We start from the raw sequence: 60,948 nt of genomic DNA, 5'->3' as shown, positions 1-60,948 counted from the left end.
TTGGTTGGGTGGGTGGGTGGGTAGGTTGGTTGGTTGGTTGGTTGGTTGGTTGGGTGGTTGGTTGGGTGGGTGGGTAGGTTGGTTGGTTGGTTGGTTGGTTGGTTGGTTGGGTGGGTGGGTGGTTGGTTGGTTGGTTGGTTGGTTGGTTGGTTGGTTGGTTGGTTGGTTGGGTGGGTGGGTGGTTGGTTGGTTGGTTGGTTGGTTGGTTGGTTGGGTGGGTGGGTGGGTGGGTAGGTAGGTTGGTTGGTTGGTTGGTTGGTTGGTTGGTTGGTTGGGTGAGTGGGTGGTTGGTTGGTTGGTTGGTTGGTTGGTTGGGTGGGTGGGTAGGTAGGTAGTTAGTTAGGTAGATATCTTTTTAATCCCCAAGGGAAATTAGGCAATTTTGGGTATATTCGAGGTAAGTATTTTCAGGGCCTGCACTTGTGGGTTTTTCTCCGGGGACTCCGGTTTCCTCCCACCACCCAAGCATGCCTGATAAACTGGTGTGTTTGGTTTCAGAAAAAACAACAATTATAATTTGAAATAATAAAACAAGAAAGAGATTGAATTGGAACTATTTTGCTCTGTGTGTTTTATACAGTATTTTCTTCAAGTATGACGATACTTTTTCCATTATTCAAAGTTGAATTTTAGGTCCAGCACATCCAACAAGTTTTTTTGTATGCAGGCATACTTTTGGTTGTTAGTTACTTTTGGTGTATGTCTTATTCAATAATAAATGAACTCATCATCTATCCATCTTGCAAATGCACACACTGGTCATGTGTCAGTTTAGTTTCAGTTTGAATTTCTTCTCCAAAACTACATAGTGCCCCTTTAAAGATGTGGGTATTTAACAGTCAGAAAGGGTCTTATGAAAACATTCTTTAATATTAGTACTATATGTAGAATGCAGCATTTTTGGATCATGGTGATCCATAGTGACTAAAAGTCAGGATATCAGCCTCTGCTGCTCAGATTTTGATTATTCTTGCTTTTCAGTCAGTCTTTTGTGGATGCCCCAGCTATAAAGAAATGCAACACCAAATCAGTGGTGTAATTTAGTGTTAAATAATCAAATTCTTGACAGTCGCCTTCATCTTTGTTCAACAGATCTCATGAAAATGTATTTGAATGCTGAATAAAGAACATATTTCAAAATCACCCTTTTAAAATGAGAAGAAATGCAGCATTTCTTTATGAAAAATGATCCTTGAGTCAATCATTGTGCAGTGGGCCAGAGTAATGTAAGGTTAAAAAAAAAAAAACCCCAAAAACTACCCGGTGGGTGATTATTATTATTATATTTATTATTATTATTAGCATTGTTATTATTATTATTATTATTATTATTATTGTTGTTATTATTATTAAGCATTATGCATGCCCATTTTAATTTAAATCCTCCACTCAAAATGCGTTTTGCTTACTGTTACTTCAGCTGGATGTTTGTGCTTCATCCGAAAAGTTTGACCATAGAAGTATGTTTGCATGATCATCTGCTGAAGGTTACAAAGTACAAGATGATTTAGTGGCATCACAACAAGTTTGGAGGCCAATATGTTCCACTATGCAACTCGTTAAAATGTGATGTGGAAACTTTAAACCTCCAGTGCATGCATACACTGTGAACAGATTTTTCATTGAAGTAGGAGACAACTTGTGTCCTAAAGTTAAACTTCTGAAGTGAAGATTATCTGCATATTAATAGATTCTGAATGTTTCAATGAGTATAGGAAATTTTAAGAATTTTAAATGAGGTATATGACTTTTTTGAAGAAGAAACCCATATCACACATGAAATTATTATTCAAATAATAATAATAATAATAATAATAATGATAATAATAATAATAATAATAATAATAATATACATATATATATATATACATATATATATATATATATATATATATATATATATATATATATATATATATATATATATTATCTTAAAATATGTCTGGTGGAGTTCTCTTAACATACACAGTCCACAAACTAATGTTACTGCTCTGGTATTGTACATTTTCTATGTTAAGGTATATTATAGTCTCCTTTTTGAGAAGACGAAAGAGGAAACTGTGGAAATTCCTCCATTTAATTGTTTCCAGGCCTTTATAGCTGCTTTTTGTTTCTGTGACATTTCTTGAAAGAGATCAAGACATTTTTTCAACAGAGTTGTTAAGTGGAAACAAGCGTCTTATTATGGAGGGATGACAACATTCTTAAAAGGCCACATTGGACCATGATAATGAATAGAGGTTGGCATGTGTAGAAATATGCAGCTTAAATCTTCTTTAGACTAGTTTCCAGTCCTGTTTATCCAATATCTTCTCAGCTGATCAGTGTGAACAGTGCCAACTTAAATCAGGGGCAAGAATCTTGTATTAGTTTGCTGCATTTGTACACAAATTCACTACTTTATGTATTCAGGCGAGAACCTCTACTCAGACAGGCCAAACTCTTGACAGCATGTCATTTGTATATATTATTATGCCACATTATGTGCTATATATATTTTAAAAAAAGGGCCAGACTTTTGGCCAGTCCATCTGTTATCAAACAATATCAAACACCGACTTCTTTTCATATTCTTTAAAGACATCCAGTATTAAGACAATAAGAAAGAGAAAATATAGTGGATGCAAATTTCCTCCTCTGTGGAGGCAAACCAACCACCATATTTATTCCTTTTTTTCCAGACGACGTGACGCATCTGAGCTGTCAAGACCCTGCCACTCAAAACAGGTTGCACAGATTTATATTTATACATTTACAGGGACGCCAACACTTGATTTTGGAATCTAACTATTCTTTCAAAGTCTTTCTAAAGCCTGCTTAATAAGACCAACATGACAATTATGACCAGATGTCAATTTTAATGCTCTGTTCATTTGCTCAGGGTTATCTTGCACATTTTGTACATATTCTGCATATTCACTGAGTTTTAAGGAAGAGGATAGATCAGTATATCACTGTACAGCTCTACAAATATACCAGCAACTCAACCTTATAGATAGATTTTAGTAACATCACTGGAGCCAATATAAATAAATGAGATATGTGAATTTTTATTTTACAACCCATTGGCATTTCTGTAACACAGAAAAGATAATCTGGGAGCAAAAAAAAAAAACCCACAAACACTTAAATGTACATGGAACCAGACACTTTACATACAGTGGGTCAGAGGAAGAGAGTGGTATAACTTCACTTCATGTGATTAACTTCTTCTTCTAGACATTTTATTGATCATCTGATCTGATGTACTGATCCTCAATGTTGAGGATTTGGAGTGAAATTCAGTTAATTATACCCAAAGAGGACCAAAACCAGCTGACACAGTAACCTTGGTTTCTTCTGAGTGGCCACATTGCCCAATTAAAGCAAGTTGTAATATACAGCATCACATCAGTGTTCAGTTCTTCTACATTGTTCACGGTAGAATTGAGTGTGAAATACAATTTCAGTTCATTGGGTTAAAAGTCACTTGTTACCCTCCAAAAAGGGCACTGATAGTATGGGATGAGAGAGGAAATCAAAGTTTACCCTGTTCAAAAGGAGGAAAACCAATTTTGAACAAAATATTTTATGCAAAATACATACAAGAACTGAACCTTTTGCAGGAAAAAGTATAAATAAATAAACAATGGGAAAAACCATATGATGCATTTGACCTTGTAAAGAGGTTAGGATTGATCAGAAAGGCAGTTTAAAAATGGTGGTGGTGATGGTGGCGGGGAAGAAGAGGGTTTTGTTACTGTAATATTACACAAATTAAAGCATACAAGTCCTTCTGTATATGAGGAAGAGTCTGCAGTGGTTCTCTGCAACATTTGTCACACTGACTGAATATGTAATGTGATGGATAAAATCATACTTTGCTCACAGACGGATGCAAGAACTGACCCCTAAATGCTCTCACTGTCGGATATACAGTAATCAAGTTACGCCATGTGAGCTTAATTTAGTTTTAAGTTGAATCCACCTGTTCTCAATCTGCCTCACGCACTTATGTAATTTCCTGTTACCCAGAATGCCTTTCAACAATCCATAGAAAACACTTGTGTCGACTAGATGCTGCGTTAAAGTGGTAATTTTGATCAAACTAGCGAGCCACTGCGTCTTGTACACACTACAGTATCTCCTCATGACCACTAGGGGGAAGACAACAATGTGAGAGAGTGAATGAATGAGTGTGCCATGAAGTTCCTTTTGGATCCATGTGATCATAGCAAGTAACACTACACTTAACAACAAATGGACCCAACCGACAGCAGTGTTCATCTGTTCAGAGTGAATGGAAAAGGTCGACTAAAGCTTGATATCATTGTCATGCAGTGTGCAACACAATCCTAAAGCAACAAGGTGACGGAGTGTGATCAGCTGGCTGAGCTCCAGGCTGCACTGAACCTGTTTGAACAGCTGCAGAAACACCGGCAGCACATCAGCTGGCAGGGTATCATATCACTGTTTGGGTCAAAGCTTAGTGTGTCAAAGTGTGTGTGTGTGTGTGTGTGTGTGTGTGTGTGTGTGTGTGTGTGTGTGTGTGTGTACACAACAGACTCTGATGTCTAACTTGTCATCACTGTTTGACTTTGAAACATAGCAGCATATAGTACCTTCAAGAAAGCTATGTACTGACAAATGAAGGCTCTAGAAATCTCTGACCACAGACCGGTTGTTATCGTTCCTTCATCAACATTAGCTTGGCACTTAGTCTGAAGTAATCTACTGACAACTCTGAGGTATAACCGACACGTTACTTCAGTCCAAACTGTGTGCAAATGCAGATAAAGGAACAATCATTAACATTCTTCATCCCTCTTCTTACCCACAATCCTCACCACCCTGTTTCCCCCCTGAAAATCCTCCCCCACATTTTGTCTACCCAGTCCTCTTCTTCAATGCTGCAGCTCCTTCATCCTGTTGAGGGCGGAGCCTGCCTTGAACCATTCGATCTGTGTCTCGTTGAAGGTGTGGTTCAGTTCCAGGGTCTCCTCGCTGCCGTCGCTGTGCTTTACAAGTGCGCTCAGAGGCTGCAGGGAGAGAGAGGAAGAGAAGAAGTTCATGTTAGACACTTTTTTATTAACAGCTGTAGGGAAGTCATTTTTACCTATAATGCCGTCTTACCCTTCCTGGAGCGAAGGTTTTGAGTCCTTTGATGGAGATGTGGTCATCAGGGCGGATCTTGTCGTAGTCTGATGGGTTGCTGAAGGTCAGAGGCAGCACACCCTGCTTCTTCAGGTTGGTTTCTGAGGACAGGTGGGAGACATTTTCTTAACTGAGAGAATAACTGGTATAAATTAAAGATTTCAAGTCTTCACTCCAGGAAAAAAAAACACCATTACTTTAAATAAATACAGGCAAAACTACAAACACATTACCACTATGGAGCCTTCTAAGACTTCTTCTCATACACTGAATCTTATGACAGTACTGCCATCTTTAGCAGTTATTATGCAGTACCGTGAATTCTGGCGAAGCTCTTGACAATGATGGCTCTTCCTCCCAGATGCCTGGGCTCCAGCGCAGCATGCTCTCTGCTGGAGCCCTCACCGTAGTTGTCGTCTCCAACCACCACCCAGGAAACACCGTTGGCCTACACACAACACGATGGAAAGATTATTAAGCTGGACTTATGTGTCATGCAAGGGGTTAATAGGAATCCTGCTGTAGATATCTTAGATGTACGTTTTGATGTATAAAGCATTCATAGCGTTGTTCACCTCTTGGTAGCATCAAGCAATACTAGACAGATGTATTATAAGTGATCAGGCTGTATCTTTTTTATACTATAAACGCCACAGTAACTGCGTTTAAATCATTTCATTTTCTCTACCTGAGGAAAGTAATGAAGTGCTGCCAAAGAGCAGCTTTGGCCCAATAATCTGTTACCCGTTTCCCCTCTGCAGTCTCACCTTGTAGTGACGGGCCACGTCAGGGACTCCACCGTAGTCGCCTGTCAGGTAGTTCTTGATCTTGTTAATGGCATCGTTCTCACTGTTGACGGCACCGATCAGCATGTTGTTGGAGATGTTGTCCAGATGGCCGCGGAACTTCAGCCAAGGTCCAGCAGCACTGATGTGATCTGTGGTGCATTTGCCCTTCACCTGCAGAAACAGAAAAAGTTAAATAATTTCCATCCACAACACAAGCTGCTGCGAGAATGTTTAAAGACAAAACTACAAACATGGGCAGCCATTTTGATAGACCTGACCTTGATGAGGACCTTCAGGTTCTCCAGATCATTCCCACTCCACTTGTCAAAAGGCTCCAGCAGCTGGAGACGGTTGCTCTCTGGGCTGACGTCCACCTTAAGGCTGATGCCATCGGAGGGCGGGTGCTGGTAAGTGTCCTGGCCTGGGTCAAAGTCCTTGAGAGGTAGCTCGTCTCCGTAGGGGGGATCCAGCTTGAACTTCTCACCGTTCGGGGCTGTAAGGTAGTCCGTCTCTGGGTTGAAGTTTAGTGTTCCAGCGATTGCCATGGCAGTGACGATCTGAGGAGAAGGAAGACAGAGAAGGCGTTTAGCTTCAAAAAGTAAGCTTGAGGCTGAACATCTTGGATTGGTTTAGTGCAAGTTTACCTCAGGGGAAGTAACAAAGGCGTGTGTTGCAGGGTTAGCGTCATTCCTGGCAGTGAAGTTTCTGTTGAAGGAAGTGACGATTGTGTTCTTCTCTCCCTTTTTCACATCACGCCTGAGGGCAAACACACATTGTATTAACTTATCAAATGTAACCACTCTGACAGAGTATGTCATGATATATGTATATTCCAAAGCTACACCCACCTGTCCCACTGCCCAATGCAGGGTCCACATGCGTTGGCCATGACCACACCTCCAACATCACCAAGGATCTTTGACTACAGGAAGACACAAACACATCTGAGCTTTAGTCACTTCACCAAGAAATAAATCATCAGTGTAAGTTGCTTTCTTTGTGCACCAACACTCACATATCCATCTCTTTCAATAGTGGCACGAATCTGCTCAGAGCCAGGGGTGACTGTGAACTGAGCTTTGCACTTCAGGCCTTTATCCAAAGCCTGCTTGGCCACAGAGGCAGCGCGGCCCATGTCCTCATAGCTGGAGTTGGTACAGCTGCCGATCAGACCTAAACGAGAAAGGAGCAAATGTCAGAGACCATCTCAATGAAAACAAACTACTAGTCATTTTCTTTCACGTTCTTAAAAGCAAACAGCGGGACTATGACTTAAATTGTGCAGCCTGTTCATCCCTGGTCATTCCTTACCAACTTTAACCTCCAGTGGCCAGCCATTCTTCTCAGCAACAGCACCTACATCAGCCACTGGGTGAGCCAGGTCAGGGGTGAAGGGTCCGTTGATGTGGGGCTTCAGCTAGAGAATGAAACATTCAAAAGAACTCAGATATCCTCAAATCCACCAAATTCTGCAATTAATTTAAAGTAACCTCTGATTTGAAAAGTTAAGGTTCTCCTTCTAGGCTACAATTCATCAATCACCAATGAATCTGGTGTTCAGTGATTCCTGACCAGAGACCTGAATTTCATGCATTTCCTGTTGTTCTCCACTTTGAACTATCCAACGAAAGGCAGACACACCAAAAGATTATTTTAAAAATAGACAAACCTCATCCAGATTGAGCTCGATGAGCTCGTCGTACTCGCAGCCTTCATCTGGTACCAACAAGTCAGAGTATGCGTCAGACAGGGTAGCGATCTCTGGGAAGAAATAAGAGGATGAGTGTTGAGACAATAGAATAAGACACCCGACTTTCATAATAATAATAATAATAATAATAATAATAATAATAATAATAATAATAATAATAATACAAAACCTACTGAAAGGATTTCTACAAAGAATTGACAATATTTCAGTGCAGATTTGGATAAAGGGACAGATCCAAGAATTTAGCTCACTTTCTTTAATACGGTGAGTTTTTCAACATTTTCATTAATTTCTCAGGGAATAATGAATGGATCTTGATAATAAAAAATCTTGTTGTCTATCGATTTTATAATTGTTTTGTCTCCCCTTGTCTTTGTCACTATGCAATGTGATAAAAAGAAAACTATTAAAATTGTATGTCATCGTGAAGGACCAAAGCCCCAAACATACCTGCACGTCCGGTCTTCTCCAGGTAGGTCCGCATGCGGTGGTTGTAGGGGAACACGGAGGTTGTGGCTCCAATCTCTGCTCCCATGTTGCAAATGGTTGCCATTCCTGCACAAATCAAGACAAAACAAATGAATGTTAGATATGAGCAAAACAGTTAAGAGGCTAAATAAAAACAACTTCAAACAGTAATTAAGTTTGGCACTGACCAGTGCAGGAAATAGAGTCAACTCCTGGTCCGTGGTATTCGACAATGGCCCCAGTGCCTCCCTTCACAGTCAGGATGCCGGCTACCTTCAAGATGATATCTTTAGGAGACGTCCAGCCTGAGAGGGTGCCTGTCAGCTTCACGCCAATCACCTTGGAGGAAGAGATTGATCTGTTAAATGTTGTTATGAATTTCAGGTGACGAAAAAAAACTACTGTGTCCGGAGAAAGAGAAAGGGAAAATTTAGGATAGAGGTGAGAGTAAACAAAGGTTCAAGACAACACGGGCAACAGAACGTGTAAAAACATTGTATTCTGCTGACCTTGGGACACTTGAGCTCCCAGGGGATTCCTGCCATGACATCTACAGCATCTGCTCCTCCAACACCGATGCAGATGGCACCAAGCCCACCGCCATTTGGTGTGTGGGAGTCTGTGCCGATGAGCATCACTCCTGGATAGGCGTAGTTCTCCAGGATGATCTGTTTGTACATGAAATCTAACGTTAGCACGCTTAAATTACAGCTGCGTTAATAACTGTCATTTAGAGGCACTGCATCTGAACTTCAGCAATAATACCTGATGGATGATTCCAGAGCCTGGTTTCCAGAAGCCTACTCCATATTTTGCTCCAGCGCTGGACAGGAAGTTGTAGACTTCCTGGTTGATTTCCTATAAGGGGAATCATGACAACAACAAGTTAGCAACTCATTACAACATTACTCATGAGACATAATTGCTGTTCAAAAATAAGATCCCCTCACCTTTGCTCTGGCCAGATCCTTCACTCCTCCAGTCTGGGCCTCGATCAGGTGATCACAGTGGATGGTGGAGGGCACAGCCACCCTGGGCAGGCCACTGCTGATGAACTGGAGCATCGCCATCTGGGCCGTGGCATCTTGCATGGCCACGCGGTCGGGACGCAGCCGCAGGTAAGTGCGGCCGCGGTCGATGTCTTGGTTGTGGGGGTCATCGAGGTGGCCGTACACGATCTTCTCTGACAGGGTAAGGGGCCGGTTGAGTCTGGACAGAAAACAGAATATACAAGTTTATCCATATGAGGTCACTGCCATGTGAGAGGAAGTTTCAAAGCAAGATGATAAGAATAAAGTTACAATATTTAAAACATTTATAAACAAATGTGGTGTTTTTACATACAAAAAATTACTATGGAAACAAGAAGATCATAGTATTATGATGTTGTTTGATCCAAAGTAAAATATTGTAGGTTTCCTCTTCTGGTTTAAGTAAAATCATGAAGTTGTGTTTTTCATCTAACAATATTTCTTCATTGCGTGGTCCTATAATTAGCAGTTTATTCCAGTCTTAACTTCAGGAGTGATTACAGGCCTGAACAAACAGAAGCCAACAATCTTCACATTCACCACAGAACCGTGTCTGTCCTTTACATACACACACACACCCTCTAACGAACAACACTTTTACAGAGCTTTACAGTAATTGGAGCACTGTGAGTCCGGCGGACTACAGTTAGTAAAAGGGCTACAACTGTGATAGAAAAAAAATCTGTGGTAAAGGGCAAACAAACCCTAGAGATTAAACATTTGCAGAGATAAGAGAGTGTTTGTGGAAACACTGATGTGATTCAGAGCAAATATAGAGTAGAGGAGACGAGGAGAACACTGACCTTTTTCGCACAATGTCTATGTTGGATTGGAGCTTCTCGTAGTTGACGAAGGAGGTGGGCTCAAAGCGGCTCATAGACACACTGGCCTTGGCTCTGTAGGCTGCTGATACATGCAGGCGCCGTACACCATGGCCCAGAGCCAGCTGGAGATGACGGCAACATAAACATTATCAGGTTAAACAAATAGATTAGCCCTCACTCAAAGGATTTCGGAACATTTTGGCATCGATTTTGTATTCTCCTTTTGAAAATCTTCTTGGGAAATAGAGCTGAGCAAGCAGATTGAGAAAATATTAAGCTTATAGTATAGCTGTATTCACATGGAAGAATGACTGGAAGTCAGCTTGTGAATGCAACGCTGTGTTGCAGTTCACTCCCAAGCGTCAGATATCAGGGTGATACCAGGTCGACATGATGGCCGACCACAAATACAAACTCTGGAGACACCAGCTCCAGTCAACTAAACATTTTTGCCATCTTCCCTGCCAATTTCTTGATGATTATACATGTTAGAGAAGCTTCATCATTCTATTTCCAGATCAGTTTGTGTGACTGGGTTCACATTGTGTACTGTTCACATTAGATGAAGTGACATAAGGACAAGGGCCAAATCAACTTCCTGGACCAAGCTACTGTTAAGGTGCCCTTAGACCATAAAAGCTACTGATTTACTGCCAGGAGACCACTGCTTGTTGACAGTACTTGTAAAACAGAATATTACCAGAAAAAAGCAAGCTTGTTCATTGTTGGCTCCTTCCAAATAGATAAATGACTAAGCTATCAAAGCAGACACATAAGAGAACCAACACTGAAACAACTGAAGGTCTTCAATGACCAGACAAGGCGTGTCATTCAGGGAAAGAACTGACACTGAGCAGCTGAACCTACAACCATTAATCTCCTGACATCTGCGGTCAAGATGCTAATAGCAGAGAGTTGCTGTCAATCAATTAAGGAGCTTTTTCAGCAGTTAATACACTGTTTTGACAGAAATAACAGAGCCAATGAAGGGTTCAAACTGAGGCTGGCCTGAGTCATTTTATGAGTTATAATGCACAGTTTTTATTGGCTCAAGGTTCTTCAAGAATTTAACAAACACTTGACAATTCCAGCTGGAAATGACAATACAAATGAGTGTATTCTTGCCATTATTCAGTCCAGTCAGCGTCATTAACTGGAATTCATGTGTTTTTTTAAAGATTGTAGTATGTTTATTATGTCGACATTAGAAGAGAATGTTTTGGTCATCTGATTTCCTTCTATATCACCCAGTTCAAAGTAGATGTCAAAGTGTCGAACAGACTTGGGATCAGAAATTGAGATTTTTTACATATGGTGCGCCCTTATCAATACATCAGTAACAAAATCTTGACAGCACCCGGCTGCAATTTTTTTTTAACTGTAAGACAGACTGAATAATTTGCTTTATCTTGGCTGAATAAAAAATAAATGGGTTAGATATTGTTTGATGTATTATTTGCTTCATTTTTACAAACATGTTTTCTGTCTTTACACGCTGATCGCCTGTGAGCCTGCTGGGAGCTCTAACCTTGTGGTTAACCTTGCTACTAGACACCAAACTCCGTGTCTAAAGCGAACCCAGCTATGTTCATTTAAGGACTGAGGATGTCGGTAATATGTTGTTGTTAATAAAAACATTAGTCGTGTTTTATTGATCCAGTGGCAAACCAGCTGTTGCCAACTGAATGCGTTCAGTGCAGTCAGGACACGATGACCTGGCCAGCTAACCGGTGACTGTTTCACAGCTTATTTATCCTTAGAAACCGCTCTTACAGGTTTAATTAGGTTAGGTTAACGTTACATTAGATTCATATCAGGTGACGTCCTTCACTAGTTAATAAATATGGTAGAAATAGCCAGTTTTGGTCTCTTACCTGGAGCCGGGCGACAGTGAGACAGTAGGTTGCCATTTTGTTCACTGACAAAGATGTGTCGGTCCGTAGTGACGTCACAAGTATTTAAGCCGCGGTCTCGCAGGTCCTTTAAGGACAAAATATTTACGGTGGTTGGATTTTATATTTAGATTGTTCTCAAAATGTGATTTGAACTTAAAATATGTTAGTCTCAGTTTTAAATCGCTTCCACGTTTGAAAAAATACAAATTGAAATTTACCTAGGCAAAATAGAGATTTGATATGTGATTGATTTATATAAAGCTGAAAGGATGAGGGCCATTTTTATTTTATTTCATATTTTTATTCTTTTTATTATTAGTAGTAGTAGTAGTAGTTTTATATTTTGTAAAGATATAATACCAACAAAAAAAGCTATAATAATGTAGTTTTTGGTAAACTCTAAAAAGCGGATATGGAGCGATCATCGTTTTCTTTGTTCTTTCCTTTTGGAGACGCTAGGTGGCGGTAATGCAACTTCTCGTACAAAGTTTACCGGTTTAGAGTTCAAAGTTCAACCAACACTGCAGCGCTCGCCTTACGTTCCTATGTTAGCCGACGATGGCTAAACATCATCCAGATTTGATCTTTTGCAGAAAACAGGCCGGTGTCGGTAAGTTTTAACCCATTTCGTCTCGCACGTCATGTAATATTGGTATTTTTGCTGCAGCTGAATGTCGTCCGTTGTTGTTTAGCTCGAGATAAAGTTAGCTGCTATGCTAACGGTAACAGCATGGATTTCATTGAAAGTATGGAGCTAGCTTAGACATGGTTACAACTGTAGGTCGCTAGAAAAACTAATGTAACAGTTTTACAGACAATGTATACCTTGTATGTGTAAATAAGAGGAAGGCAAAGATCATTGTCTCGAATCTAGCAAAGCGATGTGTATGAATCAGTTAGCTTGGCCACTCAGACTGACTGACTGCTTTGTTTTCATTCCGCAGCTATCGGGAGACTTTGCGAGAAGTGTAAGTATTTCCAGCTTTGATCAATATAACAAATTGAATATTTTAACAGTGGTGTGTTTTCACCGAAGCTTACAGTAATTATTAACGCTTGCTGCTGTTTTAGTCCATGTTGTCCTCACTTCTGCATATGTAGCAGCAACGTTGGGTCCAAATAAGCATTTAGTCAGACAATTGTTCACACTTTAACAGCAGCTCCAAAAGCCAATCATGGTCTTCTAGGTAAAAAGAATAAGTGTATGTTCATGTCTTCTACAAACAATACTTACCTTCTGTATTGATCAACCATTGACATTCCTAGAAACACTTCATTACAGAAGTGCCATTGGAGTTGTGCTTATGGATTTAGTACTTGATGAACCTGAACTGAATTGATTCTAGTTTTGTTGTAATGTAGTAATATTTCAAGTAAAGATACACAGCTCTGTAAAATGCAGCATCACACAGTTTCTCATACACACTATAAACCGTACATTATGTACTTTGTGACGCAGCCACTGAAAAAAACAAGCAGCTCAAAGTCAACTCATTGAGTTGAAGACAGCTTGTGCTCATATCTGTTATTTTAAAGACTAAATTGTCAATCATATACATTGTGGCCGCTTTACATTGACAAACACCCAAACAAGCACATCTGATTTATAAGGTGAAGTCATTGTAATGAGCAAAAGATTTATCTCTAAAAACCCTTTTGAACTTTTTCAATTGGCCATTATGCACATATACCTTGAACTAATGCAGGTTGCAGCGGTGACATACTTCAATTATACATTGTTTTTGCTCATTGGTAATAAAGGCTCTGTCATACTATACAAATACTCCATTCTCAATCCTCTAATCCATCTTTTCTCCTCCCAGGTGATGGAAAATGTGTCATCTGTGACTCCTATGTGAGGCCGTGCACACTGGTGCGCATCTGTGATGAGTGTAACTACGGCTCCTACCAGGGACGCTGTGTCATCTGCGGAGGACCCGGAGTATCTGATGCCTACTACTGTAAAGAGTGCACCATTCAGGAGAAAGATGTGAGTGTCACGCTTCACTTTTTCTTTATATCCGTCACTGAGCATTGAGGCAACTAAGTAGAATAGGGATTGTGTTTAACTGGCCATATTTATCGGGTTTTTGTTATCTTGCATTACTTTTTACAATTTAGTCGGTCTTGGGGAAGTAAACAACAATTTTAAGGTCCTATTTGTAAGAAAAGATGATTTTTGAGTCTCATTCCCAACTGGTCAAAAATTGAAACTTCGGGATTGTAGGATGGCCACCATCCCATAGCGTCGGTTTTTGACGAGTTGGGAGTGAGGCTCAAAAATAAATTTTTCTTACAAATTGGACCTTTTAAACTTGAACCTTCCTGTACATTTTAAGAACTGTCTTGCTCCTTTGAAATGAAAATGTTTTTTTAACTGGCATCCTCTCCTCTCTGTTTCTTTTACAGCGGGATGGCTGTCCTAAGATTGTGAATCTTGGCAGCTCCAAAACAGATCTGTTCTATGAAAGGAAGAAGTATGGCTTCAAGAAGAGGTGAAGACTCTACGGCCCAGTCCTTGTTTTAGTTTTTCAGCTTTTGCAGATTTTTTTGAAACCTCAAGAAATGTTTTTTGACTTGTCAATAAAGCTCTCTTTTATATTTCTGTCTTCAACTGTAGAGCTTCTTTCTTTACAGCTTCTAACTAAACTTCCTCCACCAGATGGTGATGTTTCACACTGTCTACTGTGTCTTCTAACCACTCCAACAGCTCACACTGGCCTGGTTTCCAAACTCCAAAACCTATTTGTGGACTTGCATTCAAATTGGAGAGAACCACTGAAATAAATGATCATGGGACCGGACAATATTGATGCAATGACAGATTAAATTGTAGTGCCAGCAAAAACTCCACGTGAACAAAACACATGAATGAGTAGACTTTGGCATCATTTTGATATTTAAGCTCCACTGTTTTAATTCAGTGTTTGTATTGTGCAATAGTTCTGACACATAATTTTATCACTCTTTGATTCAAATCAGATGACAGTAGAAGAGAAGGTTGAAGAACTCTTAATACTAGGATATAATACAGTTATTCTATATATTACATAAAATCAGGAAGTAGCCTGGTACTCATATATTGTCTTTTTATTGGTCCAACAGCCTGGAGTCCATAATTCCATGATTTTTCATTTGAATTAGCTTGATTACTTTAATGAACTGACAACATGCCCTCACATTGGTCTCACAGCTGATGCTAGCACTGTAGACGACATTTTAGGCTTAAAGCAGAATTCCACCAACTTTACACATTGAAGTGTGTTTACAGGTCTAGAGGAGTACAACTGCATATGTGAAAGACGGCAGTGGCCAAGTTGCATTGTGGGTAATGTGGGTGCCAGGTTTTGAAAAGCAGTCCACCAGTCTAGCACCGCACTCCTATAACACAGTTGCACTCATTATGGACAGTATTAAAAAAACATGATCAGAAGAACCGGAGATATCGTCGTATTTATTCCGTGCATCCTTTCTACCCAGAATGCAACATCCAGAGTGACATCACCGGAGGCAATTTTATCAGATTACATACAGCTTCCTCTGGAGCCACAAAGTGCTTTAGACTACTTCTTTTCACAGGTAAAATAAGTGGACTTACCCTTTAACATTTCACCTGATTTTAATAATTGAAGTCCTGTTAGCATCTGACAGTCGCACATTTGACACCAATGGTATAAAAAGTATTCAGATGCTTTAACTAAATAAAAGTAATTTTACCACACTGAAAATACTCCACTACAAGTAAATTACTGCATTCAGAAACACACTTATGAGTATAAGTTTGTGAGTATTATCAGTTTGACTTAAAGAGTCAAAACTAAAAGTACATGTGCAGTAAAATGTCCCTGCCAGTGGTTTAATATCATATCTGATGTTTTTTGGATTAATGTAACTGCTACATTGATGTGTATGCTTATTGCATTATTGTAGATGATTAAGGTCGAGCTCATTTTAACTACTTTAATTTAATCTACAGCCATGCATCATATTCTATTAGATCATCATTTGTAATGTTGCTGACCTGTGAAAACCCTCCCACCTTTTAAGCTTTGTCACAATGCATTCTCCAGCAAGAGGGCTTTTCAGTAGTTTATTTAGCTTAAGGGCTGTGTACCTAGTAGGAGAATTTTCTCAACCAATAAATAAACACTTTATCCTCCAGTTTATTAGAAACATTAAAAATCAACAAAGTTTTTCACTGGACAGGAAGGTTATGAGAGCCTATAATGTGAAAAGTAACTAGTAACTAAATCTGTCAGACAAATGTAGTGGGGTAAAAAAGTACAATGTTTGCCTTTGAGATGCCAGATCTGTACTTCAGTAGCCTATGAGTTACATTTTTTGAGACATTAAACATTCGGTCACTAAGGTGCCAAATGTCACCTCATCACAGAGAAATGGTCAGCTCTTACAGTTGTTGCCCTGTATCTGACCTTTTATGTCCTATGATGCTGAGTGCATTGTAAAATGTAGAGGAAAGTGTTCTCATTTTGACAGGCTGGAGAGGAAGGAAGCCATCAGTTTGACGATCATCAGACTGCTGAGTCACTGTGAGTCTCCAGAACCGCTTCACTGTCACACGACCTGGTTTCGACCCTCAAATGCAAGTCTCTACAGCTCTTACATCAGTTGTGCACGGGGTGAACTGGCTGATGAAATTACAAGCCAATACAATTGTTTACATTCCATTTCTTCAGGGAAACATTGTTTTGTGATATCAAAGATTTTTTTCAGCATCCATTTTTAGTCTTAGAGCATATTGTTTATACCACAGCCCTATAACCATACTCACTTTGTTTTGACAGAAGAGACAGCAGAATGTAAATATAGGAGCCAAAGTCACATTAGAAATAATCATAAAATACTCATATTGGTTATACCTTATAAGATTAAATCATTTTAATTCACATCTTCACAACTCACAACATAGTTGTCTTACATTGTTAGAAGTGGGACAAATTTAGCTCTTTTGTTGTATATTGGTGTCGGCTAAACTAGAAATCAACATTACACCTTAAAGGATCAATTCACCCAAAAATGAAAATTCTAATTATCTACTCATCCCCATGCAGATGGAAAGTCAGATGAAATTTTGTAGTTCACAAAACATCTCTGGAGCTTCACAGCAAAACAATGCCGCAGCATCGTCCTAAATGACTGAAGAACATGGGGACTTGCTTTAAAATGTAAAAAAACAGTTAAAAACATTAACATATACTGGCTCCATACAGCTTGTCTGGTGTAATCCAAGTGTCCAGAAGCACTTCCCAAAGATCCCAAATTGATTTGAAAAGACATTATTTACTCTCTCAATGTCAGGCCAAGCTCATGCACCCACTTCAGACGGAATGTGAACAAAGATTTCAGCTTTAAAAGAGTGTGAATAATGTCTTTTCAAATCAGTCTGGGATCTTGAGACATCTGGAGACTTGGAGTACGCCAGACTAGCTGTATGGAGCCATTTTATGTTTTTTATTCAGTTATTTTTTTACATTTTACAACAAGTTCCCATCTACCTCAGCTGTTTAGGAGAATGCTGCAACACTCTTTTGCTGTGAAACCGCAAATTACAATATGGCCATGTGTAATATTCCAATCACAGTCTCCAATTCTTTGAGAGAGGTAAAATGTGAGACAAAACAACTGATAATGAAGTACTGTAAGGCTGCACAGATGCTCTTGCCTGAAATTTTTGTTGTCTAGATGTAAGAACACATTTGGTGCAGACCCCCCCAAAAATGTGACATCATGATTTTAAGAATTTTTTTCAGTGAAAATGAATATTGTGTTGCAAAAATTATTTTTTTTACCATATCGTGCAGCCCTAATTTGTACCTTTAGCTCTTACAACTTACAGCTTTATAGTTGTATTACAAGTGAAGCTTATTCTGCTGTTTCACTCACTAAAAAAGTTTTTTTTTTAAGTTTAAATGTTAAATTCATTATCATAAAAACTTTCCATTGATGACAATAGTGGAGATTTATTGTATTATTAGGGAATACAAAAAAAAAATGGGTTCAGCATGGTGTCTCCTGGCAGAAAGTCATCTGAAATGCTGAATGTTGTGAGCTCAGAGCTATTCCTGTCATTTGAACCCGTTTTTATTTTACATCAGACCTCAATGTGGACCTAAGCTGCTGGAACTATAAAGCGATATCTCCATAGGAAAGAGCTCAACACTTTGAAGACGTTGTCAACAAGGCTTTATTTATATATACTGTATATACAAGACACAAAAGGTAGCCACACTCAAAATGCCAAGACATCTCTTTACAAAGAAATACAAAGATGGAACCAGGAAGGTTAAAAACAATCCCTCAAAGTTAACAAATTGACCGGTTCCAGATAGAAGGCAGATGCAATCTTTATTATAGCAGAAAACATTTTTTAAAAATCATTAAAAATGAGACAGGAAGCTCATTATTTGTCAGAATTTGACTTAAAGTTAAATCTAAAAAGTTACACTACAGAGACCTTGTGATAGAGAATGTGACTCATTCTGACTGAAGTCAATAATGCTGGGAGTAAAGCTGTAGAAAAAGAGCTTATAATAGTTTAAACTTAAAAGTATTTTCTCCTTGAAGAACATTCCTCACACATGGAAACCCTTTCCCTAAAAAAGCAACCATAATATAGAGTTTATTTTAGTAAAAAGTCACCATGTCTGGATGGAAGCACAGCATCAAAATAACAGTTTCTGCTTTTTGTCAGAATTGGACAGTAAAATAATCCTGGGTTTATGTTACATTACACAATATGCCCCCCTGTAAACTGGCAGACTGCGCACTGCATTGAAATGGCTTCAAGAGTTCTGGGAGTTCCTTATTGATGAGGGCAGCCCCAATACAGTCTGCAACTATTGAGGCTTACTGGTTTGTCAAAAAAAAAGTAAAAAATAAAAAAAAAAGCTGGCAACAGACACAGCCAGTTTACAATCCTCAGAGGACAGGTTCAGACACAAATGATGAGAAGAGTTGGATGATAAATATCTGATAAATTCATCCACCAGTACATCCTAAAACTTAACAGTTGTTTAAAAATTTGACTTGCACTGTGTCTGAGTTTGAATGGTAGGCTACAACTATTTACAGTACATGCATCTGTGGCCTCTACACACAACACGTCTGAGTGTTACTGACGTAAATGGATGAGTCAACACCGACCACTCGTTGAGGGCAAAGCAGGCGTCCTTAGTGACAAAAACGGCACAAGAGCGACAGTGCGATACACTGAAACATGGAAAGCAGATGTTGTTGTCATCCAGGTCATGGTATGATACAGCACTTAGAATGGAAAGCAGAGTTTCTATACAGCTCTGTGCTGCTGGTTAATGAGTATTTGTACATAACGAGAAGTGAACGTGGCTACACATTTTTTGCCACGTCACTGCAATCCCCTGAAGAAGCTTAAATTATTGGAAATGTCACAGTCAAAAGGTTTTGTGGGCGAAGAAAAGCCCAGCTCTTCACACAATCTGCCACGTTAAAAATAAAGATGGACATGTAGGTTTCAGAATTCAGTTAAATGTCTGAAAGCAACCTGCAAATAGGTTTATTTCTACAATATCATAATGACTAACAATATAGTCTAAACTATTGCATATGCTACCCAAGTATCACCTATCTCATTTAAAAAAAAATGAAAATACACCCCCAGTTTTTCCAAAAAATAAACATCAAATGATCTCATTCGGCCAACGATGTACAAAACATGATACAAGTGCACCTCATCAAAGAGGTGCACTGAAGAAGCACTTGAATATCCTCTCACTCTTTAATCTCACTCACATGGATGGTAAATAAAGTCATAAAAAAAGAAAAAAGAAAAGAAACTACATATTGGGTCTTTGCAACATCGGTCACGCCCCCCACATATGCTCTCCTCCTCTTCTTCATCTGATTGACTGATAGAGTTTTCGCATACCATCGCCATCGGTTTGATTTATTTATTCATCGGAAAATAAATGAATAAATCAAAATGTTTACTGGTCTTCTGGCACCTCACTTGAAAGAGAAGAAAAGAAGGATGGAGGTGGGGAGGAGAAGGAAGGGAGGTGAAGGGAGAGGTCAACATTAAACAGTGGGATCACTAGTCACAAGGTCACATAGTTTCATTCTTGTACCTAAGAGATAAGCTCTGCTGTGAACACCACTGTGAGTAAATCAGCAAACCATGAAATCTTAAATCCTTATTGTAAAGTAGAATATTTGACAAAAGACTTAGAAGAAGTAAGGCTTCTCTGTAAAGATTATGTGTACATCATTCCACAGAACTGCAGTTGTCACATATCACTTTCATACAGAAGAAGCAGGCACGCCACCCACATTTTATCGATTCATGTGAGATCGTGTGATGCGTTAATTTCTAGCCCGGGTGTTTCATGCCCAGCTCTGGTCAGGAGGAGGGTCTATTAAATCAGATCAACCATCAACTTAGATTTAACCCATGTGGCTAACACCCCCACAAAACACCGTCTTCTCAGCTGTGCAGTAGATTTGGTATCTGTCGGCCAAACTACGTCCCTATCCTGACCTCTGTGCTCTGTTATATGAATGTCCTTTTACACTTTCATGTATTTTTCGTGCCAGGGTCCCTTACAGCTGTCCAAATTTGGCTTCGTAGCGACCAACAACGTTCTTGAAGCGCCCGCACTCCTTCCGCAGGTCGGCGACCTCCGACCGCAGGGCCGCATTCTCGCGCTCCAGGAAGGCTGCTCGGACGGTGATTTGGTTCTCCTTTAACCTGCGGGCGTCACGTGAGCGTTTGGCAGCCACGTTGTTCTTCTTCCTTCTCTGCCAGTACTTTTCATCCTGAAGACAGAACAGAGTTTAGAGTGGGTCAAAGTAACACATCACCAGATCCTAACATGCTTTCTGAGCTTGGCTACTAAGGAAGCCTGGTTCAACAGCCTTGTGTATATTATTATCCACCTAAATATGAAAACAACCAAATGTGTAATATGGCTGGCAGCCAGGCTCCTTTGTGTTGTTAAACAAAACCTGCAGTCTCAGTCAGATTGGGGAGGAAGGAAAACATCAATTTGATGATTATCATTCTGCTGAGTCACTGTGAGTCTCCACAACCGCTTCACTGTGACACGACCCGATTTCTACCCTCAAATGCAGGTCTCTGCTCTTACATCAGTTTCGAGTGCGGAAATCGGCTGATGAAATTACCGGCCAATGAAATTGTTTACATTCCATTCTTCAGGGAAATTTTAAGATAATATCAAGATATATAATAGAATTTCCAAGATTTTCTTTTCAGCATGCTTTGAGCTTTGTAAACATTCTCCATTCTCAGAGAATATTGCTGATAGCACAGCCCTATAACCAAACACGAGAAACTGACCCTAACCCTACCATTTTAATTACTCTAAACATGGTCGTCTTACATTGTATGAAGTAGGACAAAATTTTCTATTTTTTCATATTGGTATCAGCTAAACTAGAAATCATTATTACACCTGAACATGAGCACGGGCCACCATTCATCAGCACCTTAAGTTCTTCCAACATACAGCTTTACAATTTTAAGCCCTACTTTATGCTCACGTTTGCCTGTCTATTGGGGTTATTCTCCCCATAAAATAAACTATACACAAATGCAGTAAAAAGAACTGCAGGACTGTTAAACATACTGTACATACTGTACCTTCTGTTCTTCAGGCACAAAAATCTTCTTGGCCTTTTTGATCATAGGCTGTGGTTTGAGCTCCTCCTCGGAAAACTTGTGCTTGCGGGGGTCAAACAGCTCGCCTCCGGGGACGCTGGAGAGGACCAGGTCGGTGGGGTCTGGCTCGTAGTTCACATCGATCTCGATCTCCTCGGGACTGATGGACTCGGAGGGCTCTTCGTCCTCAGTGGTCACCTCTGAGCGGACAGAAGAGGAACATGAGAACTGAAGGTCAGCAGGCACAGTCACCTGCATGACCACACATATTTGTATTTGATTTAATTTCACCTTAAAACAAAATGAGAGAATTCTTATTTTAAAATAATCCAAAAAATTGTTCTGGAATTAGCTGTGGGGAAAAAAATAAATCACGCAGGGACTGTTGTTAAAGTTGCCTCTCTGTGCATTAACTTGTGGATGTTTCAAAGTGAATTATCCAGCTTCTACATATCTGTTTAATTGGTAAATTAAGAGGTAATGCTGGTTTAGAGGTGACCTGCACCAAGGCTACATCTTTTGGCAGGGTGGGTGAGTGTTTGGACATTCAACATGTACAGACTGCTGATAATCCCATTGTAAACTTGACTGTCTTTGCTATGCAGGGGCACCACCATCTATATCCATTTCTGTCATCCCATCAACCATTTCCACTAATAATTTCTTCATGCATAGACTGACACTCTGAGGTCACTCCAGCATCACAGCATATCAGGTTTGCCCGTCATGTGTGACAGAGCCAAATGACACCACCTGATAGTAATACAGAAACCAGATGCAAAGATTTTTGAGGCAACTGACACTCTGTTGGAAAAGCAATTATGTGTTAATATGAACAACAACCCAGCTTAAGGCATTAATACTAGACTGAAGACTGATGTTGAGGGTCTTGTTCACTTCATGTTGGTCTGTTTGACACAGTTAACAATATCCTCCAAACTCCACTCACCTGCAGTAACATCACAAATGATATCAGAGTCACTCTTGGTGATGATCACGACTTCCTCCCCACTCTTGTCCAATTCCTGAATGGGCAGCAGGGCCACTGGGGACACGTTTGCTGACTTCTGTGCAGCCTTTGGTTTCACCGTCTTTATGATGCTACCATTCTGGGAGTCCTCATCCGGCAAGGTGGGGATGCCGTTCTCCATGAGGAACTCCTCCAGGTCCATGTACTCCAGGTGGAAGTTTTCACCATCATAGGGAATGGTTTTATCCCAGATAGCGGGGGTCAGGGCGGCTGAAGGACCCATATCGCCACCTCCAACGCCCAGGTCAACATTATCTCCCAGACACAGCTTTTCCTTGTCAGTGTCTGAAACACAAGACAGATACACATTTAGATTAAGAGAGGCAGTTTTGCACAGAAATGGGTGAATGCATTGGAAATGATCCATAATCAGAAGGCAGTTTTGTGTCTACTCTTATGCAAACTGCTCTAGCAAAGACTAATAGACAGTTCAGCCCTTCTTTTCTGTTACTTAGTTACAAGTAATTTAAAAAAGAAGTTCTTCCCCATACTACTAAAGACTCAGCTGAGTCCTCATAAGCAAACTGCTACAGATGTACACTATTTTAGTATTGTGTTCACCAAATGCAAGTTTTATAACCATAAAGAAATGTTTTCAGCACAGCACAGTATGTACAATTTCTGCGTGAATGCTCTGAGCCTGAAGCCCCTACAGTGGAATTTGTGACATGTAAACCTGTTCCAGGGCTCAGGTGTTGGTATGCTCTCCTCGCTGACGTGACTTACTGAGACAGTCCTCATTATTAGCGTTAATGGTCACCTATGCGTTTCCTGCTTGACAAGTAAAATGTCCGCCGTGAAAAGCCTCCTTTGCTTCAGTGAAGGACGATCAATAAAATAGCTAAGACACATTGTAAATAATAGCTAGCGTGCATGTGCACCTTGCAGCACAAACTTTGACATGTGGCACTTTCCTTCGTGTATCTGCAACTTACTCATTGGTGTCAAATAAACCAAATAATTACAAGTGGAAGAAGGTAACTTTCTGTCCACAAATCAGCATTTACATTGAGGGGCGTGTCTAGAGAAGTCCAGATGGTGAGGAAGATCTGGTGATGCGTTCGAGGGCTACTCGACACAGTATCGACCTTTCAATCTACCTCTGTATTTTAAAACAGAGTCGTACAGTTTTTTGTTTTCACGAACACAAACATATTTCCTCCGTTTGAACGAATATCATGGGTATGGCCTGCAGATGTCGCCATTTGACTATATTGACTTTATTTGGACTATATCAAAAGCTTCCCTTTAAACACAACTGTTTGATAGTGATTCAGAAAGCTTAGTTTCTCCCATGGGTCGATCAGAGAAAAAAAACGCCTTTGTATTAGTCTACACGAGTCAGTTATAGTTGCGCGACGATGTCCCACACCTAGCTAACCTAGGGGGCATCTACTACATATTTTTAACACCATTTGTTTTTACGTTGTCGGCTTTTTTCTCGGCTGAGCTCGTTTTAGCCTGCATCGTTCGCCTCTTACCGTCGTCGCCTTCCAGTATGTTCGGCGGAGGCATTTCCATTATTTTCTTCAAAACCACCGGGAAAGAACTGGTTGTTCCCGTGGCCGTTTCCAGCTTGATGAGAACTGGCTCTCCCGACATTTTCCTCCTTGTTGTCCGAGTAACACAAGTAACCAACACGGAACAAAGCTGCGCGGTCGTCCCCTTTGCTCGATAACGTTAGCTATCCAGCCGGTTTCGCTGCCGTCCCGGGCTGTCTCTAGTGCTTTCAAATCCACAAAATCGACACTAAACTGCTGTAACTACCGTCGATACATCCACTGTAGCTCGCTTCGTTGGCCCACTTCTCCGCGAAATTAACAAGTCGGGAGGTTTTGGTGCTCGGAACAAACCGTACCTCATGTTGATTGGTGGGCTGCGTCCTACATTTATGAATAACTTAAAATGGGGGCGGGGATTGTGGTGGCGAGCCAATGGCGGCTGTCACGTCGCAGCTAACTGACATCTCATTGGTTGACCGAGTTATATATGTTGCACCGTAAGGATACATACATTAACTGATAAACATCGACATGACATATTTAGCACTGCAGCTTGACCTGTGTGGAGGTTGTTTCTGCAGTCGACTATTAAAGTTTGTTGTCTTGTGGTTCAGACGATGTTTCACGGTGTGTGCGCAGACGCACGCTGACAGATGGGCTCCACAAGTTTCAGTAAGGTTTGATTAGTTGAGCGTCAATTACTATCGGAGCAGTGTGCATTACATCATCGTTATATGTCACCAATTACTATTTTGACATTGCAACTTCCTTTACTATTCAACTTAAAGTAAGACATTCGCCCAGAAGTACGCCGCACATACGAATCCATATGTCCCTTTACTGCTGCCTCGCTCACGCAGCTGTCTACACGTGTAAACACACGTGCAGCTGCCGCCCTTACATAGCTACATGCTCCGACCAATAGAGCGGCGGTATATCTACTCAGCCACACTCACCCTGTCACCTTCAGTCAGCGGATAGGGAGCTGCATGTCCTGCTGATAAAGGAGCGGTAAAATAAAAGTCAAATTTGGGCTAAACCATAAAAATCATGCAATGTTTTCTCCAGTGTATCCTGACGTGTTACAAGTCACATAGCCTATTAAATAAAAAACTTTAATGATTTCCATTTATTATAGAGAAACACAACAGGATGTACTTCCAAACAGAACAGGATGTATGTGCACTTGATCCTCAACAAAACATGATTCCAATGCAAGTACATCCTGTTCTCTTTGACAGATGAATACATTTATTAGAGGAATGCGTCCTTCGCATCATCCAGTGTTCCCTCCAAAGTGTTCATCATTGTCACCAAATGAGTTATTCAGTTGGTTTCAACGCAAAACAACAGTGTGATGAATTGCAAAAGGACACTCTGACGACCGTGGCGAACCCTCTTCGACCTCAGGTTTTAACACTGGTGGTGGTGGGAGGCAGTGTTTCCCTCTCATGTTGCATGTGTCACACACTATCTGTTTTTGGCACAACATTATGAGAAGACACGAAACTCTCAAGGTCAGCTACTACAGTGAGCGCACATGAGCCAGTGTTGGTTTCATCCTGAGCATGACCAACTGGGCTCAGGCAGTGCCTCATTTAAAATGTCTGGCATTTAACTAATGACACAAACATTTCCTCACACTATGCCAGAAATATAAAATATGATCGAGTATGAGAGTCAAAATGTCAAAATGCCCAGACTTTTCCTTTCTCCAACACCTTGAAAACACATAATAAAGACTTGACCTATTTATGACCTTAAGAACGGTCCATTAAACTACCTGATATCTTGGAATACTAAATGATAATCACCGTGATGTTCAGCATACACAATAAAGTAAAAAGCTCTTGCTTATGTGTCCTTTGTACATCTCTACACAAAAAGAACAATTTAGGCTAAGCTTATTTTAGAAAAGGTAAATGTGTAAGAATTGGCCACCTGTTGAGTTCATACTCCAGACTAATAAGTGGCAGCATATTACCTGAGGAATCGTTGCTGCCAATTGTAATCTCTTTACAGGCTGAATCCCTGTGACATGATAACAACAACTGGGACAACTGGCAGTTGGTTTGCATTGTGGACATATGTAAAACCAGTCGACATGTTTGTTTCTGTTGTTATTTTCAGTTGTAACTGTAACATTTAAAGATATATAGTTTAAAACGGTAGTAACATCTGATTTTCTGCTGTGCTTATTCTATGTCCTGTGTTGCTTTGCTAGCGTCTTTAATAGTTACCCAACAGCAACACCTCAGACTAAGTGCTTGTTTTGTGTAACTACTCAAGTTTTCATTGTGTGGCCCAACAGGTAAATTAGGTCTCCAAACTATCATTAATGAAAGTGTCTTTATTAATGAGCTATGAAAGCATCAAAGATGAATTTTATTTTATGAATAAGACGTATATACTTTGCAAATAACACGATGAAAAATAGACAAATTGAATGTACGCTAGTGCATGACGCAGAAGTCTTCTACCCAGAACTTACAGTAAAAAGAACATTATTATTGGTTCTATACATGCATGACTGTAGCTGCTGTTAGCTCAGTTAGCTGTGCAGCTAGCTGTACTACCAGGACAGTGTTGGGGTTAACCCAGGCAAGGGGGCAACATAACCGGCCTTAGCAGCTTTTCAGTGAACACTGCCAGACCAGGACTGAACACAGCCTCAGAGATGGACAGAGAGAATACAGTACAGAGGCGATTTACAGCAGGTCCGACCAGAGCTCTGACTCGAGGGACGATAAAGACATGGGACAAGTCTGGCGTAAAGCAAGAGAAGAGCAAGAAGGAGGTTGGGCATCTCCATGGAAAACCAGTGAGAGAGCCAGAATATTTTTGCCTCTTAATAGGTGAATGTAGGATATATTGTATCGGACTACTGCCTCTTGAGGTACAAAGTATTACAAGACAGGACAGGCTGGGGCTAGCTGGTTAGCATGCTGACTTCATTAGATATGTTTGCAACACAACACAGAAATGTCTTTGACATAACGTCAAAACAGTTTTTTGTTCAAAGTCTGTTGATAATTTAACCTAATTTTAATGTTTGAAAATTTTAAACTGAAAATGTTACATATTGCACCTTTAAAGTTTACAGGCACTCTCTACATCACATGCACGTGCATATAGGCCTACAATGGAGGAGAGACAGCAACATCCGCTCACCCTGCTTTTTGACGCAGGTGGGTGCATGGCAACAAATTTAATCAGTTGGCAATGCCTTTTCCCAGACTGCTTAAGTTAATAAAAAGTGAATGGATTTCTCTGAATACAAGCTTGGGTGTCAGCATGACTGAGCAGTTTGGAGCAAAATGATAGTGCTGAAAAGCCAGGATTTCACAGACATGTCAACTTGTCCAGACTCACATCTCCATATTGTACTCATGAAAGTTTTTTTATTTGTTTTGTGGATTCTGTATGTTGTGGCTCGGATAAGTCACTGTTCATTATCACACACAGTGAACTTAAACACAGAGGGGAGCAGATATTGAACCATCTGTCAGATCATATACGTAAAGAAACGTGACTCTAAGTGCATACGTTAAGCACTGTTCCACAGGTGCTACAGTTTTAAACACAATCTATAAATACACAATTCATGACTTTGAAGCCTACATAGTAAATTCTTTGCAACTGCATGTTTAGAGTCCTGGATCAGTACACAATGTACACACAGAGGATTATACAATCTGCTCTGTCCTGCACGTGCGTGTGTGTCTCATGTTACACATTTACTGTAAAATATGGTCAGGATCGCTTTGTGTTGACTGACAGCTGACGGTACACTGTCTCTACAAGCCCTGCAGCCTATGATCATGGGCAACACACTTTATGTTATTCTTTAATCTAATTATTGGCATTAAGGAGCAGTTAATCCAAAAATTGAATTTCACTCCCACATTTCTATGACCGTCAAAGACACTTAAAGTCATGCCCTCTATGACTTCATCTCACACTGATGTGAACATCTTTGGACAGCTTTAAAAACCTTTAAAACAAATCAATTATCTCCAAATAGTTTGTGCAGCACAATTGGACTATTTTGTAACCAAACTACCACAATATGAATCCACAATTTCCAAAGTGCCTCGTGTTTATTACATTATTGTTCAATTCTAAGATCTAAGAGAAAAAAATGATGATGGTATATCATAAATAATACATTTAGTGGGGATCCTGTAACAACAAACACAACAGACTAAGACATGATTATAACAGTACACCTCTCAAGGTAATGATATTACTTACATCTAATCTGATTGATCCTAACATGATACAGAGAAGACCAACAGAGCCACCTAGTGATTTAATCAGGAGCCTACAAACCACTTTACACTTAGACACGCACACACTTAACCCTGACAGATGAAAGCAGGTGACAAGCACAGATCCTGTAACTGGGTTACATCAGCACAGAGTTACAATCACCATCTGTTAGTTTTATCTCCAAAAACATTCACTCAGTACTAATACCAAGCAGAAGGACAATGACAGCACCATAATGTTTCTGGTTAAACCCTGTGGGTGCATTGTTCTCGACACATCCCAAGGACAGGTTTTGTTTAGGAAAGAAACACCAGTGCGTTTCACCCATCACCCATCAAACATGTGCTCCTGACAAAGCTGCCTAGATACAGTTGGTATAGCATTTGTTGCACAAAAGGTGCACCAGGACAGAGAGACCACATATTGGTTCTCTCTCTATGCAGACAAACCACTGACATTTCTTTTACTAAATTACATTTGTCCACCTGCTGCACAGTGATAATGTTTGACTGAGTTTGGGTCTAAAAACATGGATAGACTGGTCAGACAGGTACAAATATTAACTGTTCATCAGACTCAGCTAAAGCAGATATGGATATATTCATTAAGTGTGTTACCTAACAGGTAAGGTCCAGAAGGACATTTTAAATAGGCATTATGATGATCGCCAAAACACTCATATCACACACCATATCACAAAATCAGTATCAATAGGCCCATTTCTCTGCTCCACCTTGATGTCTTCCCAGATCCAATGACCACTAAAGATGATTTTGTTTTGAAAGGTGCTGAAAACACAAAACACTGCTACATTATGTCTGGGGGAAACTGATGTAATGGATTCTGCAAACCTTTGGAGTCTAACTAAAGCCAAGGCAGACCCCTGCAGACCAGCCTCTGGCGCAATTCCCTGTGCTGCTCAGCTGACAGGGATTATGCAACAAATGTACAGTTACTTGCAGATACTTCAGAAACAAGACAAACTCTCAGCTCACGGTGCAGCATGTAACTTGAGTCAAAACTTCAACAAAACATACTTCACTGTTTGATTTGGCAGCCACTTACCATCATCTTCAAAGTTCGGGAGAGTAAATGGATGCTCAAGAAGAGCCCTGAAAACCTCCGGAATCTCTGCAGACATGTTTTTTTCCCTTTAAATTGCAATTAGGTCAATAAATGTTTCGGAGCTGGTCAGCAGCTCACTGAAAGCAATATTAGGAAAAAAAAATTAACAGACTGCACTAGATCCAGGAGGCCGACGACGCTTACGTGAAAATGACAGTGTCCATAAAGTGTTAGAGATGTCCAAACTTAGAAGGGGTGCACATAGTCAACTCCACAAGTTACCTAACAAAGCCAACCCCCAGCTCCCGCTCAGCCAATCAAAAGCAAGGCTTCCTCAAGGAATCGACGGAAAGACCGCCAATAGGTCAGTAAGTGTGTCCACCACAGAGCTGACAGCCAATCGCGAGCTGCGTTTGAGTTACCTAAGGTAAAAAAAAAAAAAAAAAAAGGAAAAAAAAGACCTTTATGTAATGAAGCGGGCAATAAACAAAAATACAAAATGTACAAAGTAATAAGTTACATACAGCGTCTGTATCATCCGGACTCCACTGTTTGTTCGAAAAACAACATTTAATTTCTGTAATACTGTAAGTATCAGCAACAAATTACACGTTTTATTAAAATCACATTGTAGACAGGTATGGGACAACATATCGAGGCTACAAGATGCTAATTTGAAGCTAACACGTGTTTTTAGTCCATAAATTGGCCTTACCTGGTGTTACCCATAAGGAAAGTAACACTAGTCACAGTATTCATGAAAAATGCATTTTACAAAATGGCTGCTACAGGGCAACAAACCACATGTTGTCAATCACGTATAACTCAGTAAAATCATTAAATCAATCCATTTGTATTCTCCAACTAATAAAGTAGGTCACACCAGTGATGTCAACTAAAAGTTTCATATGATATCTTGAGATAAATGTGAACATTTCTTATAACTGAAATGAGACTGTGGACTTAACAGTTCTTCAAGAAATGGGTCAAAGGAAGTAAAGTTATCTCATCAGTGTGATTTTATTTTATTTTTTTCAAAATAATATACTTTTGTCACAGGGTACTAACACCGGTGACACAGCTCAAGGGGACGATTACTTTATTTACATATTCTATAATATTTATTTGGATTTCTAGTTTTTTGTCATTTCAATATCATATATTTGATATTGAGGTATACATTATTGCATTTTAAATGGTAGAAAAGCATGGTTTGTATTCACAATATGGCACCTTCCTTCTATACATGACTGTGGGGACAAGTAGTTCTGTAGTACATGGAATGTTAAATAATTCCCCAAGAGGAAGTAATTGTTCAAATAACCTATTGTGTTATTATAAAATATGAAAAGAATTTAAGACTAAAGTGTTTTTCAGGTGTAATTTTTCTGTAAAGGCGAGGGACAGAAAAATGGATGTTTCCATAGAATGACCCATTTAGTGTATTTTTACTTGAAAGACCATTCAAGACCCGTGAGAAAAAGCTCACAAACTTACAAGTCGACATTGAAAAAATTTAGTTTGCAATGAAAAAAACACCATCACTGTGGAGTTGAATCGTATGCCTCCATGTAGAGTACATGCACAGGTACATAACACTTTGGATATATATCATTTGACCCATAAACTGACCCTTTATTGATTGCAAGTCTATGAGTCTATTAATGGACATCATTCGTAAAATAATGAACATTGAAACAGTTTATGCTCGCAATGATCATGCCTCCTGTTCATAGCAACTATTAAGGGTAACACTTCATTTTACAGGTTCAAAATTTTATGGTAAGTAGGTGGTAATTACCAAGGAGCATATTTGAAATGACCCTAATAATAATTACCTCAAAATTAATTTAAAGTTCCCCAATATTATTTAATACTATTCTGCTTTTTCCAGAAAGTAGTTAATTAATAGGTAGCAATTTCTTTAAGACATGTCTAGGAAAGGCCTCAAAATGCAATTAAGGAGTGAAACTTGAAAAAAGGAAGTAAGTCGCTTGATTTTTGATGAAGTTGTATTTGGAAAATTTGGAAAAATGTAAATGTTAAAAGATGTATTTCAATTTACTGACTTGGAGAAGTTGGGCAGAAACTAGGTGGAAGTTTCCTTGAAAGGTTTTAGATAAATTACCAGCTATTTACCAACTGCCGGTAGGAAAATAGCAGAACATTATTAATTCAATCATGTTGAGGTAATTACTGTGGTAATTTGGGGTTAAATCTAAAGACATTTCAAATATGTTACATGTTACATTACAGCCTACTTACCATGAAATTTAAGGATCTGTAAACTGAACTGAAATCTTCCACATATACCAACTTAAAACAAGCTTTTGGACATGTGTGAGTGGTCAGAATCACAAGCATTTATGAACTAAACTCAGGATGAATAACTACTGTAATAATATCCGCAACACGTCATGTCAGGGTCCTGTGATCATAATGTGAATTGTGAGCGTCGATAAATACATGACACATTTTTTTTTTCTAAAACAGTCCGTTTATTAAATGCTTTCAAGAGATTTGGTCCACTTGTGTGATCATGAACTTTCCAACCAGGGAGGAGAAAAGAGAAAACAAAGTCAAGAAGATAAAACAAAGCATAAAACAACGAAATGTAAAAATACAGTACAAAAAGAGGCCTTGTTTTTTCCACTTCTTACAACCCTGGTTTCTTCATCCGAGTTGTTGCAAACAAGTCAAATAACCAATAATTTCTAACTGATTGAAAATCGATAAATTAAGATTTTTGTGTGGCTGTGTAGGTGTGTGCTGGCACTGGGAATCAAATGACACAAACTGTATCAGGAGGAGAAAAGGCAGGGTGTGTCACATGAACATTTGAGCTAACAAACATGTCTTACAGCTAAATACCGTGTCATTTAATCAAACTGCTGCAGGGTGTAACAACCAGACTTTTAATCAGGTTAGATTAAGACAAATGCCACTCTTGTCAGAGAACAGGTAAAGATAACTTTTAAGTCAGCTATTGATGGAGAGTCTATACATGGTGGAGGTGCCTTGTGCTGCAGCCAGCCTGAAGAGCTCGGACACTTTGAGATAAAGATCAAAGCCAAGACAATTAATACATGATCATAACCTTTCAAGGACAACAGTGATGTAATTTGGACCGTCATCTTAGATTTCCCTCGTCTTTTAACAAACCGTAAATGTTGCGCATATGAGAAATACTTATTCTGTAAGGTGTGTTTCGAAGTGAAATGGTCTTGTTTTCTTGTTTACATTATTACAAGACCAGGAAGATGCAACTTAAATTGGGCAATGCAATGCCAAATTTCTTCCACATCTGAGGACATCTGTTATCAATGTGCAACATGTTTTATCATAACGAGAATCAAACAGTGATTTACCACCAGGGTTTAAGTCCTCTGCCAATTGGACTTCAGGACTCACAGACTGGTTTCCTCATCTTCAAAAGTGTGCAAACAGAGTTTTTATGAGGCCGTTGTAGTGAAATGACTATGTGACACTTGTTGCGTGTATAGATGAAGCAGCAGAACCTGTCTGTCTTTTAGTTTGTGCCATGATTCGCCTGCGTTTAACAACACACACACACAGAACATGCAGCACAGCTATCCACCGTTTTCTTTTGTTTTCTGTGCGTGTCAGTTATATCATCAATACTGGCCGTTCTCCAACAACGGAAGAGGAGCCTCCCCTCAAATGCTCTACTTTAATTTACTGTCTTTAGTGGCAGCAATTCAACTTTTAAAATGAATCTCCATCTTGCGTTTTTTTTTTACAAGCGTCAGCTTTTTCAGACCAAACTCATTTTAACAAGCTTTGGCAAGTGGCTGATGTTAATTTTCCATCCCAGCTGCTTTGCAAACAATTGAATGATAAAGAGCATTTGAGTGTGTGGCACTCTCCTAACACCCTGAAAAACAAGATGGGAATACATAACTGACCACAGCAAACTCTTCCACAGCCACAGAAAAAAACAGCTCCACCATCTCTTATCTAAATTACCTTATAAGGGTGTCTAAATATTATAATAGGTATCAGGTATCATATACTGTATATAGTAAGCAGGATTATACAATAGGGGTATGTATCATCTTATAGGTGTAGTATATCGAATAAGGCGCTATACGGGAGTATATAGGCTACTATGTATGCTTTTGCTTCCAGATCTGTCTTAGCCTGGTAAATCAATTTAAACAAAAACGCACAGCACAGGCAGTGAGCAGCGAGCTCTGTTGGTAGGATCAACACTTCAAACAGGGAGACAGCTAACAGTATTTATACTGTAAACTTTAACACATCATCTATCTTTTTAATCTCCTTTGACCAGCGCCCAAACAATCCTAAGGCCGACAAACAGAGCTCAGACAACATTAATATATAGCAGGTCTAAATCGTACTGTGTAAAATGTCTTGTACTACAGACAGCCTACAGCCGTGATAACTGACATCACCACCTGTAGGATTAAAAACTCAAGAGTCTTACATGAACTATCAGAAGCTGCACGTTTTCTGCTCACTGCCTCCCAGACAGAGCTGTGCACGGCTGCATACACAGGCGCATATTTACTGTCAATTATTATATTCATACATGGATACATATATAAAGAGAGTTATACATTGCAATTAACATACATATATCAATAGCATATAGAGAAGAAATAGAAATAGTCAATAGATAGCAATCATTATCGTCATCATATTCATCATAATACTAGGAGTAGTAGTAATACGATCCCTCGAAGAAGCTAATACCTGGGCTGTTCCAGATAAGGGCTCGTTATCAATAATCCCCAAAATGGCTGCTGAGTGACCAGCAAAACTGACCTGAGAGCTGCGTTTTTGGCTTAACCCAGGCTGTCCCACCTCAGTCAGTTTTTAGGAGCTGGATAATTAGGACACGTTTTTTTCTCTTTATCCACTGATCCAAACCCACACTTTGCTCCAATTAACTTTAGTGTTCTTCGGTATTTTGGGAATTTAAGCCAATAAGTGATTTTATACATTGAGCTGAGGTCAGTCTGGACAGGAATTAGATGAATAGTTGAAATATAAAGAGCAGCTCCTCTGAATTTTATTCTACACACTGCAGAACAGCAACATCTCCATATTCTATACATCCAGATTGGCTGCTGCACTTGTGAATAAAGACCAAAAAAAGGTTAACTTATTTGATTAGCCCTAGCCCTCTGCTCTCAGTGTAAAGATCGAACCCTCAGTTATCCATTTTGACACATTCAGCCTGAAACTTAAATCAATCTTATCTGCATACAGCCCTGTCTGGAACAACCCACACAGAAGGAAAAATTACAAAATAAAAAGAATCATTAAAAAAAAAAAATTCACTATAGTCATCTAGTTCAGCGATACATGTCATATAGCAATACCTCAATAACAAGAAGTTCTTCTATGTAATCAATACAGGTTTTCAGGTTATATATTTATTAAGCTTAACCGCTAAGTTATCAATTATCATTAGTAGTATACCATTATTTGTAAATATGTATAATATGTGTGTATATGCATCTTGAATATAGACATACCTCCATAGTGTCTCTGTCTACATTAAAAGGCTAGAACAAGGTGGCAACAGATATCCTGCCTCTGCGTGTCTGTGTGTGTGTGCGCATGTGTGTTCGTGTCACATGTTGATGTGTTTATAGGCACAATATGCGGTGCGAATCGTTTCCCTGTCTAAAGCTAGCAGGTGTCCCGTAATGAAAGAGTTAACTTAGGGGCTACCGTTAGCTTTCAGGAAGAGAACACTTGGATACATATGAGGAACACAGGTTTCCATTTGAAGGCTGCGGGGGCATGATTGGTTTTTCAGTGAAATAATGACCCCAGTTCAACTGAAGAAGTGGCAACTTGCCCTTACTTTCAAATTATCTTAAATATTCTCACAATAAACTATAGAAAAATACATTCTTAATAATGATCTTCAATTCTTGCATAAAACATTTCATCTCAGCTTTTCACTCATTAAATTATCTATCATCTGCACATCTTATTTCATTTAATTATTACAAAACTCTCAACTGAAGATTTCTGCATGATCAGTATTTTCACTGTTCTTCTGTCCAAGTGAGGTCATTATTTATTAATGGGCATCTGCAGTCTGAACTGATCTAATGCTGCGAGCAGCTCTAGCCAGAAATCTGTATGTGTTCTGCAGTCACTTCTCTGTCAGCTGCCTTTCAATACAGTTTGAAGTACATGATGTGATCGGTCGCTTTGGCAACAATTGCTCTGAGCCATTAACCATGTTTACTTAAGCCACAGGTGATCACTTTACCTTTTTTGTCCTCTGTTTGTGTCAACCTGAGAGGAGCTGACATTCACGCACGCTTTGATTCACCTTGACAGCTAACTACAAGGTTAATATGTGAGTGTGTGTGCATGCCTGTGTTTGTCCCATGCAGGATCGGCTGGTGTGATTCCATAACCAGCTATCAAGGGGCCTTTTTATATTGATAAGGAGGGGGGAGGGGGAAAACTGTCGCGTTACACAAGTTGGTTTTTGGGCTTGTAAATATACTTGCATTACATTCCACAACCACAGCAACATTTTAAATGACTAATCTCCTAGTTTTAAAGGCCCGTGCAGGCATTACATTCATAGCATTCTACCAATATGGCAGACAATATAACAAGGAAGCACAACTCCCCTTGGAAAAAGAAAAGAAATGCTCAAAATCATCAATCTCTTGAAAGTTATTTTGACCCTCTTGCTCTATTATCATGAAGGAAGTAGAGTGGGATTTGGTTGTGTCCACCGAGATCCACTTTGCAATTCTTCATAGTTTCTTCAGTCTAGTTAGCCATCAACAGCACTGAGGGCTTGGTATTTTTGGCACTCCAAAGTTCTAATTTAAACTTTAAAGCATGTGAGTGCCAAGCTTCAATTCAGTTCTGAGCTATCACCAAGCAAAATGTAAGAGCTGCGACCAGCGCGCCCATCCAAGAATTGTGTCAGTGCTGCGAGGATTTAAAAAATAAAAAATGAAAGAAAAAAGAGAGATACTCAGTCCAAAGAGCACTAGGGAATACTAGGTGTTTATCTTAGTCAGAGCGAAACTAGTTGTCTGTGGAATTTCTGCGGTATAATCTGCTGAGGGGGAACCTAAAGGTGCTGTGTGTAACTGCAGCATGACGCTAAAGCCAAATCCTGTATTGTCACTTACAAATCCTTCTCTTTGTGTTTATCAGTGCCTGTGATTTGTGTATTATGTGCTGTATGTTTGCATGTTCGTGTGTGTCTGTATATGGTGATGGGGTCAACCATTTTGTTGCGTGCCAATCTGCTCTCACACTGCTGGCTAGATGCTAGAGGAGGTCAGACCGGCGAGATGACAGACTATTCGGTTGTAGCTGGTATGGCAGGCCCGTCTCTCTGTCTGTCTGCAGCTCACCGGCGATTGGCTGCCTCCACGCACTCAGCGTCACTCAGAGATCGTCCCCGTCTGACAACCGCTGGCCTCCCTGAAACAAAACACATGGACACAGCTAATCTCTGACAATCATGTTGACTTGAGCAAGCCGTACATGTCAGTCAGTTACTATAAACTAACATGCACAGGTCTCCTTTTATAAAGAGGGTTCGGTCTGCAAATGTCTGTTCTTTTATGACTTTGTATTTTCAGCCTTTAATTTTATGAGGTATAAGTATGGAGGACCCTAACTGCCAAAATCATGAATAAATTAATCAATGAATGACTCAATAAATTAATAAATAGTGAACCTGGCCAGTGCAATGGGAGTGAAGCAGAAATACATAAATAAATTGGTTTGGGGAAATAAATAGAGGGAAAAGGCAAAGGGAAAATAAAGCACTTTAAAAATTAATAATTTACACTGAAAGTTAAGTGAGAAAGTAAATAAATAGGGGAATTAATACAAAAGTAAAAAAATACAGAAGCAAATTAAAACAAAAAATTACTTTGTGTCACAGTTTATAAAATACTAAAAACTTCATTTATTTTAACAGGATTTTTGGTGCATTGAATGTCATTTATTAATTTATTTTCAACTACTTAAGTTCCTGTAGCAGCTAGCTTATTTGTTTTAGCCTTAGAAGGTAGTGAATCTCATTCACAGGTCGTGAAATACCAACGCTTTGGGTTGGTATTCGGCCCAAAATTCTAACCCTTAGCGTCGGGAATTGGGAATGAGACTCAGCGATCAACTATCTTTCTCCAGAATCGCCTTGAAGTCCTTAATTAAATTCTGTGCTGTAACAATACAAGCAACAAATCATATTTAGTTTCCACTAACCACTGAGGTTACAAGGCAGAATACAATACATTACTATATATCAATATCTTCTCTTCCATTTTTTCTTGATACTCAGACCACTGAAAAGAGGGCCAGGCAGGTGTAACAGTTAATGATCGTGTTATAACCACTCACCATGCTTTCGGTGTAATCTGCTGTTATGGTGACCTGCTTGTCCTCTGGGGGCGGGGTCACAGCGGAGCTATCTGTGCGTCTACTCTGATTAGTGAGCTGCAGCCACAGTTCGTACATCTGTTGCATGTCTCTCACTGCAGAGGTAAAAAGGACGGTACAGAGAAGACGAACTGTAAACTTGAATGGAGTATGTTTACGCAGAACAGCAATCAGTGGGAGTGGAGTAGGGGAGGCACTTCAAAAATCAATTCATCATGGTGGTGAGAAAAAGGAGATAGATGGACCAGAGCCCATGATTAGTAATTGATTAAAATATTTTTTTTAAAAAGACCATAACGAATCTTCTTTTTTGTTTATATATTAGAATAAAATGACAAATTAAAAAAATTATGCAATTATAAATTCAAATCAGATGTGTACCATGATGGTTTAATCTAGATCTGAATGTGTGAAGAACACATCACACACCACCTTTCTTTACTAAACCACTTTTAGATTTCAAAGCTGTAATGCGCTGATATCAGAATGCATTAGCTCAAGATGGAACCAGGAGCTTACAGCTGTTGTTCTTCATGTACGTCCAGACGTCCCTCTCCTCCAGACTGTGAGCAAATGAGCAATTCCCGATATAGTGGCACTTCTTCTGCTTCATCACATGCACGCACATCTGGATGAGAAACAGGCAAAAGTAAAGAGTTACAGAGTGATGCCAACAGCATTGCAACTGTTGGATCTAATTAGCCAACTTACCCCTCTTCACTGTGAAAATGTCACTTTGTTGGTGTTTATGTCAATTATAGGCCATGATTAAGTGCGTCAGAAAACTAGTGTTGTAATTCCTGTTGCCAGTGAGTCGGGTAAATACACACAACAAAATTATAAACTTACAATACAGTTTTGTTTTTGCTCCTATTTTTCACAAGTTGAAGTAAAAGATCTAAAACTTTTCCTGTACACACATGTCTAGTTGGCATCCTCACTAACAAAGATTTCAACTCACACAAAGTGTCATTTGTGTCACTAGAATCACTAGAATGTGGTAATCCTACAATTGACAGTGTCAACATGAAAACACAGTCAAAGACACATCGGCAGCTACAGAATAATAAGACGCAGGGGTACGGCGTTTTACAACAACAACAGCACGAGCTCTCCCCCGAGGCAAGAACAGAGTCAGCTGTACTCTGCACGTGAGAGAGGTGGAGGGGCGGAGAACAGAAAGGAGTGTATAACAAGGTTCGTAGAGTTTTTCTAAATGAAATTTAAGCACTGTATATAATGTATATAAACCAAATTTCAAGACATTTGGAGCCTTTATCTTTTATCATCTACAGTGTTAGTATAAATGCAATGGCAAAAAATAAAGTTTAAAGAGTTATTTTATACTGACAGCAAATCGATACCGTCACTTCCTACCGTTTTTCTACCAGCTTTTCATATTAAGTTCGACTTTATGTTTCGTTTATCGTTGGTTTACCTGAGTGATTATGTCTTTGAAAATCAAGTATTATATTCCAATTCAATCCTATTCATGAACCTTGAAAACATAACGGTCAAATTTGAGCATTTTCCAGACTTCTGACTCACGACTATACGAACCCTGGTATAAGGACCAAAGGAAAAAGGAAGAACTTACGTCGTATTGCTGTGGATAGGTGCGGGAGAAGGGCAGAGGCCGAACAACAACCCACTTCTTCTTCTCAAATGATTTCACTAGCAGGACCCGGCGCTCCTTCGTCCAGCTGGGGAGACACAGAGCCGACAGGAATTCAAACAGAGAAAAAAACAAAGAGTTTGGTGTTCAACTCTCGCTACTATACTAACCAGTGATATGACAAGCAGATGATAATGTGCCCTAAATACACAAATAAAAGTCAGCTGTATGTAAACTGCAACACAGATCAGATAGTCAGCCCCAGGATGAGATTTGAGCAGAGATCACATGGTGTCGTATTGTTGTGACTGCTGCAAGTGTGAGATATAGGCCTCACCTGTGCCGTGCTTTAGCGGTGCAGTACTTAAGGTTCTTGTCGGGCTCGTTGACCTGTCCTTCTCTCCAGCACTGACCGCACACAAACTTCATTTTCAGGTTAAGTGGGCGTCCTCTTCCTGCCATCGCTCCTAACCCTCCCACCCCCATCCCACCCACTGGGCTCACACCGCCCCCACCGATGCCGTCTCCCCCTACTCCTCCGACCCCACCCCCCATCCCCCCTACTCCTCCTGGAGGTATGCTGCTGCTGCTTGGATGTGGGATGTGGATAGGCTGAAAACACACAGAAAAATAGGAATAAGATGGACTGTATGAGACAGCTGTTCAACCGTCTGAGAAAACGTAACATTGCATTTTGTTTGAGGGAAACATGAGCCTTAAAGTTGTAACAAAAGTCTATCTAACAAACAAGCAGCTCGTGAGTAAATCTATCTAGTTAAATTAAATTTGGCAGCCATGTTTTACTTGTGATGAGACAGCAGGCATCTTAACAAACCAAATACAATGACAGAATCTGAGTGAAACTGTAGGTGTGATCTCGCTCTCAAAAAACAGTGCCAGATATCTAAATGTCTGACTGCCCTTTCCTGCCTCACCTTCTGCTGCTTCTGTGCGTTCTGCTCCAGCCTTTGCCAGTGTCTCTTGGACTCCTGCACCATCTCTTCATGGGTGATACCTAAAGGAGATAATAGTGAGAAAAGTCATGTAAAAACCTTCAATGTTTCATCACTTGAAAAGACACCTGATGTGAGTGTTACACCTACCAGTATCCTGCTGCAGGACCCAGCATTTGAGCTCTATAACGGAGTGAGCAAAGGAGCAGCTGTCCTCACGCTGGCAGCCGTAGCGAACCTCGTGGCGACAGACATCAAACTGGCAGAGAGGGTGCAGGGGACGCACCTTACTGTAGCGCACATTGGCTGACCTCACCACGTGCACCAGGCACCTGCAACGCATAGAGTTGTGGAATCATTAAGCAACAAAAAAGGCATTTTGAGTGTATTTATCCTATGTGTGTCATCACACTTCTAATACAACTTTGAACACTTTTGTCAGCAAAATCAAGACACAACTCATCACACATCACACTCACTTGTTGTCGTCGAACGGGTGTCGAGCTGTGAGGTTTGAGCACACTGCTAAGTTTTCTTTGCTGCGTTTGCTGATGATGCGAGGCTTACTGTCAAAACATTCCTGTTAAAAGAGGACAGGGATGCTGGAGCTCAAAAAGTGCTGGTCGAAAGAGGTCAAAAAAGAACAAGAGAAACACAGACTGTGGTCTCACCTCACAGAGGAACATGAACATGCCCATGTGGAGCTGCAGCAGTCTGGTGACACTGAGCGCCCTTCTCTCTGTGCTGCCCAGCGGATCAAACAGCAGCTCTCGGCTCAGCGCGCCCTTCCTCTCCTGGGTCCACACATCAATCTCCTCCTGGCAGTAAGCGAACGTACAGTTCTCCCCATACTGGCACTCCTGACGCTCCTGCACCTCTGTGGAACCCAGGGAAAGAGACTTAAACAGAATATAAACAATTTTTTTTGACATTTCCCAAATTGATTTTCCCTCCTTCAACATACATTTAGGTATTTTATTGACATATTTACATACCTTTACAGAGTACAAATGCCCCCAGAAAGTTGTTACGTGCAGGCCGTGGCCGGATCCTCTTCCACGTGGGATCATCTGTGTTTTTGAGGCGGCACAGCAGCACATCCCTCTTGCAGCGGTGTGCTGCCTCTGGCTGATACTTGTAGTCCATCACTCGTGGACCTGAGGGAAAAAGGAGGAAGGAGATGCATAAATTACACTGTAAAACAAGCAACAGCTACATTTTTTAGGACTTTAACATACATCCACAAACAGGACTTTGATATTTCAAATATAACAAACCCAGCTGGTGTGCCAAAGGAGATGGCAATGCTGCAACATCCCATCATGAACAATTGTCAAAAATGAAGAAAAAGACACGCTGGTCAAAGGCAAGAAATACAAACTGAGTCAGAAGTCAGCAACTTGAACAAACCTATTCGGCTGTAACAGGCATGACAAGCCTGCCGAAACTCATGTGTGGCTGCCAGAGGATTCCTGGAGAGCAGAGACAGGTTGGTCCCTGCTGGACCATTCTGAGGAAGACAAAGCGGACATGGAGATATGACCTTAAACACAATGGCTACTTAGTGGCCTATCAGAAATTTTTAAATTTAAAAAAAGCAGTTTGCCCTGCAAGACATGATGCAAAATATTAAACTAATGAGACACTGTTTATGTTTATGAGTGTGTGTTTGTTACTCACTGCATGTGCAGCACTGTGGTTGCGCATTCCAGGGATGAAGCTGTGACACACTCGTCCCCCTGAAGACCAAGACACAAGGACACTGATGTCAGACATATTGTCATGATGCTGACTCACTGTCTTCTGCTGACGCACGTCTCAGGTTCGAGTCAGCTCTTTAGGACCTGTGCTCTGGGAACTGAGGATGAGCAAGCTAAGACTGGATGATTGGATCAAAGTGATACAACAAGACAAACTGTGATGGTCTTGTGTGTCTTTAAACCAGCATTCAGTTACAGCTAGATGTTTTATATAATGATATATATAATCTATATATATAATCTTTGCTTTTAACAACAATACTGTGTGCTTAGCTAAAAGTCAGAGTCTAGGCATACACTTGAGCAGAAAAAAAAGGTGCTCTAAGTAATTTAGTACAACAAGTTATTGTGCTGTCAACTCACAAACAATATATTATTGATTGGATTTAAAATGTCTAACATTATACACATCTCTCTGCCATCCAATTCAACCAACATGTCAACACAAGTAAGCGCAACACTTTTCTCGAGAACATCTTGAGACTTTAACTCGTTACTTACCAGGGAGAGTGTACTCAGACAATGAGTCCAGCCCGCCAGCAGCGACTCCCTTCCCTTCTCCATCGCTGGGGAAGCCTCCCAGTGCGTCCTGCGCCTGGGTGGAGCCCTGGTCCCGCTGGCCCAGCGGCGAGTAAGGCTCCAGAGGGGCCATGTCATTGATGGAGGTGCTGAAGAAGGCTGGGGGAAGCTGAGGTGACGGGGCCGGCAGGCTCGGGGAGTACGGAGGCCGGAGACCCACTGCTGTGTTGGGGAGGTTGGTTGGGATAGCACCCTGGACTGGATTCTGGACCAGAAGACAGTGGCAAAGATTACTTCATGAAGAGGGCCTACCAACTAAAGTCACTAAAAACACACATGTGCCCTGCTAATTTTTTACAGATTACCAACAACAAAAGACCAACTGATGTGCTGAAATCAATGAGCACATCACTCACTCACCTCACTAACTTTCTTGGGAATGCACTCCAGCAGATTGTCGAGCTCTTCCTTGATGACACTGCTGCTGCAATCCTCCATGTGCTCCGACACAGGGACAGAGTACGGCATTGGAGGCAGGGCCTGGCTGCTGGGGCTCTCTGACAGGTCAGTGCAGGGGCTCACCACAGGGGTCGCTGGGTCATCACTGACTGGGATGGGTGTGGCCAAAGGAGCAGGTATGCACTGCGCACTTGACAGGTCGGCTGAGGAGGATGAAAAAAAAGCAATGTAGAGAAGGAAATGTACATGGGAAACAGATGGCAGTCTGGGTAGGAGCAGAACAACAGTTGGAGGATTGTCATACCTGGTCCAGTGTCACCCAGAGACTCCAGCCCATTGGAGGACATCTGAAGAGAAAAAACACAAGACAGGATTAGCTTCTCGTTCAGTCACCAAGTATGTAACTTTACACTGCAACAGCAGCACCTACTTCTCCTGTGGGTGGGGAAGACTCCCCATGACCCTCCCCGTCTGTGGATGTTGACTCTGTCTGTGGGCTGACGTAAGCTTTACGGACCTTCAGACCCAGTTTATTGGCCAGATCCTGGGCCAGTTCACTCACCTGCCTGTCCTGGAAGATGGATCACAAAAACAAGACCCCACTTACCAAACACAAGTTTCACTCACTTAGAAGTAAACTATGAGAAACACATTGTAGTCCAAGTTATCAAATAAATCATATCCATGACCCAATATGTAAACTGACACTGAGATTCATGATTCTATGCCAAATTTCTGCTAAAGCGCTTACCATCTCCTCTAACTAATTTCCTGGGGGAAATACCGAGAGGTAATTTCTAACAACATCAAGATGATTTAGGAAAAAGTCATTTATTTGCATTGATTTTTTGACATTTTGTTTACTGTTGATGACATACATGTGGTGCTGTGAGGAGACATTTGGTTCCACACTCATAGGCCTCTCTTAGTCGTCCCAACTCCCTCAGGCAGAGCGCTTTGCGGTACAAAGCCCGACGACTGCCCTCTGACACACACAGTGCACTGTCACAGTCCTGAATGCCCCGCTCATACTCCCTCTGAGACAAAAAAAAATCAAAAAGAGATACACAGTAAGATGAGTACAAAGGGGTTTGGAGGTAATGTGTTGTTTAAAGGAACAACGAGTCTAATGCAAGAGGAAAACCGGATCTGCAAGACTTTCCTGCTGGTAAAAGGGATACATCCATACAGAACTGTCAAACTGGTAACGATACTTTGATACAACAACCACAAATGAGACCACATTCACAGACTAAAAGCCTATAGTTCACCCCAACACTATCACAGATACTGTGTCTCTAATTATAGCATTTCCCATTAAAACCACTGTTTTCTGTCAGAAAAAGATTTTGGCTCCTTGCTCCAACCCTAGTCTTGCATAACCCGACCTTTCTCCAGCCATCCGTCAGCGATGGAGAAAGGTCTTGTTACACCAATTGTCATTCTGGTAATCCTGGCTTGATTACATTTATTTTAAACAATCCCAATCATCTTGGCCATGCTAAACCTAGGACGCAGCGAGGGTGCCCCTGCCTGCATAATAGCATCAGGGGAAACTTGTTCTGCACTTGGGGAGGAGCGACCTGGGATTAAAATGGCTATTACCCCACAAAAGTCAGGGTAAGAGCTGCTGGCTTGTTTAGGTTCATAACATTAGCGACCAGGTTAGTGTTAGATTCACTTGCCAATTTCAGCATGTGTTGTCTGATGTCACCCTGAATCCAGTATGATGGCAGACAAAACAAGTGCAGTACAGTAGTAGTACAGTAACTACTCGGACACTACATCAAATTTTGCACCAAAATTTAAAAACTGTTTACTTTGTTGGTTTACCAGCAATTGATCAATGATAAGTCGAACTGACAAACTTTTCCTACTGTACAGCTGTACTAGTACTACTAACTACTAGTTGCCAACTTTTTTGATTAGCGATAAACTGTTTCAGTCATTCAGTCAAACATTTGCTGGTTCCAGCTTCTTAATTGTATGAATTTGCTGCTTTTCTTTCTCATTCATGGTGGTAAATTAACTCTTTGGGTTTTGGCCTGTAAGTTGGACATAAGAAGTCATTTGAAGACGTCACTTTGGGCTCTGGGAAATTGTGATGAGCATTTTCTCACTTTTTTAAAATTTATTTATTTACATTTTATCAACAATTAATCAATATATCTTGACAATATTAATAAATAATGATAATAATAATAATCAGTAGTTGCAGTGCTACCCTACTATGTTTGCAATTTGTCCACATGAGCATCTGCAAGCCACACATCCCCTCTTTCATCCCTCTCTCTCACCGTCTGGTAGAAGGCAGCAGCCCTGTTGACATACAGGCTCTCCAGCAGCTCGTGGGGGATGACGAGGGCCTCGGCCTGAGCATAACGGGCAACACTGATCCCCTCCCCGTACTGCTGGCTCGCCTGGCGCCAGTCCCCATCCCGAAAGCAAGCGTTGCCCTCGTCCAACAAGTTACACACCAACTGGGTCAGAAATGCCTGATGGGAACGCGTAGAGGGAGGTCAGGGAGATTTAATAATGAGGAGGATGATAGAGGGAGGGAGAGGGTGACATCAAAAATACCAGGAAGGTAATATGAGATGGTCAGAAAGAGAAAGAGGGGAACAAAAGAAGCAAGAGAGAAAAAGATTGAGGACAAGATAAATGACAAGGCTGAGCTCATTTACACATAGTTTGGGGGTTAAAGGACATCATCTTTGAGAATAAGAAGGATCGATGCAAACCTCATAACTCTCTGGCTCTGGGAAGGGCAATGATGACCTGTGGACAGTAAATAAGAAGGCTGTCAGTCGTCTCCATAGACAGTACAAGTGGTTGTAAAGTAGACATTAAAATCCCATATGATTTGTTAACTTACTGGATGAAGCTCATTGCTTTCTGAATTTCCTCTCTTCGTTTCTGTCGATCAGGATCCATAGCCTGAGGGTGTAACGACAGGATTGACTCGCAACAGTTTGAATCTCCACTTTTAGCACAGATAATCCACGTACCCCTCTAGTCTCCTGGTGGACAACGTTATGTTCAGCAATTATTAATAACGTTTGCAAAACCTGTTAACTACTTGCAGTCGTCCTACACAAGCAAAGGCCTGCCACTACATCACACCATGCAACCATCGGACTTGCGTAAATAAAACAGCGGGGACAGCTAACGGTGAAGCTGGCTACTGCTTAACGTAACCCAGTTGGTCATTTAAGGATGACAGTGCTCCACGACACATCTGACGCAAAAAATTGCAGATTTTGTTGGCAGGAGGCATCTGAACGTGAACATTAGGTTCAGATTTAAAGCGCAAGCAGCAATAATGTTGAGGAAATGATAGCCTTAGCTAGCGTTAGCGTGTAATTTGCAGGCTTACAGACTGTCAACTTCAACCAAACGCTAACTTTACACCAACAGTAATGCATGCAAAATACACAACTTGCACCTGGCTGGCTGTTAATAGCGTAAGTGTGTTTAATGCTACATGAATTTACCCACCGGTATGTAGGATTAGCCGGCTAACGCTACACGCTCACTCAGTCTAAATGCTAATCACCAACTTAGCTTAGCTAGCGTTAAAGAAACGAAAATGGCTTTCAAAAAATATTTGCCTCCCTTCGAAGTCACACGCATTATATCGTTGATTTGACTGTTTACAAAGACTGATTGTTTAGCTGACATATGTGGCTACAATGCATACAAACCCAGGATTAACTAGCTACCAGGTAAGTTGGCTAACTTGATTTACTAGTAGAGCCCCGGCTAACAGCTAAAGCCCTCACATAGCACGGCAACTCACCGAGAGTTAAGTTTTTTCAGAACAGAGATAGCTTCACAGAGCGTTGGCGATAAAGAAAGGAAAAAGCAGCCAGCCAAATATCAGTCTCTATCCCGGCGCATATTTGTGTGTTTAGTGTCCCTGTCATTGGTATGTGGACGGAGCACGAGTTTCTCTGCGCTACGACTTCTGCTAGATACTGACTGGCTAACGTTAGCTAGCTAGCTAACTGCTAGCTGTGTCCATCGGCCAATGCAGCTCGCAACAAGTTTCAAAGAGAAGTGTGTCCACGAGAGGGCAGCAGAAACTGTGTCCCTGTGTAGGATGGGCTGAGTGTTCACCAGATGTGCTGCGGTCTCCTCCAGAGGTGTGGGAAGTACTCTTTCCTTTTAAAAGTAGTAATACCATAGTGTAACAATACTCCATTACAATTATATGCCCTGCACTCAAAATGCCTGTTTAAATAAAATGCACCTTGCTATATTATTACCAAAATGTTAATGTCTTATAGATTAAGAAAAGGAAAAAAAAGCAAGTGTGTACTCTACAAGAGTACAGTTTATTACAGGTTGTGGTTTAATACAGTTTGTCGTATTACAAATACTGATCTCCAAGCCAGGAATATAATACATAGCCTGTAAAATAACATGATATCATAGGTTTAATTTTTTTAAACATTGTTGGATTCTTATCAGTAGTGGGATTGCTTGCATGTTATTACATTAAGGATACAGGGTGTGGTTTTACTGTGCAATTAAACATACAATTACTTTAATATTTCCTTCCCTAAATAGTATTAGTCACGGTGTCGGAACTAACCTGAATGAATGAACAATTTTAATCCGTTCCTGAATTAAAATATCTATCAGTTAATAATAAATCCAAAGTGGGATGACTGTGTTCGCACAGGTAACAGCAGGTGGCGCCAAACCACCTGTAGACTCATTTGAACTGACGTCAACAGACTCCACGAGAAAGAAACCGGGGCAGCATGACGTCACATGATTTAGCAATACCGGCGCGCTTACTCGGAGGAGCAGCGTGTGTTCCTGTCGCTACCACTGCCCTGGAAAATACACTTAGTGGTAAGATTCAGTGCTTCACCGTGAGCTGTGTGACTGTTGTAATGGCTGACAGACACGAGAACACACGCTATGGAGCACTTGTAGTTGAGCCGGTGCTGTGAATGTTACTCGTGTTGGTCCCTCTGTTAGCTAGCACCGGTGAGGCTAAATAGCTTCCCTGACTGTTGTTGATAGTTCTTCTAACGTTACTGATGTCAGATAATGATCTGTTTTTAATGAGTCAACTATCATTTAATGACTTTTTTTCGATCTCGGCTATAGTTAGATGATTTAAATAAAAGCCATTTCTGTCATTTCATATGTTCAGGAAGTTACTAAATCCTGATCCTTTCCTCTATTGTCTGACTTCTGTACCACAGAGTCATTATGGCCTCAGATGACATCGCTCAGCTGGCGGATGCTCTTTCAAAGACCCATGTCGGGGATGGAGAGTTGAGCTTTAAAGGCCAGGGACTGAAGCTGGACAACGCAGCATCAGGTCAGATGCAGTAGAGATAGTTTAGCTCTGTGTTATCAGGGCTGGTCCCTGTCTTCTCCTCAGACCTGACAACCTGTTATCTGTGCTCACAGTGGAGGAGCTGGTCCGTGACATAGAGCAGTACCAGGGCCTGAGAGCTCTGCGCCTGGAGGGAAACACTGTGGGAGTGGATGCTGCCAGGGCTATCGCCAAGGCTCTGGAGAACAAAGACCTGCTCCAGGTACTCCTCAGTTCAATCTTGGCTTTACCTTAACTAGCCTAAGACCAGTGAAGGTATTACCAGTACTGATAGTCTTGGGGCTGGGTATCCTTCAGATGTTTCATCAATGCTGTGCTCCATCTCATTTAACAAACCTCTCAGACACATCAGTGTCAAGTGTTAACATAAATAACAAAACAAGGTGTTTGTTTAGATAAAAGACATAATAAATACACACAAATTGGTCAGAGCTCAAAAAGTACCATCGCTCAATACAATATAAATCTTACTGTATTGATACTTTCAGATACTATCAGTCTATTTTATTTATTTTTTTCAGCAAAGGAAACTCAGCATTCCTGTTAGTACCTTTTCCTTTTCTTACAGCTCTTTGTGTCTTTCAGAGATGCTACTGGAGTGACATGTTCACCGGAAGGTTGCGCTCTGAAATCCCAACAGCCCTGGTGAGAATTGCAGATTCTGTGTGATTGCATGATGCATACACATTTCTTCAAATTTCCACATGTTTTTATGGGATTTTATGTACACATACATTCATACACTGGTGAATTATATATTTCTGATTGACATGTTCCCTTTCTGTGCTTTATCAGAGGTCCCTGGGCAGTGCATTAATGAGTTCAGGGGCCAGACTGACTGAGCTGGACCTGAGCGATAACGCGTTTGGGCCGGATGGTGTGAAGGGAATCGAGCAGCTGCTGAAGAGCCCTTCCTGCCACACGCTGAGGGAGCTGAAGCTCAATAACTGTGGCATGGGGATCGGAGGAGGAAAGGTGAGCCCGCAGCAGCGCTGAATGCCTTAATATCTCACATGCACCTCCAAATATCAAACTTCATATAGTAATTTTGTGATGTCCTCAAACAAATTGGGAGAAAATAAGACTTGCATCACTGATTCGTATCTATGGTTTGTGTAGATCCTGGCTGAAGCCCTCATTGAGTGCCACAGACAGTCATCAGCGCACGGAGCTCCACTCAAACTGAGAGTGTTCATCGCCGGGAGGAACCGCCTGGAAAATGAAGGAGCCCGTGCCCTGGCCAAGGCCTTCCAGGTAGAAAGCACTAATGCACAGATTAACAGCAGATTAACAAATCAGTTTTTTTATTTTAAAGCTTCAGAAATATTAGTAATATAGGTGTATTTACAGTTACAGTAAAAGTATTATCAATTGAGAAAAACACAATGTATTTTCCATTCAAATATTTTTTTTCATAATATTGGCAAAATCTTCATTTACACTGTATTTTTTTTAATATGTGTCATTAATGTTTTTAGAGAATGAAAACATGAAACACTAACTTTTACACCATCTGATAATTGAGGCAACATTTCAAATAGAACAGAAATTGATTTGATTAGTTGATAAACAGAGGAACTATTTAATAATCAAGTAATTGTTCTGTCATTTTTTTGTGCAAAATCGCCAAACATTCCTTATTTCCAGCTTTTCAAATGTGAGGTTTTGCAGCTTCTCTGTTTCCTTTCACTGCACATTTAAAACCTTTGCAGTTTAGGCTGTTGGTCAAACAAAACAAGACATTTGACATTCATCTCTGTTTTACCATGTAAGATAATCGGCAGCCTGGAAGAAGTCCACATGCCCCAGAATGGTATCAACTACGCAGGCGTGATGGCGTTAGCTTCAGCAATGCGACACAACCCAGAGCTCCGTGTCCTCAACTTCAACGACAACACCTTCACCAAGAGGGGAACGCTGGCCATGGCACAGGTGAGGCCTGGTCACATAATCCTTATAAGTAGAGCAGAAATGTAGCCAGTGTGTTTAAACCAAACTGTTTCTGTACATGTTGTCTTCTGTCCGATATTTAGGCTCTGAGACACCTGAGGAATGTACAAGTGATCAACTTCGGTGACTGCCTGGTCCGCTCTGAAGGAGCCATCGCCCTCGCCGCAGTGCTCAGAGAGGGACTACCAATCCTCAAGGTCAGTTCACCATCAAAGTCCAGCCTTTATATCTGTGTGTGTCTTCTCTTTCCACAGCCTAATCACAGCGCTCTGTTCTGTTTCTTGTCTTCAGGAGCTCAATCTGTCCTTTGGTGAGATCACAGAGGCAGCAGCACTTGTGGTGGCTCAGGCTGTCATGGACAAACCTCATATGGAGAAAGTCGATCTTAACGGTACGTACACTGATTGTTATTCATTATTATATCATTTGAAAAAATATTGCTTGCGTTATAAGAGCCAATTAAATCCATATCATAAACCATATTTAAAAAGCCACTGGCCCCCTAGTGTTAGGTGGCTGCAAACATCTCAGACACAAGAGTTAACCGGCACTGTTAACATTAGAAAGGGATGATTGTTTTTTTGATGAGGAAGACATGACATTTCACTGTAAATTATGTCAGTACGTAATTTAAATGTGTACATTAATAAAATAAAAATAACTTGAACCAACTAATCTTTCTAGTGAACTAATCAACTAATAATTCAACTAATGAGGGTCCCTGATGAAAATCCTGCTGAAGTTATGGAATTTGTTTTCAACGAATAGAAATATTCTTGGAAAATAGTTAAACATGGTGAAAATGTTGTGGAAATGGGAATTAGCTCAAAGGAATTAGCTAAAATATCAGCAGTTGTAAAGGTGGTGAAAATTATTCTTTATGTGACTTTAACAGGTAACTGTCTGGGAGAGGAGGGCTGTGAGTCTCTGAGAGAAGCTATGGAGAACATGGACAAAGGAGACATGCTGTCATCACTCAGGTAATGTGTGTGTGTTTAACGTCATGCAATCAAACTAATCTTTCCTGAAGCTCTTTTTGGTTCCTTCAGTACAAATAACTTGAAGTATCTTTGAACCACAGCGATGATGAGGGAGAACCTGATGATGAGGATGAGGAGGAAGATGATGACGACCATGAAAACGGTGATGATGATGATGCCAGTGATGACTGTAATGAAGACGATGAGGAGGACAATGAAATTGTGAAGGAAAATGGAATCATAAGAAAAGAAGACAGTCCTGAAAAACAACAGTGCCCAGTAAGATGACACCTTAAATATGTTATAGACACATTTTATGTTAATGTATTTACCAGACAGTTTTTCTAGTTCAGGGTTCCTGCTGTGTTTCTGACTGTGACCTTGTGTCCTCCTTCAGGCAGAGATCATGTCCTTCCTCACCTGCCCCTCTGCAGAGAAACTCCTTCAGCTGGGAGAGATGAGGACAGACCTCAGTCGACAGGTAGGAATTTAAAACAAGGGAATGAAGTGTCAGTATGCAGGAATAGGTTAAATGCATTGTCCAAGAATAGGTTTTTTTCCCAAGCGTATTGATATGACCTGTTAATAAAACTCTTTTTCTAATCAGGTGGATCCATCTGACCCACACATGGCAGCAGATGTCCTTCTGAAAATCGCCTCTTTGTACAGTGAGGAACCAGAGACCAAGATAGCTGTCCTTGAAACTACTGGTGAATAAAACGCTGCTACTTCTGAAAACAAACAAAATTTTACTGTTGTATGAACTGTTCTTCGAGTTGCTCAAACACTTTTCTTTATCCTGGCTGTGAGAGTTGCCTCTGCCATCTTTGTTGACTGTCCTAAATCACTGTGTCCCACCACAGATGCTGTGTTAAAGAAGCTCCTCTTTGCTTCAGCCTTCCAGTCTTACTGCTTCCTCTCCACGCTGCTGGTCCGGATGGGACTCCTCAAGGTACAGCGCTGCTACAAGTACCCCTGCTCTGTTTTTGAAATATTTTTATTCATGAAAATAAATCAGGAACCACAGTGGGCCTTTTATAGACTATGAGCTATTGTTTAAAACAAAAGTACATGTGAAGCTTTAGGACGTAGTAGCAAAAACATTTATTTTTCACCATATGTCTTATTTACCACAAGATTGAGCTCGTAGGTCAGTTTTGTGTTCATATGTTCGGCATTTGTTCAGTTTGGAAAATCCCCCAATCTCTAGAAAACATTAATGTCAGGTCTACAAATCGTTTCTGTAGAGTGCTGCAGGGAAGACATATTTTTGTAGGCTCACCCAGAAATTAGCATCACCCTCGTTCCCTCGACAAAAAGCCTATGGGATTTTGGATTATTGCTGAAAATAAGCTCTGGGGCAAACACAAGTTTATGAAACTTGCATATTTTGTTCAGCATGATAATCCTCACAGATGAACACCACTTTTAGGATTTTTGAAGCGTAACTGAAATTGGCAGAAGTAAAAAGCTAACGTTTAAGCTATGAACAAACTACTCCACGTTCACATGACTTCAACATCACCACCACTAAGCATATAGCTACACTAAACTATACACACTTTACTATAAATTGATCAGTTCACAAACTGTAAAATTAGAGTTAGAATAGTTTGCAACTCTCATGTTGTATTACTTAAATGTGACACCAATTTTCTTTAATAGGAAAAACTCAAGTGACATAAAAGTTGTACACATACAGTAATAACTCATATTATCTGGTCTACTTCGTATGTGAGACTGTCAACATTTACCATAACGTGCAGAACACTTTGTGTTCATGTAATACTGTCAGAGTGATTCCTGCTAACAGGATGTGACAACAACACATGTATGAAGATAAATGATGTGTTCAGCGTCTCCCTCCAGAACATTTTATTCACCAGAGCACTGTGATGTGCTCTCTCCAAGGTGCTGAAGAATCCTCCTCTACTGTAGAGACTTTGTTCACATGTGTTTTCTTTAGTTAGTTATTATCATTTTGTGTTTATTATGTCATATTATTAAGTAGTTGCTAAATCTGATTTGTATCTTGTTTTCATTGGCACTTTCTATCCACGTACATCACTTTCTCTACCTTACTGCTCATTTCTTTTGTTCGCAATGATGTTATCCTGTCTCATAGTTAAAAAGATAAAACCAACTGATCCATTCAATCACATCTGCTATTCTTTAGGGCACCGTTAATCCTTGCTGGGTTTTCTTCCCTGTCTTTCACCGTTTGATATTAAATAGTGTTAATATTGGTTAAAGTTCAGTTTATTTAGGTTTCTACTTTTCCATTCGGTGTTTCAGGGAGAGGGGAAGTTGAAAAAGGTGTCACTGGTCCCAGGTCAGCTGTTGTGTTTGGAGCATGCCGTCCAGCAGGAATACTTCTCACAGCACCACGCCTCGCTGCTTCACACCATCATATCGAAGTAGGATGATCTTTTCACAAGTTTTGGCTTACTTCTCTGGCACTGTGAAAACTGTAAATAAAAGCATGAATGTAGTTTGGAACAGTTTGTAGTAACCTGTTGTTTTATATTCTTTGTGAATATCTGCAGGAACAGCGAAGCACTCAAGTCGTGCAGCAGTGCCGGAGAGAGGCTGAGCTCTGCTCTGGAGAAGAAGTGCAACAACCAACACTGATCAACCACTGCCAGTAGCAACACTGGGACACAGACACACACTGTACTGACATTAATCTCTTCAGCAACAGATCCAACAGGGGCGCTTTACACTTGAACTCAGACGACCACTTAACCTATCTCCACTCTTGATTTGTATATTTTATGAAGGCTTGACAAATATTGTCCAGAATCTCTTAATTTTTATTTTTCTACTTATGCTTGTGACTTATATTTTTTATAGAAAATAGAGATACAAATAATAAAAATATAGAAATACACACATCAGTTAACCTTTGAGGTTGATTTAAAAAATGATTGTAACTTTGAGTGGAGCTACTGTAACAAATCCAGCACCTTTTCAACATATTGCCTTGCATTTAATGATGTGTCAGATTCCCTGTTAAACAACTATAAAACAATGCATCTGTTTTTGAGACAGCAATGGAAATGTTTCCATCAACAGAATAACATTTACAGCATTCACATTTGCTGGATTTTTAGACCTGCATCTCACATGAAATTTGTCGCTCTGAAAACTTTGTCATGGAGTGCTGAGACAGAAATGGGAAATCCAAGACAATTACTCATGATAATCATATGGAACAAAAACGATAAAACTATAAATCAAAATAAGTCAGTGCAAAATAAAGAGCTGACTTTATTCTTACATTTTACCGGCAGGATGTTTGCTTGTTTCTTACACATCTTATTTGAAAAGTTCTATGGCTAGGCGAAAGAAAACACACGTTTAGGACATCCTGTCCACTCACAATCATCATACCTCTGTCCATAAAGTCCAGTCAGTTCAGAGTACTGTGTGCATCAGACTGTGAGCAGGAATGGAGCCCCACACACACTCACCCACGAGCCTGGAAACACAGCATGTGTGTGCGACCCACTGCAGAGCTCAGGGGACCACGATCGCATTTACCTGTTTGTTATCTTTCATGTTTATCAGTCTTCTTGAAACAAAATGTGCTCTTATATGACTTTGTGTTGCACAAGTTGAGCTGCTGTGTGTTACCTCATGTGCCGGCGATGTGATAGAGCATGAAAGGGAAACGGGATGAGAATGGAATACACTTTAATGGCATTTAGATACTCATTAACATTAGACCATGTGGACTGGATATATGTTGTTTAACTGATATGTTGTTGATTTGTTCTGAAATACAACTGATCTAACAACCCCTGGCTCTTCTCGTCTCTGTGTGTTTGTTTGTGTGTGTGTGATTTGCAGAGTTGAGTCTTCAGCGAGACAGTGAGGTGAAATAGCTCAATAACTTTATTTTGCAGCAAGTTATTCCTTTGACAGGCTCAGTGGAGCAGTGTGCAGACTCCAGCGGCGGGAGGTGTGTGTGCAGGCTGCGGGGGGAGTGTCAGTGAATGAAGGGGATAAACGCAGTTTGTTTTGGATGGGGGACAGCCAGGGGAAGAGCGGCAGAGGGAGCAGAGACCGTGAGAGAGTGAGCGTCCAGTAAACGACTAGCCGCTGGACGGAACCACGACGAAACCAAGGTGAGTCCGTGCGTAAAATGGATTCCTGTACTTACTGTAAACGGTCAAAGATTAGGATTTTTAACATGCGCGTTTTTAATTGAGTGATTGTAATGGTGACCGATGGACGCTTGAATACTAGAAAATCCAAATTGAGAGTTTAATACCCGAACTGCTCAATTATCCAATCATGTGGACACGTTTTGGTGTATTTTGCGCATTTTAGCGTCAAAAGGAAAAACGTTTAAAAAATCCGCTAACATTGTAGGCTCCATGTTCAGGTCGGATGTCATTAAATGTGAGAATTGAACAAAAACAAGTTAGTGTGATTTTTCCACATTATATCATATAGCAGGTTTTTGTCATTCCCAAGACGTCATTAAATCAACATTTACGCACAGGACAACATTAACATAATGTAGAAAATGGGGGGAAGAAATTGCGATGTAATGTCTTTTAATCCCACGAGAGCCGGTGGAGAGTAGTTTTCTCACTGTTCCTGGCCAGGAGACACATTTTTTCAGGGGAAAACGCACTTTGGCACAACACCGGCAGAGAAAGACACTGTGCGTCTTTGTGCGCGGCCGGCGCGGCAGCTCCTCTGCGGTCAGGACTGTTGATCCCCGGGGGGACGCGGACAAATAGTCCGGCCGGAGGAAATTCCTCCGTCTCTAGTTTCTAGGCCCCTCTCTACTCGGGGTCTGATGGACAAAATGACGCTAAACGATGGAGACTCTTTCACAGAGGCTACTGTAAGAAGTCCGCTTATTGTCCATACAACCTTAAAGTGAAGTTCACATGTACAGAACGAATCAATAAATAAATTATGATATTGTTTTTGCTCTGGTTTGAACAGTCATAGGTCTCTGAGAGGCTTTGGTGCTGCAGTTTTGACAGAGAGGTTTAGGTAGGCACCATTTCACCGTGTCAACATTCTGAGACTCCGAATTTCAGAGTGTGGAGCTGCGAAGCTTTTCATGTCCATTCCTGCGGATCAAGACTGTTGATCCGACATGGGAATGTGGTTTTAAGGCATTCCAGTGAAGACTAGGGCGACCCAATCTGACCAAAATGACACTAATCCCCAAAAAACACAGAATAATGGAGATGATTTTCATCAAACTGAGCTTTAGTAAGGAAATGAAAAACGATGTGACGCACCTTTATCTGGTAGAGTTAGAATTGAATATATAGTAAATATTATATATCCTGTAATGTACTGTAGTCTAAATCATATTACCAAACATACTCTATCACAGGGACCTGTGTGTTTCTGTAACTAGGGGCCCCTGGTTGTTTGTGAGTTTGATATCCTCTTATTTTATTTTACCTGCACAGGTAGGCTACACATTCTTCCGGCTGTTTATAACAACTATGCAGTGACAGAAGAAGTACTCTGATCCCTCAGTAAAAATAACACACTGTAAGAATACTCAATTACAATCAAGGTCCTGCATGTAAGATCCTAATTAGGTAAAGTATAGACGTATTATCAGCTAAATGTAACAAACAAAAAGAGAACAACTGTTCTCTGCAGAAAAATGCACCCTGTGACAGACCCATATATCATTATATATGACATTATTTGATTGTTAATACAATAAATTACAGTTTACTACTACCAGCCTGTGGTTACCAGCCTGGGGTCTGGGCCCTCCAAAGTGTCCCAAGATAAATCTGAGGGGGACGGAGATAACTATGCGTTGTATTTTATAATGTATCATATGTTTGTTTTTTTATGTAAAATGTTAATCTGAAAAATGACATGAATGTTATAATGAAATAAATATGGTGGAGTAAAAAGTACAATGTTCTACAGATTTTGGTCCCTACCATGGGGGAATTCAAGTCCAGTTTTAGAAAATTGTACGTGGATATGGATCATAACTTTTTTCATTATTTAACTTAACTTTAACTATTGCCTTGTTAGCTGGATACTGTGTTCATTCATTTGTAGTATGTGACAGTTGTCTGCTTGTATTGTTTGTGTTCATCGTTGTTGCCAGGTCACTTTCAAAAAAGAGATTTTTAATCTCATTTAAAGTTTTACCTGGTTAAAGGTGCAGGGTGTAGAATGTAGTGGCATCTAGCAGTGTGGTGCAGATGCAACCAACTGAACACCCCTCCAAGAGCCCGTGTTTGGTATATCCACTCTGGGCTACTGTAGAAATACGGCGGACTCCGTGAAGGAGGACCTGCTCTTTCTGTAGATATAAAAGACTCATTCTAAGATAACGAAAACACCACGCCTCTTTGTTTCAGGTGATTATACACTTATGAAAACACAATTATGAATATTATACTCTATTTGACCCTAAATCCACCTTAATAATACACACTGGACCTTTAACTAAAGCATATATAAAAAGTTTCCCTCTAAAATGCAGTGGAGTACTGTGGAAGTCTAAAGAAACACAAACTGTAAATACTCAAGTAACAAGTACCTTGAAATTGTATTTACCTTTAGTACTTGAGCAGATGTACTTAGTTACTTTCCACTTGACCAAATGCAAAATAGTGGCTCTGAGCAAGAGAAGATCTGGGGTCCTAGCACATGTGGCGCACCTGCCCTATAACATTAAACTAATTTATATAACTATAACTAAATTATATGAATAGCCTGGATTATTATTACAGACTTGCAGATTATGGAGGTTTTACAGTGGGTTTGTACAAGAGCTAATCATTAGGGAAGTAATCATTTAATCCTCAAACTCTTTATTTCTAACAAGCTCCACACGGTTACAGGTGTGAAACACTACACAGTTCAGCAGAGAGCACAAGAGTGAATGATGAATGATGTCGATTCAGTGTTTCTTCTGTAGACACTGCCATGGCCAAATAAGCTGAATAAACTGTGAGTGAGCAAATGAATGAAGAATGAATGGTTAAGTGTTGTTTCTGTTTGGGTATGCCTTTATTTTATGTGTCCCTGCATGGCCAACACTCAAAAAAACTTGCCTAGAACATTTACTTAATAACGGAAATTTTCCATCTAATTCTATTACATAAGTTCAATGTAAATGGTCATATTTAATCCAAAGTTTTAGTTTTAGTTATACGTAAACCTGGTTCTGTTTATTCCATTATTATATAAAGTTAAGGGGATCTTCAACATTAACATATTGTGTTTTTCAAGTGTTTATTATTCAAGTATTATACATAAAAGTAAAGCAATTCAAATTGGTTGTTGTCTATGTAATAAATCACAGTCACATCTAGTTATTTAATTTACATTGACTCAACATGATTGAAAAACTTTACATTAAATGTGACCCTTTACATTGAACCGATGTTATAGTATTAGATGGAAAATGTAATAACTTAAAGTCACTGTTTTAGGTTAAAAAACTATAGTGTGAATGAAGTAATTATTGTTCCTCTCAGATGTACTCCCAGCTCTGTCCTGGCACCCTCTGGGTCCTGCTGCCCGCCCTGCTGCTTCTCTGCATCCCTGCTGCACACACAGCAAAATGCCCACAGCAGTGCATCTGCGACCAGATCCAGCTCACTGTGACCTGCGTCAGCAAGAACCTCACCCAAGTTCCACCCACTGTTGACGAGGTCTTTTACTCACACAAGTATACATCCATTTCCATAATATATTTAGTTCCCATCTTGTTCCGTCTGATAAGTAACCCCCTTTCTTTATAGATCACGGTGAAATTAGATCTTCGAGGCAACGACATCCAGGAACTTCCCACCGGGGCTTTCAAACACACTCCCTACCTGACTCACCTGTCGCTGCAGCGCTGCAACATCCGCAGGGTGAAGGAGGGGGCTTTCCGCGGCCTCGGTCGCCTGGTCTTCCTCAACCTGGCCAACAACAACATTGAGATCCTCTACCAGGTTGTAACACACACACACACACACACACACACACACACACACACACACACACACACACACACACACATACACATAATAAATTTGGAATTTCTAGAGGCAATGTATCAGATTACATGCAGCTTCCTCTGGAGCCACAAAAGGCTTCATACTACTCACAGATATGCAGCAATTCTCCCCAACACCTGTAAACACACTTGTTACCCTTTAACTAGAAGTCTCCAGTAGCCTCCTTATTAAACCAAACTCTGTCCTCCTTCGTCCAGGAGTCATTCGACGGACTGTCCTCGCTGAAGCAGCTCATGCTTGACCGTAACCGTGTGGAAGAGATCCAGCCCGGGGCGTTCTCTCAGCTCGGCTTTCTCAACCTGCTCTCCCTCACACATAACCAGCTGGTCTACATCCCCAACATGGCCTTTCAGGTAAAACCTACACACAAGTCTTCAAAATGACAAACTGAATAGATGGTTTAGAAAGAAATGCAGAAATGTCTCCTGGTGTTGGAACATTCATTAAACAGGCGACCTCTTCTCCTTCCAGGGCTTGCAGAACATCAAATGGCTTCGTCTCAGTCACAACTCTCTGAACTACCTGGACACTGAGGCCTTCGCTGGTCTGTTCACGCTCACACGTCTCAGTCTGGACCACAACGAGCTGCAGTTCTACCCCTCTGAGACCATGACCAGGTGGGCTATTTGGCATACCATTATTTAGGTTTGAGTGTTCTGCTGCAGAGCTATACAGAACTCTCATGTGGACGGTAAATCTACTTTAGGAAACTATTGCTAATGAGCAATTCCTACTATTTTAACAAAGTTAAATAATTACTGTTGTGGGTAATTACTACTTTTGATAGGCTACCATGAACATACAAGTGTCTACAGCCATGCCAGCAGCTCTGTAAGCTGTTGAGCTAAATTCTAACGTCAGCATGCTAACATACTAATATTGACAATCCTAACATCTTGATGTTTAGCAGCTATGTTTGCCATGTTCACCATCTTAGTTTAGTCTTAGCATGCTAACATTAGCTAATTTGCACTAATTACAAAGTAAAGCTGAGGCTGATGGGAATGTCATTGGTTCTGTGTGGTCATAAACCAAAGTATTGGACAAATGAAAACTTTGACTTAATGATAATATTAGATAAAAAATCAGGAGTTATTAGGTTTCTTCCTGAATATCTGTGACATGGCAAACAATCCAAAATTCAAATCCCAAAACAAATGTTAGCCTCTTAGTAGCGCTACAGGGAAGTCAGGGTATTACCAAAGTTAGCAGGATTCCTTCTCTTGGAGTGGAAATATATGGACCAAAGAAGACTAACGACCGGACACTGCCACCTAGATCCTCGCTGCTAGCATGGCTACAAAACCTTTGTTAAATCTCACAGTTGCCTGGTATCTTGGTAGAAATGACTAATAAATCCTGAAATTCCCATCCTGATTATCCTCACTTCTCCCTCTCTGTATCCAGGCTGCCAGAGGTGACCCGTCTTGATCTGAGCTACAACCCAATGACCTACCTTGGCGAGGAGGTGGTGTCCATGGCCAAACTGACCCACCTCTTCCTGGAC

General features: G+C 40.5%; 6 protein-coding genes across 8 annotated transcripts in view; 3 read left to right on the top strand and 3 right to left on the bottom strand.

Annotated features, from left to right (window-relative positions):
* Positions 1 to 3,026: 3,026 nt before the first annotated feature.
* aco2 (aconitase 2, mitochondrial) lies at positions 3,027 to 11,885 on the bottom strand. Its single transcript, XM_073489260.1, has 17 exons — positions 11,830 to 11,885; positions 9,935 to 10,077; positions 9,051 to 9,309; positions 8,866 to 8,958; positions 8,610 to 8,768; positions 8,289 to 8,439; positions 8,083 to 8,187; positions 7,591 to 7,682; positions 7,233 to 7,338; positions 6,937 to 7,094; positions 6,770 to 6,843; positions 6,566 to 6,677; positions 6,200 to 6,478; positions 5,901 to 6,092; positions 5,449 to 5,581; positions 5,113 to 5,234; positions 3,027 to 5,018 (listed from the first exon to the last, which is right to left on the bottom strand). Exons 1-17 carry the CDS (start codon positions 11,863 to 11,865, stop codon positions 4,884 to 4,886), a joined length of 2,349 nt encoding a protein of 782 aa, XP_073345361.1. The 5' UTR covers positions 11,866 to 11,885; the 3' UTR covers positions 3,027 to 4,883.
* Positions 11,886 to 12,327: 442 nt separating this feature from the next.
* On the top strand, positions 12,328 to 14,451 carry phf5a (PHD finger protein 5A). The gene is made up of 4 exons (XM_073489866.1): positions 12,328 to 12,460; positions 12,795 to 12,818; positions 13,674 to 13,840; positions 14,260 to 14,451. Exons 1-4 carry the CDS (start codon positions 12,409 to 12,411, stop codon positions 14,347 to 14,349), a joined length of 333 nt encoding a protein of 110 aa, XP_073345967.1. The 5' UTR covers positions 12,328 to 12,408; the 3' UTR covers positions 14,350 to 14,451.
* Positions 14,452 to 18,037: 3,586 nt separating this feature from the next.
* Positions 18,038 to 29,559, bottom strand: tefa (TEF transcription factor, PAR bZIP family member a). 3 transcript variants are annotated; one of them, XM_073489438.1, is made up of 5 exons: positions 29,393 to 29,559; positions 22,473 to 22,838; positions 21,506 to 21,723; positions 20,450 to 20,661; positions 18,038 to 19,854 (listed from the first exon to the last, which is right to left on the bottom strand). In XM_073489438.1, the coding sequence occupies exons 1-5, from the start codon at positions 29,466 to 29,468 to the stop codon at positions 19,833 to 19,835; spliced, it is 894 nt and encodes a 297-aa protein (XP_073345539.1). In that variant the 5' UTR covers positions 29,469 to 29,559; the 3' UTR covers positions 18,038 to 19,832. The 3 variants fall into 3 exon arrangements, with proteins under 3 accessions (XP_073345539.1, XP_073345537.1, XP_073345540.1); XM_073489436.1 differs by lacking the exon at positions 29,393 to 29,559 and adding an exon at positions 24,035 to 24,419; XM_073489439.1 differs by lacking the exon at positions 18,038 to 19,854 and having other exon boundaries at positions 20,360 to 20,661.
* Positions 29,560 to 31,866: 2,307 nt separating this feature from the next.
* zc3h7bb (zinc finger CCCH-type containing 7Bb) lies at positions 31,867 to 47,199 on the bottom strand. Its single transcript, XM_073489352.1, has 21 exons — positions 46,928 to 47,199; positions 46,004 to 46,065; positions 45,870 to 45,906; positions 45,426 to 45,623; positions 44,007 to 44,165; positions 43,559 to 43,699; positions 43,433 to 43,475; positions 43,090 to 43,331; positions 42,652 to 42,934; positions 42,071 to 42,129; positions 41,801 to 41,900; positions 41,386 to 41,547; positions 41,062 to 41,267; positions 40,870 to 40,970; positions 40,541 to 40,722; positions 40,373 to 40,452; positions 39,775 to 40,049; positions 39,420 to 39,525; positions 38,342 to 38,450; positions 37,784 to 37,917; positions 31,867 to 36,856 (listed from the first exon to the last, which is right to left on the bottom strand). The coding sequence occupies exons 2-21, from the start codon at positions 46,060 to 46,062 to the stop codon at positions 36,821 to 36,823; spliced, it is 2,712 nt and encodes a 903-aa protein (XP_073345453.1). The 5' UTR covers positions 46,063 to 46,065; positions 46,928 to 47,199; the 3' UTR covers positions 31,867 to 36,820.
* A 715-nt stretch (positions 47,200 to 47,914) lies between these two features.
* Positions 47,915 to 55,223, top strand: rangap1b (Ran GTPase activating protein 1b). Its single transcript, XM_073490410.1, has 16 exons — positions 47,915 to 47,991; positions 48,351 to 48,469; positions 48,562 to 48,689; positions 49,073 to 49,132; positions 49,283 to 49,462; positions 49,607 to 49,741; positions 50,261 to 50,419; positions 50,521 to 50,634; positions 50,729 to 50,828; positions 51,333 to 51,417; positions 51,519 to 51,696; positions 51,815 to 51,898; positions 52,025 to 52,127; positions 52,281 to 52,369; positions 53,713 to 53,834; positions 53,964 to 55,223. Exons 2-16 carry the CDS (start codon positions 48,358 to 48,360, stop codon positions 54,046 to 54,048), a joined length of 1,734 nt encoding a protein of 577 aa, XP_073346511.1. The 5' UTR covers positions 47,915 to 47,991; positions 48,351 to 48,357; the 3' UTR covers positions 54,049 to 55,223.
* Positions 55,224 to 58,913: 3,690 nt separating this feature from the next.
* chadlb (chondroadherin-like b) overlaps positions 58,914 to 60,948 on the top strand; it is a 4,491-nt gene continuing 2,456 nt past the window's right edge. Inside the window, exons 1-5 of the mRNA XM_073490400.1 lie at positions 58,914 to 59,090; positions 59,181 to 59,375; positions 59,639 to 59,794; positions 59,913 to 60,058; positions 60,849 to 60,948. The exon at positions 60,849 to 60,948 is cut by the window's right edge and continues 182 nt beyond it. Coding sequence (XP_073346501.1) covers positions 58,914 to 59,090; positions 59,181 to 59,375; positions 59,639 to 59,794; positions 59,913 to 60,058; positions 60,849 to 60,948 — 774 coding nt within the window. The remainder of the gene's footprint in view (positions 59,091 to 59,180; positions 59,376 to 59,638; positions 59,795 to 59,912; positions 60,059 to 60,848) is intronic.

Source organism: Pagrus major, chromosome 20, assembly GCF_040436345.1.
Source record: "Pagrus major chromosome 20, Pma_NU_1.0".
Classification (NCBI taxonomy): domain Eukaryota; kingdom Metazoa; phylum Chordata; class Actinopteri; order Spariformes; family Sparidae; genus Pagrus; species Pagrus major.
The sequence above is the reverse complement of the archived record's forward strand: the minus strand, read 5'-3'. Positions and strand labels throughout refer to the sequence as shown.

Coding starts and splice junctions, on each gene's coding strand:
- rangap1b (XM_073490410.1), top strand. CDS start 48,358: ATGGCCTCAGATGACATCGCTCAGCTGGCGGATGCTCTTTCAAAGACC. Junction 50,829..51,332: donor GGAGAAAGTCGATCTTAACG/GTACGTACACTG, acceptor TGACTTTAACAG/GTAACTGTCTGGGAGAGGAG. Junction 52,370..53,712: donor TCCGGATGGGACTCCTCAAG/GTACAGCGCTGC, acceptor TCGGTGTTTCAG/GGAGAGGGGAAGTTGAAAAA.
- zc3h7bb (XM_073489352.1), bottom strand. CDS start 46,062: ATGGATCCTGATCGACAGAAACGAAGAGAGGAAATTCAGAAAGCAATG. Junction 42,130..42,651: donor GTCTGAGTACACTCTCCCTG/GTAAGTAACGAG, acceptor CTTGGTCTTCAG/GGGGACGAGTGTGTCACAGC. Junction 41,901..42,070: donor ACCACAGTGCTGCACATGCA/GTGAGTAACAAA, acceptor TGTCTTCCTCAG/AATGGTCCAGCAGGGACCAA.
- tefa (XM_073489436.1), bottom strand. CDS start 24,155: ATGTCGGGAGAGCCAGTTCTCATCAAGCTGGAAACGGCCACGGGAACA. Junction 21,724..22,472: donor CATTTGTGATGTTACTGCAG/GTGAGTGGAGTT, acceptor CTGTCCGCTCAG/AGGTGACCACTGAGGACGAA. Junction 19,855..20,449: donor GAAGCCAAATTTGGACAGCT/GTAAGGGACCCT, acceptor TTCTCTTTCAAG/TGAGGTGCCAGAAGACCAGT.
- aco2 (XM_073489260.1), bottom strand. CDS start 11,865: ATGGCAACCTACTGTCTCACTGTCGCCCGGCTCCAG. Junction 7,095..7,232: donor GCCACTGGAGGTTAAAGTTG/GTAAGGAATGAC, acceptor TTTCTCGTTTAG/GTCTGATCGGCAGCTGTACC. Junction 6,093..6,199: donor ACCTGAAGGTCCTCATCAAG/GTCAGGTCTATC, acceptor CTGTTTCTGCAG/GTGAAGGGCAAATGCACCAC.
- phf5a (XM_073489866.1), top strand. CDS start 12,409: ATGGCTAAACATCATCCAGATTTGATCTTTTGCAGAAAACAGGCCGGT. Junction 12,461..12,794: donor CAGAAAACAGGCCGGTGTCG/GTAAGTTTTAAC, acceptor TTCATTCCGCAG/CTATCGGGAGACTTTGCGAG. Junction 13,841..14,259: donor GCACCATTCAGGAGAAAGAT/GTGAGTGTCACG, acceptor TTTCTTTTACAG/CGGGATGGCTGTCCTAAGAT.